General features: G+C 37.9%; 1 protein-coding gene across 1 annotated transcript; it reads left to right on the top strand.

Moving 5' to 3' along the window:
* The first annotated feature begins 20804 nt into the window (after nt 1–20804).
* On the top strand, nt 20805–22984 carry LOC105033470 (aspartic proteinase PCS1). Its single transcript, XM_010908298.4, has one exon. The coding sequence runs from the start codon at nt 21353–21355 to the stop codon at nt 22700–22702; it is 1350 nt and encodes a 449-aa protein (XP_010906600.1). The 5' UTR covers nt 20805–21352; the 3' UTR covers nt 22703–22984.
* The last annotated feature ends 41936 nt before the right edge of the window (nt 22985–64920 follow it).

Raw genomic sequence — 64920 nt, 5'->3', positions numbered from 1 at the left:
TATTTATTTATAATTCATGTACTAATACAAAAGGAGTACAACCGTCAACAGACTGACGATTGGCTTTGGGACACTATTCCCAACAATCTCCCACTTGGCCTAAAGCCAATCGGTGCAGTATCTAATATCCATCTTTGACTTATAGTCGTTGAACTCCTTCACCGCAATGGCTTTAGTGAATGGGTCGGCCAGGTTCTCTTTTCCGTCGATCTTCTGAAGGTCGACGTCACCTCGATCCACGATCTCCCGGATGAGATGGTAGCGGCGCAGAATATGCTTCGTCCACTGGTGTGCCTTTGGTTCCTTCACCTGAGCAATGGCTCCAGAGCTGTCGCAGTAGAGCAGAACTGGACCAACAAGGGAGGGTGCTACTCCAAGCTCGATGATGAATTTCCTCAGCCACACCGCTTCTTTGGCAGCATCTGATGCAGCAATATACTCTACCTCGCATACTGAATCAGCCACAGTGTGCTGCTTGGAACTCTTCCAGCAGACAGCCCCATCATTAAGGATAAAAATAAATCCTGACACACTCTTGCTATCATCGCGATCAGACTGGAAACTAGAGTCTGTAAACCCTATAAGTCTCAAGTCCGATTCACCATATATAAGCCACTGGTCCTTAGTATTTCTTAAATACTTCAGGATGGTTTTAATAACCTTCCAGTGATTCTCTCCTGGATCAGATTGGTATCTACTCACTATCCCTAGTGAGTATGCCATATCTGGTCGTGTACATGTCATGGCGTACATGATAGATCCCACTGCCGAAGCATATGGAATCCTACCCATACGCTCTCTCTCTTGAGGTGTTGTCAGACAATCCCTCTTCGAGAGAGAAATTCCATGGCCTATCGGTAGATAGCCTTTCTTGGAATTTTCCATGCTGAACCTTTTCAGCATAGTATCAATGTACGTGGACTGGGATAAGCCAAGAAAGTTTTTGGATCTATCCCTATAGATCCTCATCCCTAGGATGTAGGAAGCTTCTCCCAGATCTTTCATGGAGAACTGTGATGATAGCCAAATCTTTATTCCCTGTAATGCAGGGACATCATTCCCGATTAAGAGAATGTCATCCACATACAATACAAGAAATACTACTACTGGACCATTAGCTCACTTATAAATGTAGGGCTCTTCTTCGTTCTTAACGAAGCCATACGTTTTGATCGTCCTATCAAAATGTATGTTCCAACTCCGAGATGCCTGCTTAAGTCCATAAATGGACCTCTGTAGCTTGCACACCTTAGACTCATCTGTGGATGTGAACCCTTCAGGTTGTATCATATACACCTCTTCGTCTAGCTCTCCATTTAGAAAAGCTGTCTTCACATCCATCTGCCAGATTTTATAGTCCAGATGGACAGCTATCGCAAGCATAATCCGAATGATTTGAGCATTGCCACAGGAGAAAACATCTCGTCATAGTCTATACCATAACGTTGACGATATCCCTTGGCAACCAGATGGGCTTTATAGGTCTCTACCTTTCCGTCTGCGCCCCTCTTCCTTTTGAAGACCCACTTACACCCTATGGGTTTTACTCCTTCGGTGGGTCAACCAATGTCCACACATCGTTGACCTTCATGGACTCCATTTCGGATTTCATGGCCTCTAGCCATTTCTCAGAGTCAGGTCTCTGCATTGCATCCATGTAGGTGATCGGATCTTCATCATTTTCATCAAGTTCGACAGGATCACCATCCCGGACCAAGAAACCATAGTATCTATCCGGTTGATGTGGTACTCTACCAGACCGCCTTAAGGGTGCATAATCAATGGGCTCCGGATCTGATCTAATCAAATCCGGTTCAGGTTCAGTAACATGTGTCGTTTTTTCACCTGTCGAACTTCGTCAAGTTCGACTTTAGAGGCAACAGTTCCTTCACTAAGGAACTCCTTTTCTAAAAAGATTGCCTTAAGGCTGACAAACACCTTTTGCTCATCAGCAAGGTAGAAATAATACCCTTTGGTCTCTTTTGGGTATCCTATAAAATTATACTTGTCAGACCTAGGTCCAAGCTTGTCTGTAATTAAACGTTTAACATAAGCGGACACTCCCAAACCCTAAGGTGCGAGAGTACTGGCTTACGTCCTATCCATATCTCATATGGCGTTTTGGCTACAGACTTACTCGAAACTCTATTTAGAAGGTAACAAGCCAATTCGAGCGCATATCCCCAGAGGAGATCGGCAGACCAGCAAACCCCATCATGGATCGAACCATGTCTAAGAGGGTCCGATTCCTCCTTTCAGACACACCATTATGCTGTGGTGTTCCAGGAGGAGTCCACTGAGAGAGAATCCCATTCTCCCCTAGATACGTCAGAAACTCATTGGAAAGGTATTCACCTCCTCGATCAGATCGAAGAGTTTTAATACACTTCCCAGTTTATTTTTCTACCTCATTTCGGAATAGTTTGAAATTTCAAATGATTCTGACTTATGCTTCATTAAATAGACATACCCATACCTAGATAGGTCGTCTGTGAAGGTTATGAAGTAGAAAAATCCACCTCTTGCACTTGAGCTCATGGGTCCACATACATCAGAATGTACCAGACCTAAGATTCACTGGCTCGCTCATCCTTTTCCAGTAAAAGGTGACTTGGTCATCTTCCCAAGAAATAGGACTCACAGGTTGGAAGTGATTCACAATCACTAACTTCAAGAATTCCTTCTTGAGCCAACCTATTTATCCTGTTCTTATTGATATGACCTAGCCTACAGTGCCAAAGGTAGACTTCTGACACATTATCTATTCTAGAGCGTTTACCGAAGTTTTGAACCACATTAACAGGCTGTGATAGTAAGTAAATTCTATTATTTAATTATCCAACAAATATTGTAACACCATTCAAAATGATATTAAATATTTCTTTTATTAAAAAATCATAACCGTACATGCCAAAAGCCTACATAAATAATATTTAATAAAAAACTTGGACAATAGTGACATTCACTCAGAATTACATTACGAGAATTGATTACAAGACTCATGATTCCTAAAGCTAGAACTGGAACTTTGCTTCCATCTCCAACGTTCAGGAACCTCTCGCCTTCATCAAATCTCCTACTGACCTGCAGACCTGCATCAAATTACAAATATGATAAGGGCTTCCGGTATCCAATACCCAGGCAGTAGTATCACAAATCGAAAAGTTGCAAGGAGTTATCATATAATTACCTTGCTTCTTCTTTGCCTGTTGGTCCAGGGAGGCAATGTATTGAGGACAGTTCCTCTTCCAATGCCCCTGCTTCTTGCAAAAGAAGCACTCCGCCTGGCTCTGGTCGTGCTTGCCTTCTTGGTCTACCCTGTGCTACTGTCCCAGCATAGATTGCACCTTCTTATTTTTCTTCTTCTTGTTCTTCTTCCCCTTCCCAAAGGGTTACGACGAGAAGAAGACCCTCCCACTACATTCACCGACTCTTATGGAGTTGGTGATCCTTCTCAAAGTTCTGCAGCAACCCCAACAATCCGTGGTAGTTTACTGCAGGCTTTGTCATTCAAAATGAGTAAGGAATGGGAGGAAGGACTTGGCAAGGAATTAAGAATCGCATCCTTACCGAGCTGCTCGTGCAGAGGAAAGCCCAATTTGCTTAGGCACTCAATCATCTCGATCATGTACAGTACATGATCAGTGACTGAGGCCCCATCCCTCATCCGAGCATTGAAAATAGCACAACTAGTTTTGTGCCTTTCAACGTCGTCAGGCGTGCCAAAGGAGTCGTTCAATATTTGAAGCATCTCCTGTGGCTGGGCGTTCTCAAACCTTCAGCTGAACTCGTCATTCATTGCTGGCAGCATAATACATCGAACGGTGGTGCGGTCATTGAGCCACTTCAAGTAAGTGTCTCGGATCGTCTTACTAGCGTTCGGAGCTGGCTCCTCAGATGCTGGATCCGTTACTACATAAAGGATCCGCTCATGCTCAAGGACGATTTTCAATTTTCGATACCAGCTATCGAAATTGGGTCCCATGAGCTTGTCATTATCTAATAATGACCGGAGCGACAGGGTAGTGGCCATAGCTGCATAAAGGAAAATGAGACCTCTATTAGTACATAAATTAATACTAAAGACTTAGACTTTAGTCTAAAGTTTTTTCAATATTTTTACGAACTAGTAGCCTCATCCTCCAATTCGAAGAATTACTTTAATTCTTTAATGGGTACTAGAATCCACACAGACTACACACGAGCCCAACTTTGGTTGGTCAACCCATGTGTATCTATGGGTAGGTTCTTAACCAGTTGTTTCTCTAAACAACTTCTAGTAATTGATTTTGCCCCAGAACCTAATCAGTAGGCTTTGGCCTTCACTGAAAAGATCTGGTTAGGTCCAACCATTAACATGACTTAATTTAGTGAATCGGACCAATAAATGATCAGGCCCGACTTTGGCCGACCAACCTAACCACCATCAGAAAGACTCAATCAAATTATCATTTTATGAATAATAATTTCATTAGCCAATGAGCACCAGGCCTTTGGGCCTCCAATGATCATTGAACTAATGGACTCATTATCACTCACTTAATGGGAGGCTATGACTTAGTTATCATTATAACTTAATCATTTTAGGGACCTAATAATTTTGAGGATTTTATTAAAGAATAGTAGAGAAGATATCATCCAGCCAATTTCAATCCTCCCACTGACTTCACCAAGTCAGATTAAAAAAAGATTTAATTAAAGCTGGCATTAGGAGCACCTAAATCAGTCACACTGATTTACCTAATGACATGGGTGAGCTCTAATCACCAAGTGATCTAATCAAAATCAAACTTACCAGATTGGCCAGGTAAGTGAGATCAGTGGTGGGATTTGCCATTAACTCGTCAATGATCGAATCAATGCGAGTAGCTCCCGCTTAAGAACCACTGGTCAAAACTGCCGAACTTACCTTAGACACCAACCGGTTCATTAGTTTTAATTTTGATCAACTTAGTAAATAGGGCTCCACCGCGTAGCCATGAATTAAGTCCAATATGTCTAGTTAAAGACATGGACCCATTCAACTACAACTATTGAAGTTGAGTCTAGAGTATCCTTGACCTAATCTAATTCAACTTTTGATTAGATTTGACCAATTACTCCATTTAGTCCATTTTTTAAGCTAACCTTAGGTCTAACCCAATTATGGACCTAATTCATCTAACCCATTGACCCACAAGTTTATGCAATTGTCTTAGGTCTTAATTCACAATTCTAGACCTACTAGACAACACTTAATTTTTTAATTAAGTACTTGGGCTGATGGGTCAGGGTTTGGCATTTCGAAAATAATTTTCAAATTTTGAAAGATTTTATTTTTTGTTCACCAAATGTGTTGACTCATTTCACAAATGGGTCAGCACAATTCATAAACAGCAATCCTATTGCTCATTTCATAACAGAAAATAACTCAAAATAAATCATAAATTTTTTTTAGATCTAATCTAACACATTCATGATAAATTTTATAATTAAGTCCTTTCGCTGCTTCATCGGCATGGGATATAATTGCATCGGCACCCCTACCGCCATAGGAGACCCCATCGAATGGGAAGAGAGGGCCTTTAAACCCTACTTTTCTCCTATGACCGGACGGCCATGGCAACCAACCCAATTAGATTACTTGCTACTTGGATCAAGTATATCTAAATATACCAATTTCAAAATTTAAATTTTGAATTTCAAATTTCAAATTTCAAATTTTAAATTTCAAATTTGAGATTTCAACCAAATTTTAAATTTTGAATTTTCAATCTTTGAATTTTAAATTTTGAATTTTGAATTTCAAATTTCAAATTTTGAATTTTAAATTTCAAATTTCAAATTTGAGATTTCAACCAAATTTCAAATTTTGAATTTCAAATTTGAAACTTCTAACAAATTTCAAATTTCAAATTTTAAATTTCAAAATTTTTAAATTTTGAATTTTAAATTTTTGAATTTCAAATTTAAACTTATAGATTACACCTTAATCTACGCATGCATATGTATATCATATTCTAGAACCATGCTCTGATACCATTTGTAGCGAAAATTTTGTGCAGGGGTAAAATGATAATTTTAAAACTTTTTCAAAATTACTATTTTACAGTGGAATTATTAATTAATCTCATTAATTAATACTAATTAATCCTACACTAGGATCTAAATATGATACAACAGCATGCATTTAAATTTGAAATTTAAATTTGAATCAGTAAACCTTTTATAGTACTGTGTTCAGAACACATCACCTTTTGCGGGTAATCGATCACCATAATCTGATCACCGTCGGAGGGCTCTGATCATCACGTCGCAGCCACACAAATGTCTGACCTCTGTGGATCATCCACACGAAGCTCCCGTCTGATCAGCTCCTCACGAATGCTAGTTCGTGATTTCACCCTTTTGATGGCAGATGTTGATCGAACTCCTTCGATCGATGTGTGCCGACTTCTCAGATGCTCCGGATCATCTGCATAGTTGCTTGAAAGGTTGATGGATCTCTCTCTGAAATTTGGTGGACTCACGACACTCGTGGCACACCAATCTCACTTTCCGATCCCTAGGTAGAAACCCTAGGGTACACACCAAAAACCCTGCGCCCAATGTTCTCTCTTTTCTTTCTTTTTCTCTCAGAAGGTTTTGGACCTTCACCTCACACACAAGCCTTCCTCACGCCCCACTTTCTTTCTCTTAATTTTTCTGCACACGCCCCACCTTTCTTCCATTTTTAAAACAACGTCGAACGTGTCTTATCCGCGTGAGAGGATAAAGACAAGAGATTACACATTTGAATTCAAATCAAATTTGAATTCAAACAAAAATCAACTTATCCCTATCCTTTTGGGCATGAGAAGAGAAGGGGCGTGGCTCTTTGTGCATAGAAAATATTTTATGAGAAACCTTTTCTCGTGTAAGTAATGTGGCGCACAAAATGGATAAGGATGAAGGGGCAAGTGATAAGTTATCCATTCAAATTCAAACATGCTTTGAATTTGAATGGCTAACTAATTATTTTATCCATCCATATGGCGCACAAATGAGGGCGTGGGGAAGGGTTTTGCGTGAGAAAACTTTCACGAGAAGTTTCTTCTCGTGAATTCAAATGGGTGCAAGGAAGTTGGGTGTCGCAGGGAATTTAAAACAAGGTGGTTTGATTCAAATTGAGCCAACCTAATCTAAATAGGTTAAGCACAATTAGAATAGATTAAACCCAACATAATTAGGCTTAATTAGGCTCAATAAAATTTTAATTAAATCAGGAATTAACTAAGCCTAACTCCTGATCAAATCAGGGACTAAACCACCTTAGCGATTAGGTCAACATTTAACCTAATCGGGTCAATCCAAACTGAATCCAATTCAATTGGACTTGATCCAAAAATAATTACTCAATCAAATTGAGTTAATTAGCGATCAAATCACTAATTAAACCTCTCATAAATATTGAGTCCAAATCCGATGGGCAATCAGGCATCAGAGACCATCGATATGAAACCCTGATCAAAGAATTCAAATTTCAAATTCAAAATTTGAAATTCAAAATTTTGACCCCGGTACCCAAAATGTGTGGAACTCATGATCAGAGAATTCTAATTTTTAATCATAGAGTTTCAGACAGATAAGACTCATAATCAGCCATCAGATCAGAAAGGAACCTCTAATGTGTGTGACCCCGCAGGTTCGAACCTAAGCCGGTAGCACAGGAACCAATTCCTGTACTAATCGAAGTGACCATCTAGCAATGATATCCGACGACCGGATAGGTCGAATAATCACAATCGCAACATTCAGAACCTACGTGAATATGGTTACCGTATAATTCATCCCTTTTGACCCCTGTGTTTAGGACGACTCAGGGTTAAACTGTCAACCCTGATGATATCATCCGAATCATGCTCGACTCAATTAGTCCTGTGACTCCTCACTAGGACTATCCTGGCCAAGGTTTTGCTAAATTGAAACACGACTGTACACAGCTCCTAAACTGGAGTGGTCAATCCCATCTTGACACACGCACCGACAAGTCAAGTACTTGACTACATCCAGCAGCCTTCCATCACTGAATTAGAAATTCAGGTAGTCCAGTGCCTAAGTGCAGTGAGTTGCTTGCAAGTCACCGTGGCGGTCTCAGGTCGGAGGGATATTTATACCCATATCCCATCGGAGCAAATCTTAACAGCAGAAATAGCTCCAGAGTTGGTCACGTTCAGTGCAGATGTACCATTACATCTCACCTGTATGCCATACCAGTGTCTCCACACTCTTTGGTTATGAGAACAACCAACCCATATGGCACACAACGACCTATACTCGATAAACGTTGTCGTCCTTGGTAACAACGTATCATTTGGTCGCGAACATGTTTAAGGACTAAGCGACAAATCCTCCTTTGTCGAGTCTAAATGGTCCTAAGGACTTCACCACAACACAGGAGTTCATTAGAAGATGAAATATTTGTGATGAAAAAATACCAAAATAACTTTTATTTATTTATAATTCATGTACTAATACAAAAAGAGCACAACCGTCAACAGGCTGACGATTGGCTTTGGGATACTATTCCCAACAGATATCTCATCACCTAAAGATGGACCAATCTATCGACCAATAAAGCAAAAGAAATAGAGTTTTGCCCTAGTCAAGCCTAAAGAGTTCTGAGCTGGTGATCTGGTGATGTGGCGAACCAAAGTCTCACAGCCTACCGAGCAAGTGCTAAAAGGAGGGCTATCGCCCAACTAAAGGTCCTTATCGGATAGATGAAGTGGTATGCCTAGAAACTTATAGGCTAAAGTAGCTCGACGAGACTCCAATCTTCAGGCTATGGAACTCAGTGAACCTCAGCATATATTACCAATGATGTAATAATATTTTTCATGAAAATAAAACTAGCAGGGCCATCAACTTACGATGGACGTCAGAGTCCTCTAAGAATTGCCTCCTTCTTTTACTTAAGATCCTGAACTATAACTACGATTAACTAATATGAGGGCTAACTTACTAGACCCTCAAGAAGATTTTGACGACTCTGAGGTGGGGCTAATTTACTAGACCCTTGCAAAGCTTGAGTCACACGAGAAGTGGAGGAAGACCCTTGAAAAAATTTTTGGAGAGATAACTAATCAGACCCTCAGAATACTGTCGATAATACAAGATGCCGTAGGCACAAGCTCGCTGTTGACACATACTGTCTTTCACATGAAGACGAGAAGTGCTAGATGCTGTAAGTACAAGATCGTCGTAGGTATATAACGTCACTCATGAGGGCTAACTTATCAGACCCTCAAGAAGACCTCGATGACTTCGAGATGGGGCTAACTTACCACATCCATGCAGAGCTCGAGTCGTACGAGAAACAGAGGGAGACCTTTGAGAAAATTTTTAGAGGGATAACTAATCAGACTCTCAGAATGTCATCGAGAGTGCAAGATGCCATAGGCACAAGCTTGCTGCTAGTACACACTGCCTCTCACGTGAAGATGAGAAGTGCTAGATGCCGTAGGCACATAACGCCACTCGTGAGGGCTAACTTATCAGACCCTCGAGAAGATCTCGACGACTCTGAGGCAAAGCTAATTTAATAGATCCTTATAAAGTCTGAGTCGCACAAGAAGCGAAGGGAGACCCTTGGAGAAACCTTCGGAGGGATAACTAATCAGACCCTCAAAATTTTATCAAGAGTGCAAGATACTGTAGGCACAAGCTCACTGCTGGTATACACTACCTCTCATGCAAAGATGAGAAGTGTTAAATATCGTAGGCATAAGATCATCGCAAGCACACAATGCCACTTGTGAGGGATAACTAATCAGATCCTCAGAATACCGTCGAGAATGCAAGATGCCGTAGGCACAATCTCACTATTGGCACACACTGCCTCTCATATGAAGATAAGAAGTGCTAGATGCCGTAAGCACAAGATCATCACAAGCATACAACGTCACTCATGAGGGATAACTAATCATACTCTCGGAATGCTACTGAAGAGCCCTAAGCACAAGATCGTTGCCGGCACACACTAACTTTTTAGAAGAAGAATAAAAAGATGGACAATGTATGGCTAGAGGTATTACCTCAACAGTGCTCCTTCCACTTGAGATCTCAGACTTAAGAGTAGGGGGTAGTGTTGAGATGATTATTATGATACCTCAGATCCATAGATGGATAATCAGATTCCATTCAAATTACTCTAAACTGCTCTAAATATGTTCACTTCAATCGAAGTTGTCCTAAATATATCTATGCTAAAGCTGAGTTACCTATAACTTTATTCATACTGAGCTGAGCATTGAATATTTTCTCATACTGATCTAAGCATCTATTTGTGCTATTCTTTACAAGCCGAGCAAAATTCACAAAATCTACACATACAAATTTAAAATTGGAAATAAAGCAATGACTTTCAAAACAAAGCATTCCTTGATATTCATTAAAGTCTTTATAAAGAAAAAGCCGATGCTTGAAGCACTTTACAAAGAAAAAATCGATGCTCGAAGCACTTTACAAAAAAAAAGCTGGTGCTCTAAGCACTTTACAAAGAAAAAGTTGGTGTTTTGAACACTTTAGAGGATAGTTGCTTGAAGCACCATCTTGAAAATAAGAGAAGAAAACAAGAAAAGAAAGAAGAAGAAGAAGAAGAGGAGGATAGGATAACAGAAGAAGGAGAGGATGATGGCAAAAGATGGAGAGGAAAAAAAGAGAAGAAGATGAGGAGGGATGTCCCGCTGCAATCGACGGAGCATCAGATCGGCCAGATGAGCTGGTTCGATCTTCGTTCATTGAGAACTTCGCCTCCTCACCATCCAGATGAGTTGACTTAATCTTCATCCATCAAGGTTTCTACCTCTTCGTTGGTATTGCTAGTCTGTATGCCATGAAGTTTTAGATACAGGCCTTACAATCATCAAAGCCCTAGATGAAGGCGACGGCGGTGACGTCGAGCATTTTCCTCCTGAACACCATAGAATTTCGATACTCTGCAATGCAGTGCTCCCGAATTGCAGACTGAATGTGCTCAAGTTGATGGGGGAGCTTGGTCACAGGAGGCAAAGGAGAGGGGGCCCCATGAGAAGAAGATGCGTCGGCCCATCTAGCTCTCCCTCTTTCATGGGCTAAATATCTCCAACGGGCATCCCTTGCAAAGGCATTTTGCTCTTTTACCCATTGCTTAATTAACTCCAAGGATGGTAGATTCGAAGGCAATAATATGGCAGCAGGCGAAGAAGGGGACTTCTTCCCACAGAAGGAGGAATAGCAATCCCTTTGCTCTTTGATTTCCTATTTATAAGCACTAGCAGCCATATCAATCATCAATCGATGCTTTTCAGAAGTTAATGATCAAGCAATTAATCATGTGCCTTCTCCAGAGTGGGAATAAATTCCTGTGATGTTTTGCAAAACAAAATATGCCCACATGGTGCATCTTCATAGATCCTGTGCTATCTTTCAGGTGTGGTCTTATCGAATGAGTGATCGACCATCATTTTTCATAGTCGTTCGTATTTAAGAAAACAGAATAAGGTTACCATTCAATTAAATTACCTCAGATCGGTATAAATAAGTTCGATATTCACAAAGCCAAAGTATGACAAAAAAGATTCTACTTATTTTATTCCTTTCAAAATTCTCTTACAATAACTTTAAAATACGAAAAAAGAAAATACAGAATTACAGGATGGTGCGTAAAGCTGAGGTGTCGGTCGTTGAGACATCCACTGCGGTAGGATCCCAGATTTCATCTAAAAAATTCAAGTCAAGATCTGGATATTTGGCAGCAACTCGGACTCAGATAGACTGCCTTCCGACGTCATAGGCGTTGGTGGAATATTCAGTACTTTCTTCCTCATATTCTTTTGAGGTCTGAAAGTCCTCCATAGCCTAAGAAGCGGTCTCAACTGTTCGCTTCTCCTCTGCCTCCAATCGAACCTTCAACTTTCTTATTTCTTTTTGCAGGCGAGAGTTCTCCTCACAAGTGGCTGCATTCCTCTTTATCTGAGCTTCGAACTCTGCTACTTTGCCCAGCAGTCGAGAATTCTCCTCAACAATCTTCCTTAACACCACCTCAACATCTTCAACTCTCCTCTCAACAGTGCCAGCATTCATGGAGATTTCTTCGACTTTCTTCTCGACCTTCTCTTTTGCTCTTTTGAGCATCTCAACCTTGAGTCTAGACTTCTTCACCTCTTTGGTCAGCTCATGGGAGCTTTCAATGTATCCGTTCAAGTAATGGATGAGCTGGTAAGTAAAAAAAATTATAAATGAGTATACAGTAAGTACTAAATGAGAAAGTCCCAATATATCCGGATGAGGCAATCCACGACTCCTCTCCTTATCTCCCTCCGAGGAACATTCAGCAGCTCGTTCGCATCGATAGGGAGGAGCAATCCAGAGAGTAGCTCGCTCGTCAGTGTGGGATCCCTTAGCACTGAAGTTTCAAGCTTCAGTCTGGCTAGCACAGTTTCAGACATGCCGGCAACCTCGGCTGGTGCCTTATCTGAGGAGAATTCGATCGTAGGTGAAGCTGGTCGGGTCAGTAAGCTGGAAGGAGTAGGTAGGCTCAGAATCACCTCCTCCAAACCTTAGTCTGCATGGCCCACCCAACAACCTGTGATAGCTGAGGTGGTAGGCGAGCTACTTTTCACTCGCGTAGTCTCATAGCTTTTCAGATGAGAAGGTTCAGACTCTCTGACCTTCAAAGTTGGTTGTTCGAGATCCCTGACTCTGGTCCGGAGGCTCCGTCCGATGGTGGGCTTGGCACCTCTTTTTCGCAAGATTTTTCTCTTCTCCTTGGTGGGCTCGAGCTCTTCCCAACATCCAGCTCTATGATTGTGGTGATCAAATTGTAAGATGAATAGAGCCAGAAGATTTAAGGCCAAGACAGTTGACTCGCGTACCTTAAGGAGCGACTTGGCTAATACCAATATTTAACTCTAAAATTCTGAAGCCTCAGAGAACTGCCATCTCTTACTCCAGGCTCTCGTTTATCGAAGGTTCCTTTAGCGTAGTCTCTCGGGGTTCGTGTCGGATAGTAAAATTTTAATTTTTGCCTGATGTCTGCGAGATGAAGAGAAATCTTGACTTCCAGCCATGTATGGTGGAAGGCATATCCAAAAATATCAGATGGAAGCCATCCTTCTTCTTTCACGGAGTCACGTATCACCACCCGCGCAAGTCTGGATGCCGTTTAAGGCTGAAGAGAAAATAAAAAAATGTGACATTTGGCATAATCCCAACCAGCATGCATCATGCAGTGAAGCCACAGATATGCCGCCATGCATTTGGTGCCACCGTACATGATGATATTTTAAAATATTAGAGGAGCGCCACAAAAAAAAGGTGGAGAGGAAACCTCAGCCCAGCTCGAAAGTACTCCTCGTAAAAGTCTATATGTCCTGAAGGCGGACGACAGACTTGATCATCCGATCCCAAAATTTTAAGTTAGAAAATGGGAGGTATTTGATATTACTCATACAGCACAATTATATCCCGCTCCATCAACTCTGATTTAAAATCCAACGGTGCAAAGTTAGGCTCCACAGTGGCCATCTCTCTCTCTCGTACAGGAAAGCCATGAAAGGATGAAGAAGAGAGGAACCCACAATAGAAGAAGAAGATAATCAAAACTTTGCAAGACTCGCATCTCGTTTTGTCTGAAGATTTTAAATAACCTCAGACTTGAATGAAACCTTCAAGAGCCATCTCCCATTAGTGCATTAATACCAATGGTATTAATGCAGGAGACGTGCATCGACAGAAGACTAGCATATGCATGACACGTGAAGACTGCGAATGGACGTGATTGCTACCGTCGATATGGTAGTTAATATCAATGACAGACGAATCACACTTTATGCCACTTTCGAAGGAATGTGTGCAGACATGCGCTAATTCCTCCTACATAGATGCAATTCGAATTTCAATCTTTTCAAAATTTGTACGACAGGTATAGAATTTCATCCCAGATCAGAATGAGAATTATAATCTCTACTATGTTTGCAATTCTAACTACAGCTAGAACCAGCTCAGATTTTCATCCTAACTTCAGCTCGGCTTATGCCTTGCTTGAAGCATAACAGGGGTTAAGTATTCGCCTGGGCTATTACTCTAATCAAATTTTGTAGTTATAGCCAAAGGCTGAGTATATATTAAATACTTTGATTCACATATTTAAAAGCATGATTCTTATTCATCAAAAGAAGAAGAATACATTTGTTCTTGTGGAGATTCTATTACAAGATCAAAGGCCTCGAATCACAGAGAATAAAAGAAGAAGAACATAAATCACTCTTTAGGGGGATTGCCGGGGCGGTCGTCTGTGGGATGGTATTTCTCGATGCTGATGATGCTTTCGTTCTGGATGGCTGCATCGATCTTGTCCACCTCATCTAAAAAATGGAACGTCATTATAAATCTTGATCGATTATCCGACGACATCACTTGTAAATCTTTATCCAAACAATCTATATGAAGATGCTTGATGAAATCAAGAGGAATGTACACCTGGGCAATAGACTTACACTTCTTGAAGCCCACGAAGAATGCCGCCTTGCAAGCTTGGGCTATCATCTTAGCCTCTTCCTTCTCCAGTTGCTTTCTCCTACTTTTAGCATTTTTGAGTAAAACCCCCTGATCTATAAATTTGCCCTAGAGAAGCTTATGACTTACCTTTCTCTCTTCCAACCTCTTTTTCATGTGCTCCACCTCCGATCCAATCTCCTGGACTCCCGAGAGTAGCTCTGGAGAGACCTGAACCCCCTTGAAAGTGGAGTGCCCGTCTCCTCGAGGAGCCCTCTCTCCATGGCTTGTTCCTTCGGAGATTCTGACCCTCTTGGATAGACCATTACTGGGGCTCCTTCGAGGATGAGTTTCAAGACAAGAAGAATCTCTTCTCACTTCAAGTGTCCTCCTCAGGTGTCCCAGGTCATCATGGGTCTTACAGTCTCTCTCAGCCTCAGACCTCCGTCTCTCAAGGGTTTTAATCCTTCCTTCAAGGTCTTCAATCTTCCTATCGGCTCTAGATTTCTGTTATTTGAGGGCCTCAATCTGTCTTTCAGCCTATCATAATTTTTCGTCCCAATGGAGAATCGACTCTTGAGCCTCTTAAAGAGCCTCTTTTGTAAAGCTAAGCTCCTTGACCAGCTTAGTATTATCCCTCTCTAGATGCTTTAATCAGTATTTCAGCAAGTCGATCTCCTCCTCCATCACCGGAACATCGAGGTTGGAACTAACGAGGCTTGCTAGATATTGATCTACATATACAAGGGATCTTAAGGCATCGGCAGATCGCTTCTCCCCCCTTTGTTCATTGTGAAACAACCTCTCAGCTGGCAGTAGGAGGTTCCTCAAGTATTTCACCATGGATTAAAGGCTCTCTTCTGTGAATGGAGCACAAGGGGTCAAATCTGAGGGTTCTGCATGAGCAGTGAATGCAACAAAGTATCCAGTAGGAGTCGCCATCTTTAGAGATCCCCCAGTCGGAGCTATCTCATTCGGATCTCTTTCGGAGCATCCCTCGATGCTCATTTTTGATACCATCTCCATCGGCTCCCGATCGACCGAAACTTCTCCTAGAGAATCCTGCATCACGGCTTCCAATAGTAGGGCCGTGGGCTCAATGGTAGGAGTGGTATATTCTTCTTTCCCGATCGTGAGTCCCGTTTCAGCAACCAAAACCAAAACCTACCTCCTACGAGCTAGAATTTGCTCGAGTCTCTTCACGCACTGTGAATCTATTTTGCTTGAGGGAATCGTGATGAATAATCAGTACAAAAAAGATCTATAGCTACCTCTGCAGATCTATGATTATCTGTGCCTTCAAAGCACAAATTTAAAGGATGAAGAAAATAAAAAACTATCGTAAAGTGATTAAAACCTCGAAAAGACCGTCGTTGGAGTGGTCCCATTAGTTACTGTCAGTCGCATTAGGCTAATGTCATCCGCTTTAAATGTAGAAGCTAGAAGCACGTGGCATTGTATATGAGGTACTTTTAAAATACTCCTTTCATCTGATTCTTAAACTCAGGAGTAGGAGGGTAGTGTTACGGTGGTTACCGCGAGTGCCTCAAATCAGCACTATATCATAAGACATTTCAAATTCTAGGGTCATCAACTCGATCGTTGACCACCGTATAACCTGAGGAGTCCATCTCAATGCTAAGCTGAGGCATCCCCGAGATCTGATCTGTATATGAGCTTCTGAGCCGACTTATCTCTTCAACATGCATGACAGTTGTCTATCCCGAATAGATAAGATTTGGCGTAACCGTCTTTCCTATTCTTACGGGATCGACAAAGGACTGAACTATCTCTTCCAGTTTGGCATGTTCAACAGCTTGGTGATCTCGGGATCAGACAATCTCACAGCTAACAATCCAGCTGTCTGGCATCCTTCTATATAAACAACCAAAGTCCCGAGGACCCAGGTAAGTCCAATCAAATCCATCTCAGAGAATTCGTTGCTATTCTTTTGTTCTCTATTTTTCTGACTTGAGTGTTGGAGGGTCTTCGTTGGAGCTACAACTTTCGGTTTGAAACTTATTTTGTAGGTTACTCCAGTACCAGCAATGTCGCGTGAGATGTCCAGATATCCATCTTTCGATCTCATTTTTCAATCTCGATCGATCTAAGCAGCAATAATACTATAATAAAATGATATTAATATAAGCTCCGATACTGAAATAGCAAATCCTCAGCTAGATATTAAGAGCAAAGCAATTCAGTGTCCATTGGACCATTTGATGGTCTGACACAGCATGGTGCACACCTTACAGGCTGAGGTTCCAGAAGAGATGCATTTTAAGCGTGCGCCTGTCTTATTTGTGTGTCATTCATCTTCCACATCCTAAGACTGTGACACATAGCCAACTTGAAAGCTAGCATTGTTACTCCGGGAGCCGGTATGTCGGCAATGATTAACAGTTGACAAGAAGCTTCACGCCATCGAATTCTTCTCCATGAGACAACTGTCCCACCCTTCCTAACATCCATGAGATTGACCTGAAGGGCTGTGACTTGGACTTTTAGAACTGTGACCCCATAAGACTTCGTCCGGCCGCAAAAAATTTCCACGATTCCCATCCGTGCAACCATTAGAGGCCAATCATTGGCTACTAGAGTCATGAGAGTTATTAGACACTGATTTGGATAGCCGAGGGCAAGCCCATCCTCATCCATTAATTGCTCTGCGGCTTTGATGACGAGACCAAAGATAATAATAACACCTGATTATGACTGGATTATATTGGCAGAATATTAGTGCCCCACGTATATGATTGAAGCTTTTCCTTACTTTCCTTCTTCTTGTTTTTTTCTTTTTTTCTGTTTTGGGAATGAAAGGGTCCTACCTAAAATGATGATCATTGTTGAAGCAAAGGATGAATTTCGTTTTAAAGGTAAATTTGCATGTTGCTGGTTCTACCAATAGATACATCAAAATTAAAAAAAAAAAAAAGAAAACTAAAAAAAATTAAAAAAAAATCTACCAGTAGGTCATGCGTCTAAAAGAACCATATTCCATGGAACATAATGCTTCCTTTTATGTTAGCTGTTATAGAAACCCTGCAATGTCTCCATGCTGGGGTCAGAGAAGTTCTACACATTTTGTGATTTGTGAGATATTGACAATAGATTATCGAGTACCATACATTTTAGTTTACTCTTTGAAAAATGAGAGCAATTTAAAATCAGCGATAGCCATTCAAATTTAAAAAAAAAAAAATCTGCACCATTGAATATGATTTACATTATAAAAATGTCAAGAAATCAAAATTTATGTATTTTGATAATATCTAATCTAATCAAGTAGGTACGAAAATGGACGATTATAATACCATGATACTATATTTTACTATGCTTTGATTCTTTCAATCTACTGAATTTAAAATTTTTTTATATTTTAAGATCTATAAATCATAATCCAAAAAGTGAATTTTCAATATATGTGCCCTATAGTATATTTTACTACATTAGCATAATTAATATCGATTAAAGACCTCCAAAATATATGAATTTTGGTTTCTAGGCATTTCTTTTATTGTAAATCATATTCAACAATTTTGATCTCTTAATGTGAATCCTTTTTATTGTTTTACAATAAAAGTAATTAGGAAGTGTTTGGTTGCGATCAGAATCAGAATGGATTGGAATTAGAATCAGAATGGCCTAATCTCCTGAAGCATTTGGTTCGTATCCAGAATCGAAATCAAAATAGGAATGGATGATTCCCATTGTTGCTGTTTAGTTCATTTAAAGGAATCGGAATCAAAAATATTATTTTTTAAAAAATAATATTTTATTTATTATTATTATTATTATAAGATAAACGGGTGAGGGGGGATTTATTTTTTTTCCTTCCGTCTTCCTCTCTCTTCCCATGGCATCACCGCGCCCAACCCCCCACCTCAGTCGATGCAAACCGTAGCTCCTTCATGCTGTCCCCTGCCCCTTCCCCCCAGCTCCCCGCATCTCCTCCGCCCCACATCCCGGCCCCCCTCGTGCCTCCTCCACTTTTCTGTGCCCCCCTAACCCCCACCCGCAACCTGCCACTCCTCCGAGCCACCACTCCCCCCCCCCCGAGCCCCCTACGCCTCCTCTACTTCTCTGCACCACCCCCTCTCCCATCCTCACCCTTGCGGGACCAGCACCTTCTCTGACCCACCCCCCCAAACCCTTGGTAGTCCGCGGCTCCCTCATGCCGCCCCCCTCCCCCCTCCTCGATGGCCTGCACCTCCTCCGAGCCACCACCACCCCTCCAAATCCTCTAGTGATCCGCGGCTCCTCCGCCCTCTTCCCTTGCATCCAGCATTGGCGCCTCCTCTCCACTCTCGGTCCCACCTCTCCGACGAAGCCCGATACCATCCTCGACTTCCTCCGTCGCCGCACCGGCCTCTCTATCCCCCAACTCCGCCGCTTCGTCCGCTGCCGCCCCTCCATCGTCACTGCCGACGTCCTCTCCAACCTCCTCCTCAAGCTCTCCCTTTTTCATTTCCTCCCCTATCCACGACGCTCGCACCCCATGTCCCACATCCGATGAGTTTTTTTTTTTTTAAATTTCATTCTAGTAGAATGAGATTTTGACTCCCTTGAGATGAGGCCGGTTCGGCTACAGAAAGGAATGGATCATTCCCATTCCTCTCTGAAATGAAAATCAGAATGAAATTTTTCTCAACCAAATATTTGGAATGGGAGCCATCTATTCCGATTCTTATTTCAGATCTTAATTACCTCAACCAAACACCTCCTTAATGTAAAGCGTATATTCTGATATATATAGTGTATATATATACTATATTGCATATGATTGAAGGTATGATTATGCATCACAACACTTGGAGTCATTTTGATAAGAGCATGCTCCTAATTAGAAAGTGTGCATGTTAGTAGAAATATTTCCTATTTAATCATACTACCAATAGTGTCAATAAGGCAGAATTTAAGAGGTGAAAAAAAAAATATTAAACATAAAGCAACATGTATGGTTCACACAATCATATATTTCAGGGAAGCTCCTGAGTAGAGCGATGTCATTACAAATTCAGTCCAATATGATCCCAGAATCCAGCTGTAGAGCACTTTCATCTGAAGTGGAGAGCTTGCCTCTTTCCATCCAGCCAGGCAGGCGCTAAACTACAAATTAGAGGTGTCATTAAAAAACCAAAATATTAGCTTGCTTCCAGAAGCGAGTGTTAAGGGAGATTACATGGTAATTGTATACACTGGAGTAGTGGCGTTGGTTTGCACAAGAACGCCGAGCACGGGAGTTTGGTGGGCTTGACACGGCCAGGAAAACTGAACTCCAACAATGACAAGCACCCAAGCAGCCCGCTGTAAACTTCCTTCTCGACTGCAATGCCTGGAAATTTCTAAATAGATCCGCAAGCAGGTCTTTGTACATTCGGATGACCGGCTAATATTTTACATATGACCATGTCCTTGTGAAGTGCACCGCTTAGAAGGCTGGTCCTCCACTTATTTTACTCTGTTCATGTCGCTATAACGCTTGGAACTTCCCCGTGTGCTCCGAAGCTCCAAATAACACAGATATCTACATCGATGTTCTATAAACTTTAGAATCGCCATGCAGTAAAATATGCTCCACTGACCTTTGGCACTGTAATAGTACTGTTCTCCGGACACTAGAATATTTAAGGCGCTATAATGCCTCAAATACTACTTGTCACTTTGTATAAATGGGTGGCTCCAGAAATACTACTTGTCACTTCGCATATACGAGTGGCTCCAACAGTCTAATTTATTTCCATGAGAGAGGCTTATGGTTGTCATTTTCTGAAGTCATAGGATTCTGGGGTTCTAAATTAATTGTTGTGGATGTGGAAATCCGCAGTCAAGGTGGCAGTCCAAAGGAACAGCTGTAACGCTTTATTTTGTTTCTATGAGCTTTTCTTCCTTTCTTTCTTTCTTTTGGAAAACCAGTAACCTTATGCGACACAAGGTTTTCTTTCCGGGCAATGTGAGGCACCTAGGGTTTGGGGAACAGGTTTGGTGGGCTGGGGCCAGTCAGAAATATTTGCCTATTAGCCCTCTAAGATACAGTGTGAGGCACCTTGGTTACATGAGAAGAAGCGCCTGTCAGATGAGACTGGAACTCTGGAAAGCCTGTTTGCTGTGTCAGCGGGTCCATGATGGGAATTTTAGGCGTCCCGCACGGTTGGCGGAGCACGTCCACGCGGAATCCGCCGCGTGGAGAATGGATGTCAGTCGTCTTGGCCAAGAGTCCCCTGATATATATAGATAGCTACCTATCCAATCCTATTTAATCTGGGAACATAGATGATTTGAGAGGTGAACTTTGTACTTCTGACGAGTTAGTGCCTTGTACTTAGACCAAACGCCACCACTTGACGATCCACAAGCTTTCTTGAAAGAATTAGTGGCTCTTATTAGTTACCATCATGGAGGCCAAGCCTCGATTCTGCACCTGTTTTTGAGATAAAAGTGATCGACTTTGGATTGCCATGGGGCACTGGTCAAACCAATAATCCTCCATCAACTTCTTAAGATTATAGAAAACTTATGGCTCATATATAATATTAACCCATGCCTCACGTTTTTGTTTAGATTAGACTCCAAAGTGGAATGCACAGCCCTTTCTTTCTTTCCGAATCAAAGGCAGTACGCATAAAAGACGAAAGAGTTCACATCTCTATGGTCTCCTCAGTCCTCCTCCATACCTGACCTCCACTACCCCCATCTCCCAAATCACAATCATATGGTTAACTCTCCATCCCCTCTTTTTACATATATAATATCCTCTTCCGGTCTTCCTACTTCAAAACTTTCTCCCTTCATCCCAAAAGCCTCAGCCCCCCCTTCTTAATAGTTGGTCGTTGATGCTCAAAAGGAAGTGAACATTATGGCCTCCTCTGCTTCTACTTCCATTCTTCTCATATTCCCTTGTTTTCTTCTCTTTCAACCCTTCCACTCTCTCTCCATGACAACAGCAGGAACTACAACAACAACAACTACTGTTACTACCACAACACCAACAACAAAGACTGATAAGCCACTTATTTTGCCTCTCAGAGCCCAAAAGGTGGCACCTTCATCACTCCCCAGGCCTCCCAACAAGCTGCTCTTCCACCACAATGTCAGCCTCACCGTTTCCCTCTCCGTCGGCTCCCCGGCCCAGAACGTCTCCCTGGTCCTCGACACCGGCAGCGAGCTCTCCTGGCTCCTCTGCGACTCCAAAACCTCGCCGTCCTTCCGCCCCCGCGCCTCCTCTTCCTACTCCCCCATCCCCTGCTCCTCCCCGACCTGCCGCTCCCAGACTCGCGACCTCCCAATCCCGGCATCCTGCGACGCCTCTCGCCTCTGCCACGTCGCCCTCTCCTACGCCGACGCCTCCTCCTCCGAGGGCACTCTCGCCGCCGACCTCTTCTCCCTCGGCGCCTCCCCTCCCCTGCGCACCGCCTTCGGCTGCATGGCCGCCGCTTACTCCTCTGCCACCGGCGATCCAGCCGCCGTCGGCATGCTCGGAATGAACCGGGGGTCCCTCTCCTTTGTCTCCCAGACCAACACCCGCCGCTTCTCCTACTGCATCTCCGACCGCGACTCCTCCGGCCTCCTCCTCCTCGGCCACGCCACCCTCTCCTTCCTCCCCCTCAACTACACTCCTCTTGTCAAGATCTCTCTCCCCCTCCCCTACTTCGACCGCGTCGCGTATTCCATCCAATTGGAGGGCATCCGCGTCGGCGCCGTCCTCCTCCCCATCCCCAAAACCGTCCTCGTCCCGGACCACACCGGCGCCGGCCAGACCATGGTAGACTCCGGCACCCAGTTCACCTTCCTCCTCGGCGAGGCCTACAACGCCTTGAAAATCGAATTTTTACGGCAGACCAAGGGAGTACTCCCCCCTCTGGGCGAGCCCAACTTCGTATTCCAGGGGGCCTTCGACGCCTGCTTCCGGGTGCCGGAGAGGCGGCCGCTGCCACGGCTGCCGGCGGTAGTGCTGATGTTCCAGGGGGCGGAGGTGGCGGTCTCCGGCGAGCGGCTGCTCTACCGGGTTGGCGGAGAGCGGCGAGGATGGGACGGGGTGTGGTGTTTAACGTTCGGCAACTCGGACTTGGTGGCGCTCTCGGCGTACGTTATAGGGCACCACCACCAGCAGAACGTGTGGGTCGAGTACGATCTGGAAAACGGCCGGCTCGGGTTCGCGCCGTTCCGATGCGACCTCGCGAGCCAGAGGCTGGGTGTGGTCCTATGAGGGTGGGTCAGTCTCTTTAATTCTGGGACATGTGACATGTTGTATAGGATAGGATGCAGACAATATGACAGCGTCCGTGGCTTTTTTTAGTTGTGAGTGACGGAAGGGTTGCCAATTCTCAATCTCATGGTCCAGATTGCTGCACTCAACGGCGAGGAATGGCATGACTGTGGGTGCATCAGTTGTAGGTCTCTACAAGAGACGGAGGACGGCAACACTTCATTGCACATGGATGTATCTAATACTTGGAACATGAATCTATACTTAAAATTTTATGTGCTATCGTGGTATCCAGCATAGTGGAGATTCATTTTGATGTTCTGAGTGTGAGCTATTACGTAGATAAACCGTAGAGTAGTGCATCGGAGAATAATAACGGGCCCAACACAATTGAAGCTTCCATTTCACAATTCAAACACAGCCCAATAGAGTAATGATACGGTAACTCAGAGAGATCACTCAAAATAGTTCGCTTGGTATCTTGCACCAATGATTTGGCTTCCTTTAATGGCACAAATGTGGATGCCACTTCAAAGGACACAACGAGAATACACTGAGTGATTTTTTCAAGGGTGGCAGTTTAAGTATAACGTTTATTTCAATCCGTTACACATTGGCTTAAATTATTTATTTAATAAAATGATCAAATTTGAATGTAGATTTTTTATTCATTTAATAAATATATTAAATTTGAGTTGATAAATTTTTAACCTCACTTGATCCAATTTGTTTACTATTCGTACGATCCATTTGCCACCACTAACCTTTTTGAATTTTTCTTTTCAAAAAAAAAATTATTTGTATTGGAACAATTTTCTTTCCCTCTTCTCATTCTAGCATCTTTTTATTTATAACCATGTAATGTTCTTGTTTAATTTAAAATGATCCAATGAGCTCAACTTGAAATATGAATTTGATTTAGATTGAATTAATATTTTATCAATTCCTATAATTTTTTAAAGGGTGATAATACTTAAACGCTTAATCCATCGAACTTATTTCAATTTATGGGAGATTGAGCAAGATTACTTGTTTAATAAAATGATCAAATTTGAATATCATTTTTTGCTCTATTTAATAAATAGTTTAGATTCGAATCGATAAATTTTTGGATTATCATACACCTAATCTAATTCGTATCTTATTCGTCATTGCCTACTACCATCAGCAATTTTTTTGAGTTATCAAATTTTTCTTTAAAAGAAAAGATTATTGGCATTGAATTATGTTACGGTGATACCGTGGATATCTCGGATCAGTGTATTATCATGGATATCTCAGGCCAGCGAGCTATCTTCGTGGTTGCCGATCCAACCATCAAGCTAAGTTATATGGAGCTGAGCTATTTATATCCAGTTTAATGTGCGGCCCATCTAACATGTGAACTTTCTCTATTATCTCGGACAGCCAGTTTTCTAGCATGTGCAGTAGCTGTTCATCCTGAGTGGATAAGTTCGGATGCAACTAACTCTCCATATCTCATGAAAATAAATAAGGACTAGAATATCTTGCCCACTAATGGTACGTCCAACAGTCCGACAACCTCAAAATCACACGTTCCCATAATTGTTCAGCCATATCCTCTATAAATAACTAAAGCCCTAAGGATCCGGATAAGTAACCCCTCTTAGAAAATCGGTTGTTGCTTCTATTGTTCTCTGATTTCTGACTTGAGCATCGGAGGATTCTCGTCGAAGCAAAAATCTTCAGTTCAAATTTTATTTTGTAGGTCACTCTAGCATTACTACACAAGGCCCAGTTGCCTATCTTTCGACCTCAACTGAAACAAACAGCAATAAATTATTTTTTTTGTGCTCCTCATCTAGTTTTAACATCATCCTATTCTTAACTATATGATGTTCTTATTTAATTTAAAGGTATAATTTCGCAACCCAATGGACTTAACACATCTAGAATACTCCATCCACCATGGCGCTGGCATCGTAATGACGGCCCTCCACATGTTTCTATTGAGAAGTGCTAGAATAACCAATGCCATGACCATGTGAGCTCCCATGACCGCATCGAAGAAATTCTGGAGTCTTCCATCTGCTAGGCAACAAACTGCCAGCTTCGCTCCTCCACTACACAACCTCAAGAAACTCAAGACATGTAAGCCGTTATTCCCTAACAACCTAGACGTGTCTCCGCAGCCCCTAGGAGGAAGAATGGCACACATCCTCCAGATGATGGGTGCCCATCCTCGTCTATAAATTTCATATTTTTCAGAATCCTCCAAATAAGTAGACACTTGCTTCACATGCTATCTTTAGGAGATGGACTCCACACACACTGGATTCATCTCTCACACAAACTCTAAGTTTCCCTCAGAACCCACCAATACACTTCGAGTATCACTCGAGGTCTGTTAGACCTCCACACCTCACCTCTCTACCTGCACTCCTTTCGACCTCATACTTAACTCCGCATATCATTAAACTCATTTTGAAAGCTCAGACCTCTTCTATTTGTTTCTATAGAAGACTGACTTATTTTTGATGGTTTTGCAGGGCTCAATTTGTGGGATCGCTCGAGGATCAAAGTTTGACCAGCTCTCTGGAGACTGCTTCATCCGTTCTCTCCAGCTTCAACTTAGTGGCCTAAGCCAAGTCACCTTTCGACGGTAATAGATTAGCGCTAGTGGAAGAGCTCAACCCATCTTTGAGATCTCGAGTTTTCTTCTTCCCATCAATCGAGCATGAGGAATAAGAAGGCCATAGCAACCACATCCGTCACTCTTCTGAAGGCACTAGCAGAACACTGACTCCGATCAGAATCACCAGGATCTCATCATCTTGGAGGCATCAACCACCCCGACCGTTATCTTCGAGCAATTCTAGCAGCTCTTGTTGCAGGTCCAAACACTTACTACTATGGTGCAAGGCTTGCAGCAATTGGCTCATCCATTTACTTCTTTGTTGAGTGATCACCCGGTGCCAACACATTAAGAGCCTGCTCATCCCTCCAGGAGCTTACAACAGAGTGGTCGGTCTCGCCCTATTAGCTTTGAAGGAGTGCCCGTGGTCACCCGATCTATCCATCGAAGCCTCGAGTGAGTTTCACTCCATCATCAACCTCGCCCCTCAGGCAGCGAGCGAGGTAAGGAGTATGAACTTGCTTCTATCTTTTTCTCTTTCATCTTCTTCTTCCTCGCAAGATTCATTTGTGAGTGGATCTGCAAGCCATTGAGGAGGAGGATTGACCAACATGATGAGTTGGATCGAAAGATCCAGGAGGTGGACTGATACCTTAAGATCCTCGGACAGCACCAACTCACCCTAAGAGGAGAGCTTCTATTCACCACTCGCCCTCCTTTCTTAGAGCAGATCATGGAGGAACCGATCTCTCATTCCTTTAAGGACTGTCCATGGGAGTCTATGACGGCACGACCGGCCCCTACGATCACTTAAAGAGTTTTAAGGCCCTTATGATGTTGCAAGGGACCGCTGACATACTACTATGCAAGTCCTTCCCTGCCACTCTCTAAAGTACTACTCGAGTTGGATACATCAGGCTCCTACCGAGCTCCATCCATTCCTTCAATGAGTTTGGCCACTAGTTTGCTACTCAGTTTCAAAGCAATCGAAAGCTAAGAAAGGGTACTAACGCCCTCTTTCCCATCAAGCAGAAAGATGGAGAATGTCTCTAAAGCTACATGAGTTGCTTCAAAGCAGTCATGCTGAAAGTCCACAATTCGGACCACTCAATCTCGATGTCGACCTTCAAGAAGGGGCTGAAGGCGAGCAGTTTATACCTATCTCTCTCGAAGAAGTTTCCTAGAGACTTCTCTAAATGCCTCATCTGAGCCAGTAAGTGCATCATCAGTGAAGAGGGGATGGCAGAGAAGCGAAGGGAGAAGATAGACCAAAAGAGGGAGGGCTAGGGAGGATCACATGGCTCCCCAGCCAAAGAAGCAAAAGCCCAATGTGAAGCCACCCCATCGCTCTTGGAGCCCTTAGCAATTCAAGGACTTCACACCTCTGAACACATCCCGGAGATAGATTCTGATGGAGATAAAGAACCAGGATATCCTTCGATGGCGTGAAAAAATGAGTGAGTGGACTCAATCTCAATGTAACAGGTCAAAGTATTGTCACTTCCATAAAGATCACGGCTATAACACCAAAGAGTGCCATCAGCTTAAGAGGGAAATAGAGGCCCTCATCTGATGAGGCTACGTATGGAACTTCATCAACGACCAGAAGAATGCCAAGCCCTCACGATGTGAGCCCCAGCTTGGGCCTAAGCCTCCAGTCGAGGCCAAATCCATCATCGGATTATCCACACAATTGCTAGCAGACCTGTGGCTAGAGGCAAGAGCTCATGTGCAACAAAAGCTTATGCCCGTGCAACCTAAAATGGAACCCTGCATCAAAGCAGCAAAGGTCGGACGACATCATCTCCTTCTTGGATGCCAACGCTAAAATATCCAAACCCCCCACGATGATGCTGTAATTATTTTCATGACCATCATGAATTATGATATAAAAAAAAATTAGTGGATAATGAAAGCTCTATGGATATCTTATTTTATGATGCCTTTTATAAGATAAATTTATCTGCTAACCGACTCTAAAAGGTCAACTCCCCTTTGGTCGGCTTTTCAGGGGATTCTGTCTTTGCCAAAAGTGTTGTGGCCTTGCATGTAATAGCAAGGCAAACCCTAAGGTAAGCCATAGTTTTACTCGACTTTTTAGTCATAAAGGTTGCCTCGACTTATAATGCTATCCTCGGAAGGATCGGTCTGAATGCCCTCTGAGCCATTGTCTCAACTTACTACTTACTGGTCAAGTTTCCTACTGCCTAAGGTGTGGGTGAGCTCCGGGATGATCAAGTCCTAGCCAGACACTGCTACATCACCTCTCTCAGAAGCAAGAAGCCTAAAGAAACATTGCCGATCGAAGGATTCGACATTGACGATGGAAGAAGGTGGCAATACAGAGAACCAACTGAACAACTCATCTCGATCCCCCTGTATGAGTTGGACCCAAGTAAGACCATATAGATTGAATTGCATTAGGATGAAGCCTCTTGTGCCAAGCTCCTAGATTTCCTATGAACCAACACGGACATCTTTGCCTAATCAGTCGAAGATATGCCGGAAGTTGATCCAGAAGTCATGATGCACCATCTGCATGTCAACCCACTGCATCGACTGGTGTGGTAAAGGAAACAGAGCTTCACTTTGGAGTGCCGAAAAAGCAATCAAGCAGGAGGTGGACAAGCTTTTGGTAGCCAGCTTCACTTGGGAGATGGATTATTCGAACTAGTTGACGAACGTGGTCCTTGTAAGAAGAAAAATGCAAATGACAGATATGCATCGACTTTACTAATTTAAATCAAGCTTGTCCAAAAGATTGCTTTCTTTTACCCAAGATAGACTAGCTAGTTGATCCTATAGCGAGATACCAGATGCTCAGCTTCATGGATGCCTTCTCTAGATATAACCAAATCCGGATGGCACCAAAGGATGAAGAGAAGACTGACTTCATTATTGACTAGGGGTTATATTGTTATAAGATTATGCCTTTCGATTTGAAGAACACGAGTGCCTCCTATCAACACCTCATCAATAAAATATTCAAAGATCAGATCTGCTATAATGTAGAAGTCTCTATGGATGATATATTGATAAAAAGCTACCAGATGGAGCAGTATATTTCAGATCTCAAGGAGACCTTTCAAACACTAAGGAAGTACCGCATAAGGCTTAACCCAAGCAAATGCACCTTTGAGGTAGCCTCAAAATTTTTTTTCGATTTTATGGTTACCCACCATATGATCGAGGCAAACCCGAAGAAAATCTAGGCCATTATGGAGATGACACCTTTGAAGACTCAAAAAAAATGCAGCATCTTGTAGGATGGGTGGCTACGCTAAACAAATTTGTAGCCAGATACTGCAAAAGTATCTTTGTTGCTCCATGAATTGATTTTGATGATTACAAAATATTTGAGGAGGTTACTAATAATTTTGACTTAGAAAAAGATTTATTATATTTCAAAGATAAAATCATAATTTTATCAAGTTCTGATTCGAAAGCCTCAAGAACAAGAACAGAAGATTTGTGATCGATTGAAGGTAATTTCATATTTTTTAGATATATATTTTGAGAAAAAAATCAAGTATAAAGAAAAAGATCAACCCCTGAGATCGATCCTTATCAAAAGGGGCTAAACGGCATACTATTTTTGACTGACACATCTAAAAAAAATGACCCTAGAGGTCGACCTCTGTTGTCTGTGCAAGCTAAAGATACAAAACAGTCACTTTCTATTCTGTGCCACAGAGATCGACCCCTGGGGTCAACCCCTGTGCAGGGGACGACCCTATGAGTCGACCCTTGCGATAAAAAATCTTCATAATGATTAATTTTTCAGCTCATTTTGGCCACATTTAATACTTATTTAATGCTCTCCAATGACTCCAAACTTGTTCAGATTTTCCTCCACCATCTATTGAAGATATAAAGGCACTTAAAGGAGGAAAAAAGAGAAGAGATTCAAGCATTCATTTCAGCCCTAAGCAAAAAACCCTCTTCAAACAAAAGAAGCTTTCATTTCAAGTTCACCAACTCTTCAAGAGCTCATTCAAGTCTTCAACAATCTTGAGAAAAATCAGAAAAGCTTCTTTCTTGTTGTGTAAAGTGTACTTAAAGTTCTATTTGCTCATTAAAGGAGCTAAACTTGTATTTCTTTGTCATGAACTCTTATACTCTGTTTTTGTCATGATCTTTAATTTTGGGAGGATTCCAAAACTTGGATAGATTGATCCAAATCTTGAATCAAATTATATTGGGTTAGCTTATATCCAAAAAATAAGTGTTCTAGCTTGAAATAGCTAGAGTCGGAGGTACCGACGTTGTATTCTTGTTGAATACATTTTAGTAGATTTAAATTTTTAAGTAGGAGCTTGGAGAGTGGATGTAGGTGTAAGGTTGGCACCGAACACTATAAACCTTGATTGTTTGTGGTGTGCTTACTTGCTTTCTATCTAAATTTCTTTATTTTCTTAAATTCTTGCATCGCATTTCTACACTTTGCTTAAATCACTTACTACATAAAACTTACCTATTATTATTTAATCCTTGTGGTTTTAAATTAACTTTAAAATTTTAAAAACCCAATTCACCCCCCTCTTGGGTTGCATAGCTGGGCAACAAGTGATATCAGAGCTCGATGCTCTAGCCCTACTTTGATTTAACCATCAAAGAGCCAAAGATCTATGGCAACTCAAGTTGGTGCTTCACTAGCCGAGCGACAGTCCACAAACTGACCTTCACTTTTTATGGAGTCAAACTACACCTATTGAAAAGCTCGGATGAAAATTTTTATTTAAGTACTTGATCATGATATGTAGAGTATCATAGTTAATGGATCACACACATCCACTAAGATAATTGATGATGTAGAATCAACCAAACTTGAAAGAGAATGGGATGAGGTTGACAAGAAAATGGCTCAACTCAATGTTAAAGCCATAAATATTTTATATTATACTTTAGATGCTAATAAATTTAATCATATTTTAACATGCATGTCGGCTAAGAAAATATGAGATAGGTTAGAAGTAATACATGAAGGCACTAATCAAGTTAAGGAATTAAAAATTAACATGCTTGTGTACAAATATGAACTCTTTAAAATGGAGCATGATGAATCCATAACTGAAATATTTACTCATTTTATGGATATTATTAATGGTCTAAAAAGTCTTGGTAAGTCTTATTCTAATAGCGATCTTATGAGAAAGATTCTTAGGTCTTTACCAAAGACTTGAAAGGCCAAAGAACTACAATTCAAGAAATTAAAAATTTAAATATTTTATCTTTGGAGGAGCTTCTAGGATTGCTAATGACATACGAGCTAAGCATGAAACAACATCAAGAAGAAGATGTCAAGAAGAAGAGGATAATTGTCCTCAAATCCACTGTTCAACTTGATGAGAAATTCAATGAAACAGAAAATGAAGAGCAAAATGAAGAAATAGTCCTTATCACTAGAAAGTTTAAAAAATTTTTGAAGAAAAAAAAATAAAAGATAAGAAAGAGGCCACCTACAAAAGGGGAGGATAGCAAGGAGAAGGATAAGGAGCAGCTCCTTATTTGTTATGAATGTAAGAAGTCGAAGCACTTTAGGTCGAATATCCACAACTTAAGAAGGGCCCCAAGAAGTATAAGAAAAAGACTATGATGGCTACATAGAGTGATAGTGATGAGTTAAGCTCCGAAGAAGAAGATTCACATGAACAAGCCAACTTGTGCCTTATGGCACATGAAAATGAGGTAAACGCTGAAACTCTTAATGACTTTACTTTTGAAAAACTTCAAGAAGTATTTTATGATCTAATTGATGATCTAAAGAAGTTAGAGGTAAATAACAAAGAATTGAATTCAAAAAATCAATCTTTACTAAAAAAAATGAGATTATTTCAAATGAAAAATTGGTCTTGACACAAAAAAAATCTGAACTTGAAAAATAAAATTGCTAAGTTAAAACCTATAGTAGAAAAATTCACTCTAAGTTCAAATAAACTTTAAATAATACTTGATAATCAAAAGGTCATTTATGATAAAGCCGGTCTTGGCTACAACCCTTTAAAGAAATAAAAATTTTTAAAAAATATCTTTATGAACTCATCAAGCAATAAGTTTTCAAATATTACTTGCTTTAAATGTGGTAAAGTAGGACACAAATCCTATACATATTTCTCTAGCAAATCTAAAAATTCTAATGTAAGAAAAATATGGGTTCCAAAAGGAATCATTGTGACTAACCAAAAAGGACTCAAAAAAACTTGGGTATCTAAAGTTAAAACTTGATTTTTATATATATAGGTGTATCTTGCATCCCAAGAAATAAATCGAAAATGATATCTTGATAGCGGGTGCTCAAGACACATGACCGGTGATGAATCCCAATTCATCATACTTGATGCAAAAGATAGAGGGATGATCACCTTTGGAGATAATAGCAAAGAAAAGATCATCGGTATAGGTAACATTGGTATCACTCTCTCCAAGTATATTGAAAATATTTTATTAGTAGATGGTTTAAAATATAATCTATTAAGCATTACTCAATTTTGTGATAAAGGGTACAAAGTTATTTTTGAATCTTCATTATACATAGTAACTAATCCCAATGATGAAGGTATTAAATTTGTTGGATATAGATATGGTAATATTTATATGGTAGATTTGAATGATCTTTCCAAGATAAACATGCAATGCCTAGTAGCCTTGAATACCAAAATTAATGAGACTAGTTGGCTTTGGCACCGTAGGCTTGCACATATTAGCATGCATTCATTTTCAAAATTTATTAAAAAAGAATTGATTACTGATTTACCTAAATTAGATTTTGAAAAGGATAGAATTTGTGATGCATGCCAACTAGGTAAACAAACAAAAGTCTCATTCAAATCTAAAAATATTGTTTCAACTTCTAAACCATTAAAATTATTGCATATAGATTTATTTGGACCCACTAGAACTACTAGTTTAGATGAAAAATGATATGACTTTATAATTATTGATGATTTCTCTCATTTTATATGAGTTTTCTTTTTGGCACATAAGGATGAAACTTTTCATGTGTTCTCAAAATTTATCGAAAAGTTACTAATGAAAAATTTTTTTTAATTCAAAATATTCGAACTGATCATGGAATCGAATTTGAAAATTAAAATTTTAAAAAATTTTATGATGAAAAAGGCATTGACCATAATTTTTCAGTACCTAGGACACCCCAACAAAATGAGATAGCAGAAAGAAAAAATAGAATCCTTAAAAAAATAGCCCGTACCATGCTATATGAAAGCAACCTCCCAAGATACTTTTGGACGAAAGCAATTAACACGGTATATTACATTTTAAACCGTGCTTTGATTAGAACAATTCTAAAGAAAACACCCTATGAGCTTTGAAAAGGAAGAAAATCAAACATTGTATTCTTTTATGTTTTTGGTTGCCGATATTTTATTTTGAACAATGGTAAAGAGAGATTAAAAAAATTTGATACAAAATTCGATGAAGTTATTTTTCTTAGTTATTCCTCTTCTAGCAAAGCTTTTAGAGTTTTCAACAAAGAAACTTTAGTAATAGAAGAGTCAATACATGTTGTTTTTTATGAGACTAATAATCTTCCTTCAAAGAAAAGTGAAGGTATTAATGATATAGATTCTCTTATAGAAGGGATGAAGGAGCTCACCCTAAAAGACTCAACAATTTAAAATAAAAAAGAATATGAAAACAAACAAGAGGATGAAGGTAAAGAACAACAAGAACAATCTCAAGGTACAAATAATCTACCCAAAGAATGGAGGTATGATTACAATCACCTCAAAGAATTAATCATTGATGATCCTACACATGAAATAGAACTCGTTCTTCACTTAGAAATGCATACAATCATTTTGTATTTGTTTCTCATTTTAAACCTAAAATCATAGATGAAGCTGAAAAAGATTATAATTGGATAAATGTAATGCAAAAAGAACTTAATCAATTCGAAAGAAATAATGTATGGACTTTAGTATCAAGACCTAAAAATTATCCAGTAATTGACACAAAATGGATATATAGGAATAAATTGGATGAATATGAAAATATAATTAGGAATACAGCAAGTTTGGTTGCAAAGGATTATAATCAAGAAGAAGAAATTGATTTTGATGAGATCTTTGCACCTGTTGCTAGATTAGAAGCAATTAGGCTTTTACTTGCATATGCATGCTTTATAAATTTTAAGTTATTCTAAATAGATGTCAAAAGCACTTTTCTAAATGGTTATATTGTTGAAGAAGTATATATAGAATAACCCTTCGATTTTGAAAATCATGCTTTTCCAAATCATATTTTCAAATTAAACAAAGTATTATATGGTTTAAAATAAGCACCTAGGGCTTGGTATGAAAGGTTAAGTAAGTTCTTGCTTAATAATAGTTTTTCAAGATGAAATATAGATACAATCCTTTTCATAAAAAAAAAATATGATGATATCTTAGTTATACAAATATACATTGATGACATTATATTTGGGTCTACTAATGAAACTCTTTATCAAGATTTTGTTAAGCTCATGCAGAGGGAGTTCGAGATGAGCATGAAGGGAGAACTTACATTCTTCTTCGGACTCCAAATTAAACAAACAAAGGAAATGATCTCTATCACCCAAAGCAAGTATACAAAAGAACTACTCAAAAGATTTGGAATAGAAGGCTCTAAAGTAATTGGTACCCCCATGAGCCCATCATGTAAGCTTGATAAGGATGAAGGAGGTAAAAATATAGACTCAAAACTTTATAGAGACATGATTGATTCTTTATTGTATTAACTACTAGTAAACTAGATATTATATTTAGTGTTTGTCTATTTGCACACTTTCAATCAAATCCAAAAGAAGCATATTTAAATATAGTTAAAAGAATTCTTAAATATTTAAAAGGTACACAAACTCTAGGATTATGATATTCTAAGGACTTATCAATTGACTTAATAGGATATTCAGATGTCGATTTTGCTGGATATAGATTAGATAGAAAAAGTACTAGTAAAACTTACTAATTTTTAGAAGTTAACTTAATCTTTTGGTTTAGCAAGAAGCAAAATTTGATGGCACTGTCTATGACCGAGGTCGAATACATTACAGCTGAAAGTTGCTGTGCTCAAATCTTATGGATTAAGCAACAACTTGAGGACTTTGACATCAAACTCAATAAAACTCTCATAAGATGTGATAACACTAGTGCTATTAATCTAATTAAAAATTTAATTCAGCATTCTAGATCAAAATATATTAAAATTAGACATCATTTCATAAGAGAACATGTTTAAAATAATAATATAATTCTTGATTATGTTTGTACTGAAAAATAATTGGTTGACATCTTTACCAAGGTCTTAAGTGAAGATAGATTTTGTAAAATTAGGAGAGAACTAAAAATTCTTGATCCATCAGTTTGAGTATCTTTCTGATTTCAAGTTCTTTTTTATCAAAAATTCATTGAACCAATTTTTGAGCTCAATTCTTATCTCTTCATTCTTAAAAGCTTAAAACTATCCTTCATATGATCAATTTCTTAAATAGACACCCTTTCCTCAAGTTTCAAATTTTTTAAAAATTTTTTCATCATTTTTTTGAATTTTTCTAACCATAAGTCAACCCCTAAGGTTGATCCTAGGATAAACTTATAAATTTTATTAAAACCCATCGGGTGCTCTGTTTTATTGAAAAATCTCCGTTTGTAAAGGAGCCGACCCTTTGCATTTCGTCTTCCTCATCCCACCGAACAAAAATCTTCTCCCTCTTCGCTCTCTCAACTGCAAAAATTCTCTTAAAATCTCTCTTCCCACCATGTTTCCCCCTTCAAATCACCCTTTTAGGAACTAAATCCCCTTTTTTTTTCTTCTTCATTTGGATGGATCAAGCTTACCCTAGCTCCAAACCCTCTTCTCCAAACCGACGTTCTATCTCCTCAAAATCCTTATTTTTCCTCTAAAATCCTTTCCACTCTCCTCTCATTAGGTCTCCTAAGCTGTTTGCAAGTCACTCTTGTCCAAAATGGCTCCCAAATTGAAGCTACCGTAAAGAAAAAAGTCTATTCGTGGGTTAGAGGAGGAAGTGCATAGAAAAAGAATGGCAGCCGAGCCCTCTCCTACTCCAACTCCAGTTTCAGGTCCTGCTCCAGCTTCTTCACAGTTCCCACTTAGTCCAAGCAAGGTACCACTCTCCAATCGAAAAGTAAAATCCAGAAAAAACATAGATTTTAAATTTTTTAAAAAAGAAGGATTCTCAATTGGATCAAAAATTAAAAGTCAAGGATGGAAGTTTTACTATCTATTGAAGGAAAATACTTATGTTGATTTGGTCAGAGAGTTCTATTTGAATTTAAGTTACTGCAATGAAACAATAAAATCTTTAGTGAAAGGTGTTAACATTATTCTTGATCTATTGTATTTGGGACAAATCCTGCACTTGCCTTGTAAAGGTTATACTCATATGAAGCTCCCAATCAAAGAAGAGGGACTAAGTGTTATTTTAGGAAGAATATTTACTGAAAATTTAAATAAATTAGAAGCAAGGATTCTTTTAGTAGAGATGAGACTTTTGCATCACATGGTAATCAAACTTTTTATCCCTAGGAGTGACAGGCATGACCTCTTATCTGGTAGAGATATATGCATCATGTATCATGTGATCACCGAGACTCCCTTGAACATTCCTACTCTGATGTTTGAGGCCATGAGAGAGATCCTAAACAGGTTTAAGGCTTATCTGCCTTATGGTATGGCACTCACCCTAATCTTTAGGAGGTTCGGAGTCTATTTTGAAGGGGAGGTATTCACCAGATTATCACATTCTGACACCATCAACCACCACACACTGCACTGTATGGATTTTTCAAAGACTGATCGTAGTTGGTTGAAGGGTGTTGAGGAGAAAGTAGAGGAGGGAGCAGAGGAGGAGGGACCGTCTTCACCTCCTCGTGATCACAGAGCATCTCCTAATATTCATTTCATGTTTGATCACGAGACTGGTCCCTCATAGTCAATAAGGAGGGATGCTTCTGTACCATAATTAGGGAGTAGAGTAGATCCCTTAGAGATCAGACTTGCAGACGATCAGATTAAGTTAATTTTCTAGCATGTTGCTTCCATTTTATCCCAGCAGTTTGCCACCTCAGATTTTGCTCAGAGGATGATATCTCAGGCTAATCCTGATCAGACTATGATCCCTCATATCTCTACTATCTTTCAGATACTTACTGCTCAGTCAGCACGACTTGAGCAGCTTGAGGGATATATTCTGAGACTGACGGATAGAATTTTAGATTTACAGAGGCAGGTATTAGCCTTAGCCCATCCCCAGTCGCAAAAGGATATCACGGAGGTCTCCAACCTATTTGCAGAGGCGGCTAGGCTTCGAGGCATTTTGGAGAGTGGCTTTGATTTTTTTAGGAGAGAGATCAGGGACTCCAGTGAGGCTGTCTCTACTCAGATTGATACCCTGATGCAGTCCATATCGAGATCTTTGGCACAATTGGACACCATCAGACTTGCTCTCCTAGCACAGCCCATATCTTCCCAGGCTTCAGGACCTTCTCACCCTTCTGCTCGTATCGGTGCTTCTACCCATGGTCGAGGCAGACGTGGTCGAGGATGTACCTGTGGCTTTGATCTTGAGTCTCCTCATCATATCTCTGACTCTTCTGATTCTGATACCTCTAGCCATGATATTTATTAGATCTAGCATAGTTAATCTTTTATGTCTAAGATCTAACTTATGGCCTTTGTATTTGTTGGCTGATTGACTCACGGATAGTTATATTTTTTGTTATCCATGACTTTTATATGGCCTATATATTTTGATTTGACTCTTATGTATAGTGACACTAATGTATCTGATAACTCTTCAGTCATATTTTGGATATATATATATGCTTTTAACTTTTATGAGTGTCATTTGGATTGATTTTTATGAATGGCATCAATTGAAATATCTTAATTATGTGATATAAAAAATATCTTATATATGTGCTATGAAATATTATGAATGGCAATATCTTCTATATGAGCAAATTGAAATATCCTTTATGATTGCTATAGTGAGGGGGAGTTTTTTTTATTTTTTTTTTAAAAAAAAAATCCTTAAGATCTTAATTGATGTTATCAAAAAGGGAGAGTAGAGAAATAAAATCGGACAATAAGTAAATTTGTCAAAGGAAATAATCTTATAAATAATTTTCAAACTAATCTTCAAACTACTCATGATATATTTTATTCAAATAATTGGCTATAATATTTAAGTGATGCATCTTCATAAATTTAAAAATTCTTAATCAATACTTTATATATGTTATATTTTACTTTTGCTTAAGTATTTTATCATCATCAAAAAGAGAGAGATTGTTGCTCCATGAATTGATTTTGATGATTACAAAATATTTGAGGGGGTTACTAATGATTTTGACTTGAAAAAAGATTTATTGTATTTCAGGAGTAAAATTATAATTTTATTAAGTTCTGATTCGAAAGCCTCAAGAGTAAGAACAGAAGATTTGTAATCTATTGAAGATAATTTTATATTTTTTAGATTTATATTTTGAGAAAAAATCAAGTTTAAAGAAAAGGATCGGCCCCTATCAAAAGGAGCTGAACGGCATGCTATTTTTGGCTGGCACACCAAAAGGAGACGACTCTAGGGATCAACCTCTGTTGTCTTGTAAGCTAAAGATACAGAACAGTCACTTTCTGTTCTACACTGCAGAGGTTGACCCCACCCTGGGGTCGACCCCTGTGCAGGGGACGATCCTATGAGTCAACTCCTACGATGAAAAATCTCCATAATGGTTAGTTTTTCAGCTCATTTTGGCCGTATTTAATGCTCATTTAATACTCTCCAATGACTCCAAACTTGTCCGAATTTTTTTTCACGATCTATTGAAGATATAAAGGCACTTAAAGGAAGAAAAAAGAAAAGAGATTCAAGCATTCATTTCAGTCCTAAGCAAAAAGTCTTTTTCAAGCAAAAGAAGCTTTCATTTCAAGTTCACCAACCCTTCAAGAGCTTATTCAAGTCTTCAACAACCTTGAAAAAAATCAGAAAAGCTTCTTTCTTATTGTGTAAAGTATACTTAAAGTTTTATTTGCTCGTTAAAGGAGCTAAACTTATATTTCTTTATCATTTACTCTTATATTCTATTTTTATCTTGATCTTTAGTTTTGGAAGTATTCTAAAACTTGGATAGATTGATCTAAACCTTGAATCGAATTATATTGGATTGATTTATACCCAAAAATTAAGTGTTCTAGCTTAAAATAGCTAGAGTCGGAGGTATTGACATTGCATTCTTGTTGAATATATTTTAGTGGATTTAAATTCTCAAGTAGGAGCTTGGAAAGTGGATGTAGGTACAAGATTGGTACTGAACCACTATAAACTTTGATTGTTTGTAGTGTGCTTACTTACTTTCTATGTAAATTTTTTTATTTTCTTGCATTCTTGCATCTCATTTCTACACTTTACTTAAATCACTTACTACATAAAACTTGTCTATTATTACTTAATCCTTGTGATTCTAAATTAACTTTAAAATTTCAAAAATCCAATTCACCCCTCCTCTCTTAGGTTGTATAGCTGGGCAACAGTCTTCCATTTTTCAAGACCCTGAAGTAGATCAAGGATTTTCAATGGATGTTGGAATGCCGATCTACCTTCGATAAGCTTTAGAAGTACCTTGTCTTGGCCCCACTCTTAACCAAACCTACCAAAGGAGAGATGCTGTATTCATATCTTACTATTTTCTTTGTGGTTGTCAGCTCGATCCTCATCCAAAAAGAAGAGGAAATGTAGAAGCCTATCTATTACACAAGCCGGATGCTCAAAGATGTCGAGGCCAGGTAGCCCAAGGTGGAGAAGATTATCTATGCCTTGGTGATCTCGGTGTGAAGACTCTAATCCTATTTTCAAGCACACTCCATCACCATGCTGACTAATTAACCCTTGAAGCAAGTCTTATAGAAGCTCAATGGCTCGAGGAGGTTAACCAAGTAGGCCGTAGAGCTTGGATAGTTTGATATTTACCTATCACCCCTGACCATCCATTAAGGCCCAAGCTTTAATTAATTTCCTTATGGAGTGTATACTTCTCAAAGAAATCGAGTCTCCATCAAAACTTTCTACCTCAACACTTGCAGTACCATGGATGTTGCACGTTGATGGATCATCCAATATCAGAGGTGTCGGGGCTGGACTGATTCTTGCCAATCTTGATGTCATTGTAGTGAAGCAAGCTCTCCACTTCAACTTCAAAATCTTAAATAATGAAGTAGAGTATGAAGCACTTCTCACCGGATTGAGACTCACTTGGAAGCTCAGATCCCACATCTTTAAGCATTCAATGACTCACAGTTGGTGGTTGGCCATGTTCACGAACAATATGAGGCCAAAATGCCTACCATGGAGAAATACTTATACAAGGTATAAGAGATCATTCCCTCTATCAAATTTGAGATTTTATAGATATCTAGGATGAAAAACATTCAGATGGATATGCTGTTAAAGCTAGTGACATTAGAGCATGCTGGCATCCAAAAGTCTACCTACCTAGAGACCCTCGAGAGGCCTAGCATCGAGGACGAGCTGACCCAAGCAATGCAGAAAGATCACAAACCTAGCTAGAAGGTGTTAGATGTATGTCCTGGAAGCCAAATTGGCTGATACTTGTAAAATACTTTTAGGGTATAATTTATAATTTAACTTTGATATTAATAAAATTAAATTATTTTCATTTATATTGTGTTTAAAAATGTCTGTGAATTGTTCATTGGGTTAATGGATAAGATAATATATATTCTCAAGAGTTGAGAATTTGAGATATGTGCTAATCTTAGTTAACTCATAAATTACTCTCAATCATAAGATCATCACGGAGATAGTGATCGATTCAAAAGATTGATATACGATTGCTTTCTTTAGATAGATGAGTCTTGAATCTATGGTGTAGAGACGTCAGAGTAAAACTATAGATGCTTGTTAAGAATAAAAGTACTGAGCGTAATGATTTACGAACAGTCTCAAAGATATTTATCTTTTCGTCAGTGACATGTTCATAGCTACAGTTATATATTTAGTTCTCTGACCTGAGATGCATCGATAGATCACCTTGAGGATATTGTAGTTTGACTACACCATAACTCAGTCTCTTAGTCATACGGAGCTTTGAGGTGTATGTTGGCTGCAGTATGTTCATTGTAGGAATTGGTTGTATCAAGATGGGATCTATCGAGCTCGATAGAGGAGCAATCTTATGTAGATCATAAGATTGAGTCTAAAAGTCCATGGCTATAGTAGTGTAAAAGATAGAAAAGAGATTCTATTAGATTTCACATCAAACTCAAATCGATTGATTTTATCATATGACAGATATGAGGTTTGACGAATTTATCTCGACCTCGATTTTGTCGGAACTTATAATAGAAGAATCGAATCACATGATAATTATATCTAGAGGTTCATCCTTCAGTTCTCCAGAATTACCATTACATACTGCTAGGTGTCACTAGTAGATTATGGAACTAATTAAAATTATTTTGATGATCAATAATTCTAATTGACTGAATTAAAAAGAGTTTTGATTCATCAAAAAGAGTTTTGATGATGTTGATGATAGAGATCACAACATATCTCACTAATAGACAGAATTAGACCTATGAGATCACTTAAATAAAGGTTTTGATCTTAGATTACATAATTAGGCTAAGTATAGTCTAATTAAGTTAGGAACTATTGAGTCCTAGCTTTGGGTTTAAGGATACCATGCTAGCACATGGTTAAACCCATTTTTTTTTTCTTAATTTTGGGTTCTATTAGATAGGATTTAATCAATTTGGTACAAGCTCCAATTGAGTTTCAAATATTGGTTCACTCAAGTTTAAATTTGATCGAATTAGGTTGGGTTTGTGGGGGCGCCAAATGTTGGCGCCACCCAATGCTATTCAGCCAAGTAATAGGGTGCACCCATGTGGATTGGATCCATGTGTGTGTCACCCAAATCAGATAAGAGAGAATGAGAGGGATAAGCCTCATCCACTAGTAGATGAAGATAAGAGATTTGATCTCCTTTGAATTTAAATTCAGATTTGAATTCAACTTTGAATTTAAAACCATTTGAATTCGAATCGAAGGTGGATTGGAATGAGGTGACAACAACCTTATCCTATCTCCACTCTAATCTAAATTTCTCATTGGTTTTGTATGATAAAATAAGAAAGAAATTAGATTAGGGCAGACTTAGGAGAGTCCTTCTATTTTAAGGTGTTTGATCTGATTAGATTCCTATAAAAAAGAATTTTTTTGATTGACTAAAGGGGTTATAGCCAATAGATCATTTTTCACGGCTCTCTTCCTCTTTCTCATGCCTCCTCCCTCTTATATCTCTGATATCTATCCCTCTTCGACGTCCAAGGGTGTTGGATGAGCTATCTGATGGATTCAAGGTGTCAAACACCATCAGTTCTATGCGAAGAGTTGAAAAGGCTGTGATCAGGGGCTGATTGGAGTCTTGTCGGTGATCAGATTTGAATCTGATCAAGGAGCTTGTAATTCTGCCTAAGAGTAGGTGGATTGATCAATGAGAAAGTATCCTAGATCAAGTCTGAGTGAATATCTATAGAGGTCAGACACATGTGCGGCTTCATAGCGAACTTTGGAGATTATCGGATCATCAATCATGGAGATCGTCTATCTCTTATGCATGTTGATGTTTTATATTTATATGCTATTATAAATAGTTGTTTATCTAATTTAGATCTATGTCTTGCATGTCGGGTCAGATCAAAAAATTTTTGAATTTTACTACCTCTGATCCGAATCGATCCGGTGTGCCACATGATCCTTTAACTAGTATCAGAGTCAGATTGTTTGGATCTTATATCTAAATTAGATTAGATCTAATTCAGATGTGATCTAAAGAATGATTAGATCTAAAAATATTTAGATTAGATCTGAATAATGCATGTTTAGTTAGATCTAAAATTATTTTAGATTTAAATTCAGCATGTTATAAACTAGATCTTTTTGATATATATGATATATGTGTAGATCTATTTTATTGTCTGAGTAGTCTAGTACTCGAAATGAATGTACCACCAAATTATTCGATCATAAGAGTAAGTAGAATTTAAAGATCCTCTCTTTGCATTCAATGGGATGCCTTATGGCATGTAGGGGTGCCATATGAATACATTCATGAAAAAGAACCGCGAAAAAGAAAAACTTATTTTTTTGCAAAATTCTAGATCTAAAAATTCTAGATTTTGATACATGATTAAGTTATTTAGTTTTTAAAATTATTTTAATTACTAAATTAAAACTTTTGTTATGCATGGATTGCAAGAAAATGCTGAAACCCTGAAATCTGCTGCTGGCACGCTTGCTAAGTTAACTTAGTCCTTGTTTGAGTTGACCCAGTACCCTGATAGGTCGGCTCAATTTTCAACTGAGCCAACTAAGTTTTCAGACCGAGGTCAATAGGGTTTCTATTTATCATAGGTTAGTCAACTTAGTCCTTAAACTGAGCCGACTAAGTTTACTGAGTTGACCCAATTCCAAGGTGAGTCGATCTAGTCCTGTGTATAGAATTTGTATATGATACAATCTTAGTCTAAATTGTTTGGACATCTAATTAGGACTCATAGACTTAATTAAGAATTAAGAGATGAAATTAAATAGATCTAAAATTATGAATTTAAGGTCTAAGTCAATTTCATAAATTATAGGTCAAGGGTGTGGGTAGCTCAATTAGGTCTAGTGGGAGCGGTTGATCAAACAAACTCAAGATTTGACTAGGTTTGGGTCAAGAGTGCTTCAGACCAACCTAATAATTGTAAGTTTGGTCAGATCGATTAACAGCTATATATTATCGATCAATTTAATAGCTAATTTGGCTCAATGGTTCGAGTCCGAGTCAATAGATTAACCTGATCAATTCTAATCAACTAATTTAGTATCTAAGATAAGTACATAGATGGTGATTTTTTAATTGGTTCCGTTATCTGATCTAGCTAACTATGTTGGTATTTAAGAAAAGCAACGTGGAAACCCCCACACATCTTAACTTATCTGGCCATTTTGGAAGGTTAGTTTCTGTATTAGGTCAACTTGTTGAACTCGAGCTAATCTATGCCACTAGGTTAGTTATAACCGTTATGATTAATTAAAAAAGAGACCTAAACCAAATCTCTCTAATAAAATATTAAGTCTTGCGGTCTTCCACCATTGTAGTTGTGCGGGCTCTTTTTGGAGTTGATTGTTCTCAGTTGGATACAGTGGTTCAGTTGCACTGAAAAGATGCAACCATGACTATTAGGCATGAGATGCTATAGATTAGAGATGGGATTGGACTCAATATTTCGGATACGGTGAGAGTCCCAATGATGGATCTATTTTGCACAAATGGTGGATCTGACTTAACTAAGTAGTGGGCCAATATTTCGGATACAGTGAAGCTTATGAATTAGAGACCAAAGTTGGCTGCAACGTATTTGGAGAAACACTGGACAAGAGTTGTTCATTTATCAATTGACCCAACACTAATAACTATTAGGTGAGATGGTGAGTTAATTGGTGAGACCACAACGTCCACTTAAGACTCTTAATCATAGAGGTCTTCACTTCTCTTCCATGAGAGTGTGGAGAATTAAAAAAATAATGGGAGCTCTATTTTATTTGAAAAATAATTTTTTTAAAATAAATTAGTTTAGTTAATTACAAAATCTAACTAAAAATTTTGACTCTCTGTAGGAACAATGTTTGCTTCAAATCCCCTAACTAGAATACTAGAAATCAATATGTTGATCAAACCAAATTTTAAGGATTGGCTCTGAAACTTGAAAATTATTTTGAGTTTCAAAAAATTGGTCTATGTCTTTGACCAGGACCTTCTCCCTCTCCTAGCCCGTCCGATCGCTGATCAGAGAACGTCTCACGAGAAGTGGTTCGATGATGACAACAAAATTAGGTGCTACATGTTGGCGTCAATGTCTAACGAATTGCAATACCAACATGAGGACATAACTACTGCTAGGTAGATGCTGACTCATCTACAAGAGTTGTATGGTAAGCAAAGCCACACAGCCCACTTCGCAGTATCCAAGTGACTCTTCAAGATATAGATGCAACTCTTCAAGATAAAGATGCATAATGGGTAGTCGGTCCACGATCATTATCTGACAATGATCAAGGACCTTGAGGAGCTTAAGAAGCTCGGGTTGTCCATGGATAAGGACTTGTAGGTTGATCTGATCCTACAGTCTTTGACTGATTTATATGGATAGTTTATTGTAAACTTCCATATAAATAAAATCCAGTGCATAATTTACGAATTGGTCAATATGTCGGTTACAACAGAGAGTACTTTAAAGAGTTTAAGGGATTCTGTACTTGTTATGGAACAGTCTTCTTCTAAAAGAAAGTCTACTGAGAAGAAGAAAAAGTCTATAAAGAAGTAGAAAGTGGAGAACAAGAAGAAGGAGAAGGAGGTTCCAAAGAAAAGGCTATCGAGAAGGAAAAGTGTTTCCACTGTGATAAAGATAGCCATTGAAAGTGAAACTATCTAGCTTACCTGACGATCCTGAAGAATAAGAAGGATAGACCTTCTGGAGGTATACTCGTCATAGAAATAAATCTGACAGTTTATTTTGCATCCAATTGGGTGCTTGACTCTGGATTTAGTGCTCATTTGTGTACTTCTTTGTAGGGTCTTGGGGATAGCAGGAGGCTGAAAGATGGAGAAATGATCCTACGCATTGAGAATGGAGCAAAAGTTGCTGCTGTGGTTGTGAAAACCTACCCTCTGCGATTACCATATTAAAATATTTTGATTTTGAGAAACTATTATTTTGTACTTACCATGAGCAGAAATCTGATTTTTGTATCTTGTTTAATGCAGGAAGACTGTGTAATTAGTTTCTTTAAGGATTATTATACTATTTATTTGAGAAATAATAAAGTTAGAAATGATTTCCTTATCAATGGTCTTTTTCAGTTACATATTGATATTTCTGTTTATTATATCGAGCAAAATGTAAATACTATAGGTTCCAAACATCTTAGAGATCATGTGAATGAAAAGTACTTATGGCACCTAAGGCTAGGTCACATTGCAAAAGACAGGATTAACATATTAGAGAAAATCAGACTATTGAGTTCGTTGACTTTTGAGTCATATTCACTCTGTGAATTATGCCTTCAAGATAAAATGACCAAGCTACCCTTTATGGGACATGGAGAAAGAACCACAGAGTTACTTGCTCTTGTGCATTCTGATGTTTGCGACCTATTCGATGTGCCAGTCAGAGAAGGTTTTATCTACTTCATTATCTTTATCGATAATTTTTTACGATTTGAGTATGTATACCTTATGCGTCACAAGTTTGAAGCCTTTGAAAAGTTCAAAAAATTTAGACATGAAGTAGAAAAACAAACCAAAAAGCCTCTTAAGGCTCTTTGATTAGATCGAGGAGATGAGTATCTTAGTAAAAAATTTTTTGAATATCTCAAGAAACATGAAATTATCTCACAGTAGACTCCATCTGGAACATCTTAACTTAACTGTGTTTTAGAATAGAGAAGTTGGATTTTATTAGATATGGTCTGTTCTATGATGAGTTTCATGGACCTTTCTAATTTTTTTTGAAAATATTATATTTTGACTGTCATATATATATATACTGAATAGAATTTTATCTAAAATCATTCATACCATACTATATGAGATATAGCATGGTAAGAAATTGAATTTGAGTCATCTCAAGATTTGGGATTGTCCGGTTCATATTAAATAACAACAGATGGATAAGTTAGAATCTAGATCCTTTAGGGTTCATTTTATAGGATATCCTAAAGAGTCGTTAGGATATTATTTTTATCTTTCAGAAGACCATAATGTGATTATGAGTCAACATGCAGTTTTTCTTGAAAAATAGCTTATTCAAGATAGAGGCATGGAAAGACAGATTAGACTCGAGGAGAAAGTCTCCAAAGAGCAGTGAGCCTTGGAACCTAAGGAACCAGTTCAGTCTGAGCCGATCCACACCCACACTTCCTTTTCCACTTCGTAAGTCTAGTAGAATTTTTCATCCTCCTGAAAGGTAGTTGGGTATTATCTCAGAGGATGTAGAAGAAATATTTCTCATAGAAAATGAGATATATGGAGATGACCCTAAGACCTATAATGAGATGATATCAGATATCGACTACGAGAAGTGGTTAGATGCAATAAAGTCAGAAATTGACTCAATGCACTCAAACCAAGTCTAGATCTTGGTAGATCCATCTGAAGGTATTGTACCTATTGGGTGTAAATAGATCTTCAAGAGAAAGGTGCAGATGAAAAAGTAGAGACCTTTAAAGCTAGGCTCATGGTGAAAGGGTAAAGTCAGTGCAAAGGTGTTGACTATCAGAAAATCTTCTCATCTGTAGCCATACTTAAGTCCATCCGCATATTGCTTGTTGTTGCAACATATTTCGATTACAAAATATGGCAAATAGATATGAAAATATCTTTTCTTAATGGATATCTTGAGGAAGATATTTATATGAAATAGCCACTGAATTTCACTTTCAATGATGGTGATCATAAGATTTGCAAACTGTAAAGGTCCATTTATGGACTAAAGCAAGCATCTCAGATCTGGAATGCTCGATTTAATGATATCATCAAATCGTTTGGTTTCATCAAGAATAAGGAGTCATGTGTATTCAAGAAGGTCAGTAGGAGTGCTGTCACTTTCTTCGTATTGTACATGAATGATATTTTCCTGATTGAAAATGATATTCTCATGTTGACCTCGGTCAAGGTGTGGTTGTCTAAAGAGTTTTCTATGAAAGACCTAGGAGGGACATCCTTTATTTTGGGGATAAAGGTCTATAGAGATAGATCTAGAAGGATACTAGGATTATCACAGAAGAAGTACATTAAGAAGATGCTGAAAAGGTTCAGCATGGAGAATCCTAAAAGGAGTCTTGTATCCTTCAGACATGGCGTTCATCTCTCCAAAAAAATGTGTTCCAACTAAAGGGAAGAAAAACTATTTCTCTTTGGATAGCCCAGATTGCCTCTAAAAATTTTTTATTAATCTACATGAATAAGGATCAAATCTTTACTTGATTAGCAGCGAAACAAGAGATCAAATCTCTAAAAATCTAAAACAATCCTTCGTGGAGGCCTAAATGTATAGATCCTCTACTTCACATATACGCCAGATGCCGTAGGAAAGCGGGATGAACTTCGATCAAATCACCTTCATAATCCAATCAAACGAGGGAGGAGAGGTGCTGGTGTGACACCTCACACAGCAAGGAGGACACCCACAAGAGGGCCCACAGTAAGGGAGGAGGGGCGGCACCAAAAGGGAGAGGCCAAGGAGAAGAAGGAAGGGCCTCTCTCTTCTTACGCCTCTCTCTCTCTTTCTCTCTTCTCTCAATCTGATTTATTTTCTATATCCCCATAGGTAGAGATCTTTTCTATTTATAAATAAATTTCATGACCCAATAAGTATAGGACTCCTAACTCAAACATATTTTGAATCAGTCCAATACTTATCTAAAAAGGACTCCTACATGAAATAGTATTGCCATCACATATGACAACCATATTGTACCCAATCCCTCACCCACATAGGATGCCCACAATGAGGAAGCTTTCAGGTGTTGGTCGGCCCATAAGAGAAAAATTTTTTAGTGCAAGTAAGATTTCTCATATCTCATCCAAAATCGATCTGATTCGAATCTAATTCGAGCTGGTTCGAAATAATTTTGAAAGGCTGTCAATCTCAAACTCTTTAGGACTTTTGTACCAAGTCTAACTTAAATTTTAGACCTAATTAAGTTTAATTAATTCAGACCTAATTTGAAATTAATTAGTACTTAAATTTAATCTTTTATATGCTCTATGGATTATAGATCAGAAACTATTCATCTCTAGGATCGAACCTGAACCTCATGTGTAGTGCTAGCTAGACTAGTCAACTCTTCAATTTTGTTTGACCCATAATTTAATTATCAATCAAGTTAGCTTATATATTCAATCAAGTGAAGTACTTTCAAATTAGATATATAAACATAGGTCAATTCTTTTCTATGGTGTCTGACTTATGTGTGTGACTCTATAGGTTCAAATGCTAAGCCGGTAGCACATGAATCAATTCCTGCACTAATCGAGATACTATCTAGTAATGATTTTCGATATCCAGATAGATTGAATTATTATAAAAAAATATTTCAAAATCTATACACATAATTACCGCATAATTCATCCTTTTGATCCTAAATGCTCTAGGATGGTCTCAGATTAACTGTCAATCGAGATTACTTTATCCGCATTGTATTTTAACCTTTCAAATCCATCTCATGTATTATCTTGGCCAAGGCTTTACTAAATTGAAATACAGTGATACATCAACTCTAATAATCTAAAGGGATCAATTCTATCTTGATCCACACACAGACTTCGCAAGTACTTGACTGTACCCAATAGCCTTCCATCACTGTATTAGAAATCTAGATAGTCCGACACCAAAATACAGTGAGTTACTTGCAAGTCACTATGGTGATCTCAGGTCTGATAAATACTTATATCCATGTGCTTCGCGAGCAGCTCTTGACAACAGAATGCTCGTAGGTGAGTCATCTATTTAGTGACGATATACTCCTATATCTCATTTGTATGTCATACCAGTATCACCACACTCCTTGATTAAGAGGACAACCAATCCATATGGCACACAATGATCTCCACTAGATAAATATCACATCCTGTAATAACGTATCATTTGATCGCGAATATATTTAAGAACTATACCATAAATCTTTTCTTTATCGTACGCTAACATAGTTTTAAAAACTTCATCACAGCACAAGAGTTCAAGGAAGATGTAACTTTATGATGAAAAATATCAGAATAACTATTATTCATTTATCAATAATTCATATACAAAGATGAACTCAATCATCATACGATTGGTTTTAAGACATAATTCCCAACAACTCTCACTTGGACTAAAATCAATCGAGGTAGTATCTTATACCCATCTTCCATTTGAAGTCATCGAACTCTTTAATCTCGAGAGCTTTAGTGAAGGGGTCGGCTAGGTTCTTCTTTCCATCAATCATCTGAAGCTTGATGTCATCTCGATTCACGATCTCTCATACCAGATGATAGTGATGTAGAATATGATGCAGCATCTGATGCAGTATTGTATTCTACTTCGTATACAGAATTGGCCACTGTATGTTACTTGAAACTTTTTCAGCAAATAGCTCCTTCATTTAAAATAAATACATAGCCTGACATGCTTCTGCTGTCATCACAATCTGATTGAAAATTAAAATCAGTATATCCCACAAGTTTCAAGTTAGTGTCTCCATAGATAAGCCATTGGTCTTTAGTATTTCTCAAATACTTAAGAATTGCTTTCGCAATCTTTTAATGCTTCTCATCCGAATTCGATTGGTACCTACTCACTACCCCTAGTGAATAGGCCACATCCGACCTCATAGATGTCATAGCATACATGATAAATTCTACTATCAAAGCATATGGTATTCTACTCATATGCTCTCTCTCCTCAAGTGTTGTCGAACAATCTTTCTTAGAAAGAGTAATTCCATGACCTATCGGAAGATAGCCTTTCTTGAAATTATCTATGTTGAATTACTTCAATAAGATATCGATGTATGTGGATTAGAACAATCCAAGCAACCTTCTAGATTTATCTCTATAGATCTTCATCCTTAGGATGTAGGATGCTTCTCCCAAATTCTTTATGGAGAACTATGATGATAACCATAGCTTCACACTCTACAAAGTTGAGATATCATTTTCTAGTAACAGTATATCATCCACATACAGCACAAGAAAGATGACTATAGAATCAGAAGCCCACTTATAGATGTAAGGCTCTTCTCCGTTTCTAATGAAACTATACATTTTGATCACCTTATCAAAATGCATGTTTCAACTCCTAGACACCTGCTTAAGTTCATAAATAGATCTATTCAACTTGCACACTTTTGACTCATCTGTGGATGTGAACCCTTCAAGTTGTATCATATACTCCTCTTCTTCTAGCTCTTATAAGGAAAGTGATTTTGACATCCATTTGTCAGATCTCATAAACTAAGTGTGTAGCGATAGCAAGCATAATTTAGATAGACTTGAGCTTACCACAGGAGAGAACGTCTCGTCATAGTCAATATTATAACACTGATGGTAATCTTTGACAACAAGACGGGCTTTATAGGTCTCTACCTTCCCGTCCACTCCTCTTTTTCTTTTGAAAATCTATTTACACCCTATGAATTTTATCCCTTCAGACAGATCAACTAGTGTCCATACACCATTGATCTCCATGGACTCTATCTCGGACTGTATGGTCTCAAGCCATTTCTGAGAGTCGGGCCTTTGCATGGCCTCCATATAGATAATTGGATCTTCATCGTTCTCATCAAGTTCAATAGGATCACCATCTTGGATCAAGAAACTGTAGTATCTATTTGACTGATGCGATACTTTACCAAATCTCCTTAATGGTGCCTCTACTAGCTCTGGATTCGATTCTCCAATCCAATCCAATTCTATATGTGTCGGTCCCTCCACCTCATGAACTTCATCAAGTTCAATTTTATAGGTATTAGCTCCTTCACTAAAGAACTTCTTTTCCAAAAAGACTATCTGGCTGCTGACAAACACCTTTTATTCTGCATCGAGATAGAAATAGTACCCTTTAGTTTTTTTTGGATACCCTATGAACAAGTATCTATTGAACTTAGGTCCAAGCTTATTTGTCTTTAAATGCTTGACATAGGCTGGACACCCCCAGATCTTAAGGTGTGAGAGCACCAGCTTATGTCCAGTCTATATCTCATATGGAGTTTTATCGACAGACTTACTTGATATCTTATTCAAAATATAGCAGGCAGTTTCTAAAGTATATCCTCAAAAAAAGATTGACAGACTCGCAAAGTCCATCATGGATCGAACTATATCTAATAAGGTTTGATTCCTCCTCTCAGACATCCCGTTATATTGCAGTATTCTAAGAGGGATCCACTATGAGAGAATCTCATTCTCTTCTAGACATGTCAGGAACTCACTCATGAGGTATTCACCACCTTGGTCTAACTGAAGGATCTTAATACTCTTTTCAGTCTGTTTTTCTACTTCAGCATGAAATCGTTTGAACATTTCAAATGATTTTGACTTATGTTTCATAAGATAGACATACCCATACTTCGATAGATCATCTGTAAACATAATGAAGTAGTAGTATCCTCCTCTAGCACTTATGTTTATAGGTCCGCATACATCAGTATGTATTAGACCTAGGACATCGCTAGCTCTTTCATCTTTTTTCTTAAAAGATGACTTAGTCATCTTATCAAGTAAACAGGATTCATGGGTCGGTAATGATTCACAATCATCTATCTCAAGGATACGTTCTTTGATTAACCTGTCAATCCTATTCTTGTTCACATGACCAAGCCTACAATGCCAAAGGTAGGATTTACTGATATTATCTAATCTAAGACGTTTGCTGGCTGTGTACATTACACTAACAGACTGTGATATTATATATATGTCATTTTTTAATTATCCACACATAATTACAGTATCATTTATAATGATATCACAAAAATCATCCTTTATTATAAATTTGAAATCAAGTTTGACCACAAGACCTACAGAGATGACATTCATCAAAAAGAAGGAACAATAATGACAATCATCTAACATGATACTACTGGACTCGAAGACAAGCTGTAAAGTTTGTAAGGCTAGAACTAGAATAAGACTTTCACCTCTAATGTTAAGAAACCGCTCATCCTCTCTAAACTTTCTACTTACCTGTAGTTCCTGCAATAAATTACATATATTAATCGGACTTCTAGTATCCAATATTCAGACAGTAGTATTACAAATAGAGAAATTATAAGGAGTTATCATATAAGTACCTTGTGAAGCAACTGCTTGCTTCTTTCTCTTGTTCTTAGGCCTGTTTGGGTCAAGGGTGGCTATATAAGCTGGATAATTCTTTTTTAAATGATCCAGCTTCTTATAGATAAAGTATTCTATCTGGCTCTTGTCAATTTTTAACGATTTGCTCTATTTAGGATCAGCGGCACGAAATTTTTATACTTTTTTTTCTCTCATAGAGGATCGACATCCTGCAGATGATCCTCCTACTAAATTCACTGGCTCCTTCTGGAGCTGGTGATCCTTCTCAAAAGTCTACAGCAACTCTAGCAAATTATGATAGTTCACTGTAGGCTTTGTCATTCTATAATGACTGAGAAAAGGTAGGTAGGATTTCGGTAGTGAATTAAGGATAGCATCCTTGCCTAACTGTTCATACAACGAAAAGCTAAGTTTGCTAAGGCATTCTGCTCAATCATGTACAGTACATAATCGGTGACTGAAGCGCCCTCTCGTATATGGGCATTGAACACTGTGCAGAAAGTTTTGTGTCTCTCCACATCCTCAGGGATATCGAAGGACATTCAATATTTGAATGATCTCCTCTGGCTGTGCATTCTCAAACTTATGGCTAAGCTCGTCGTTCATAGCTGCCCTCATCACACAATACACAATCATGCAGTCATTGAGTCACTTCACGTAAGTATCTCTCATGGTACGAGGAGCGTTAGCTGCAGGTTCTTCAAGTACCTCATCCATAAGGACGTACAGAATCCTCTCATGCTCCAAGTGATCTTCAACTTTCGAAACTAGCTGTCGAAGTTGGGTTCGATGAGCTTATCGCTATCCAATAGCATATGGAGGGATAGTGTGTTGGCCATGACTAAAATAAAAAATATAAATCTTTTAGTATATGAATTATTTTTAATTCTAAAAAAATAGATTTTAGTCTAAAGGTTCTTCTACTATTTTTATGAATTGATAGTCTCTACCTCCAACTCGAGAAATTACACTAATTTTTTAGCAGGTACTAGAATCCACATATACTGTATTCAGATCCGAGTATGGCTCGACCAACCTTAGTAAATCAATGGGTATGTTCATAACTAATTATTTCTCCAAATAATTTTTAGTAATTAGGTTTTGCCCCAGGCATCCTTTCAGTAGGCGTGTGGTGCCTCCACTGAAAATTCTAGTTAGGTCCAATCATTAACATGACCACACCAAGTACATCCAACAAACAGATGTTCATATCTGAATTTGACTCGACCAACCTGAGCATTGATCTGAAGGTATATCATGATGGTCATATGATGAATGATAATTTCAATATGTAATAGACACCAGACATGTGTCACCTCTAATACCTATTTGGAATATTGGATTCATTATCATGCACCTTAATGGGAGACTATGATCAAATTATCTCATAACTCTATCATTTTATAGACCTAATAATTTAAAAAATTTAATTTTATTGACTTGAGAATAAGAGAAGAAGATGACCTACAAGCTGCAAATCTTCTCACTGACTTCACCAAGTCATATAGAGGTTTAAACACAAGCTGGTCTAAAGGCATCTAAATTAGTCACACTGATTCACCTTAATGACATAGGTCTGCATGAATAGACTAGTACTTAAATAAAATATAATCTACCATGTTGGCTAGATAAGTGAGATCAGTGAGAGGAATGTACCCTTAACTCATCGTAGATGCATCTAGGTGAATAACTTCCAATTAAAAATTACTTGATCAAATCTGTCAAACTTATCTTAGACACCAATTGATTAATTAATTTTAATTTGATCCACCAAAAGATTCGAGCTCAATCATGGAGTTATGATCATGATCCATTTATTAGGGTCAAACATATGGACTTGATCAAACTTTAACTATTGAGATTGATTTAAAAAAATTCTGACCTAATCTAATTTAATACTTGATTAGATTTAATCAATTCTTCTACTTGATTCATATATGTTTCTAACTCTAGGTCTAATCCATTAGAAGGACCTGATTCAAGCTAACCCTTTATCCATTAATTTATGTGGTATCTTAATAATCTTAAATTTTTAAATCTAGATCATTCAAAGCTTAATTCAAAATTAAATATATGAAACATGTATTTCAGTCTATAAAACTATTCTACCAAGATTTCAGATGAAGCATACCATATGCTTCAATTCACGAAAATAAAGTTTTATAATATGTTTAACAATTAAACATACATAAGTATGATTTAAACTTCATATATACATCTCATGCATCATGACAACTTTTAGATCTATACCAATTACATCATATGTAACATGCTATTCAGATTTAAAATAATTTTATATCTAAATTTTATCTTATTATAATGAAACATAAATCACTTTAGATCTAATCTAAATATATTTATGATCAAAATAATTTATAAAAATCTGTTCTCTTTTTTCTTTATGAAATCAGATCACAACGATACCCCTACACGTTATAAGAGACCCATCGAATAGATAAAAGAAAGATTAATCTCTTCAATCTTCTATGATTGGATGATCTGATAATCTCATCAATTTGAATACTAGGCTACGAAGATCTAAAATCTAATTTTATATATAATCACATCAACATGTAATTATTGACAAAACTATTTTATATCATGAACATGTCCTTAATCTTATCAATTATATTTTTCATCTAATTCAATTAGATTCGATGCATCATATACATCATATCAGATCTAAAATAAATCTTATACTGATTATAAAATATTAATTTTAGATTTAATATCATATAAAAAATTAATTAGATGCAAACATGAATGCATAAGAAATAAATTTTTGATAAAATCTATTTTTGCATAGTACTGAATTTCGATAAGATTGAGATCTAAATATCTATCGAAACGGATCCAATTCAGATCTAAAAATAACTCCACTTCATAATAAAAATAATAATATTAAAATTTTATTAAAATAAATTTAAAATAAATTTTAATTTATGTTGTTGTTCTATCAAAAATTCAGCAACAACAAAATTCTATTAGAACAAACTTACAACAACCTTAATCAATAATTGATTAGGCTCATCTAATCTAATCAAAATTAGATCAAAAATTTTATATAAATAGATTTAAATTAGATTTAATATCTAACATTAAATTTTAATGACATACAATATATAATTAATCTAAAAAAAAATAGTTATACATGCATGAATCAAAGGTCTGCTCTGATATCAATTGAAGGGAAGGAAAACTATTTCTCTTCGAATAGCCCAGGTTGCATTTAAAATTTTTTTATTAATCTACATAAATAAAGATCAAATCTTTACTTGATTAGTAGTGAAACTAGAGATCAAATCTTTAAAAATTAGAGACAATCCTTCACGAAGGTTTGGATGTGCAGACCCTCTATTTTGCATACACGTCAGACGCCACAGGAAAGTGAGATGAACTCCGATCAAATCGCCTTTACAACCTAATCAAATGAGGGAGGAGAGGTGCTCGTGTGACACCTCACATCAGCAAAGAGGATGCCCACAAGAGGGCCCATGGCAAGGGAGAAGGGGGGGCACTAAAGGGGAGAGGCCAAGGAGAAGAAGGAAGGGCCTCTCTCTTCTCACGTCTCTCTCTCTTTCTCTTTTCTCTTAATCTGATTTATTTTCTATATATCCATAGATAAAAATTTTCTCTATTTATAGATGAATTTTATAACCCAATAAGTATAGGATTCTTGACTCAAACATACTTTGAATCAGTCCAATACTCATAAAAGAAGGACTCCTACATGAGATAGTATTGCCATCACATATGATAATCATATTGCACCCAATCTCTCACCCATATGAGATGCCCACAATGAGGAAGCTTTCAGGTATTGGTCAGCCCATAAGAGAGGATATTCCTAGTGTAAGTAGGATTTCTCATATCTCATCCAAAATGAATTCGATTCGAATCTAATTCAAAACTGGTTCGAAATAATTTTGAAGAGCTGTCAATCCCAAACTCTTGAATCTAATTAAGTATAATTAATTTAGATCTAATATAAAATTAATTAATATTTAAATTTAATCTTTCATATACTCCATGAATCATAGATCAAAAACTGTTCATCTCCGAGATCGAATCTGAACCTCATATGTAGTGCTAGCTAGACATAGTCAACTCTTCAATCTCATTTAATCCATAACTTAATTATCAATCAAGTTAGTTTATATGTTCAATTAAGTCAAGTACTTCTAAATTGGACATATAAATATAGACTAATTCTTTCCTACGGTGTCTAACTTGTGTGTGTGACTCCATATATTCAAACACTAAGCTGGTAGTATAGGAACCAATTTCTACACTAATTGAGATGTCATCTAGCAATGATTTCTAACATCCAGATAGGTTGAATTATTACAAAAAAATATTTTAGAATTCATACACATGGTTATCGTATAATTCATCCTTTTGACCCTGAATACTCTAGGATGGTCTCAGGTTAACTGTCAATCGAGATTGCTTCATCCATATTGTATTCCAACCTTTCAAATCTATCTTATGGATTATCCTGACCAAAGCTTTACTAAATTGAAATACAGTGATACATCAACTCCAATAATCCAGAGAAGTCAATCCTATCTAGATCCACACACAAACTTCGCAAGTACTTGACTGTACCCAGTAGCTTTCCGTCACTACATTAGAAATCTAGATAGTCTGGCATCAAAGTACAGTGACTTACTTGTAAGTCACTATGGTGATCTCAAGTCTGAAGGATACTTATACCCATGTGCTTCGCAAGCAGCTCTTGACAATAGAATGCTCAGCAGGTGAGTCACCTGTTCAGTGACAATATACTCCTACATCTCACCTGTATGCCATACCAGTGTTACCATACTCTTTGATTAAGAGGACAACCAACCCATATGGTACATAATGATCTCTACTCGATAAACGTCATCATCCTGTAATGACGTATCATTTGATCACGAACATGTTTAAAAACTATATGATAAATTCTCTCTTTATCGTACACTAATATAGTTCTAAGGACTTCATCACAGCACAAGAGTTCAAGAAAGATGTAACTTTATGATAAAAAATATCAGAATAACTATTATTTATTTATCAATAATTCATATACAAAGATGAATCCAATCATCATACGATTGGTTTTAAGATATAATTTTCAATCTCCAACACACTAGAAGAGATTGAACACATGAGCAAAATCTCTTATGCTTCAATTTTAGGAAGTCTCATGTATGTCATGCTTTGTACACAACCTAATATCGCTCATGCTGTGAGTGTCACAAGCAGATATCAATCGAATCTAGAGAAAGAACACTGGTCTTCTGTGAAGTGTATCTTTAAGTATTTGAGAAGGACTAAGGATATATTTTTGATCTTTGAGAATGGAGAACTGAAGGTATAGGAGTACACTGATTCAGACTTCATGTTTGATATCAATGATCGAAAGTCGATATCGAAAAGTATTTTCTTGTGCCATGGTGGCACTATCAGCTGGAAGAATTTTAAACAGACTATGATTATAGACTCCACTATGGAAGCAGAATACATCACTATATCGGAGGCCACGAAGGAGGCATTCTGGTTCAAGAAGTTTGTTATAAAACTTAGAGTGATGCCATCAGATGCTATCTCTCTCTATCACGACAATAATGGTGCCATAGCCCTAACTAAGGAGCCGAGATCTCATTAGAAATCTAAGCACATTGAGCGATGATTCCACCTCATCTGTGATTATCTCGAGAAAGGATACATCAAGATGAAGAGAGTCGACACCAGGGATAATGTGGTTGACCCACTGACGAAGTCGTTGAGCCAGCAAAAGACTAAAGCCCATCTTGAGAAGATAGGATTTAGATTTATAGCCAATTAACTTTAGGTCAAGTGAGAGTTTGTTAGATGCATGTCCTAGAAGTCAGATTGGCTGACACTTGTAAAATATTTTTAAGGCATAATTTATAATTTAACTTTGATATTAATAAAATTAGATTATTTTCATTCTCATTATGTTTAAAAATATCTGTGAATCATTTATTGCGTTAATGGGTAAGAGAACATATATTCTCAAGAGTTGAGAATTTGAGATATGTACTAATCTTAGTTAACTCATAAATTGCTCTCAATCGTAGGATTATCACAGAGATGGTGATCGATCCAAAAGATTGATGTACAATCGCTTTCTTTAGATAGATAAGTCTTGAATCTATATTGTGGAGACATCGGAGCAAAAGTATGGGTGCTTGTTAAGAACAAGGGTACTGAGTATGACCATTTACGAACAGTCACAAACATATCTACCTTCTCATCAATGATATGTTCATAGCTGTGATTGTGTATTTAGTTCTCTGATTTGAGGTGCATCGGTAGTTCACATTAAGGATGTTGTAGTTTGATGACACCATAACTCGATCTACTAGTTATATCGAGGCTTGAGGTGTATGTTGGTTGTAATATGTTCATTGTAGAAATTGGATTATATCAAGATGGGATCTATCGACCTTGATAGAGGAGTAGTCTTATCTAGATCATGAGATTGAGTCCAAAAGCTCATGGCCATAGCAGTGTAAAAGATAAAAAAGTTCTATTGGGTTGCACATTAGACTCAAATCGATTGATTCCATCATATGCAGATATGAGGTTTGACGAGTTTATCTTGATCTCGATTCTATCGAAACTCACTATAGAAGAACTGCATCATACGGTAATTGCACCTAGAAGTTCATCCTTCAATTCTGCTGAATTGCCACTACATACTGTTAGGTGTTACTAGTGGATTGTGAAACTAATTAACATTATTTTGATGATCAATAATTTTAATTGACTAAATTAAAAAAAATTTCGATCCATCGAAAAGAATTTTGATGATGTTGATGATAGAGATCACAACATATCTCACTACCAGACAGAATTAGATCTACGGGGTCACACAAATAAAGATTTTGATCTTGGATTGTACAATTAGGCTAAATATAGTCTAATTGAGTTAGGAGCTATTGAGTCCTAGCTTTGGGTTTAAGGATACCATGCTAGCACATGGTTAAGCCTATTTTCTCCTCTTTAATTTTGGATCTTATTGGATAGGATTTAATCAATTTGGTACAAGCTCCAATTAGATTTCAAATGTTGGTTCACTCAAGTTCGAATTTGATCAAATTAAGTTGGATTTGTGGGGGCGCCAAATGTTGGTGGCACTCAATGCTAGTCGACCCAGTAATAGGGCGCACCCACATGAATTGGATCCATGTGTGTGTCATCCAAATCAGATATGAGAGAATGAGAGGGATAAGCTTCATCCACTAGTGGATGAGGATAAGAGATTTGATCTCCTTTGAATTCAAATTCAGATTTTAATTGAACTTCGAATTTAAAATCATTGGAATTCAAATCGGAGATGGATTGGAATGAGGCGATAGCAACTTTATCCTATCTCCATTCTAATCTGAATTTTTCTTTGGTTATGTGTGACAAAACAAGAGAAAAATCAGATTGGGGCGGACCTAAGAGAGTCCTATTTTAAGGCATTTGATCTAATCAAATTCCTATAAAAAAAGGTTCTTTTTTATTGACCAAAGGAGTTACAGCCAATAGATCATTTTTCATGCATCTCTTCTTCTTTTCCATGCCTTCTCTTTCTTTTATCTCTGATATCTATCCCTTTTTTATGTCTAAGGATGTTGGATGAGCCATCTGATGGGTTCAAGGTGTCGAACGCCATCAGTTCTACACGAAGAGTCGAAAAGGCTGCGATCAGGGGCTGATCGAAGTCCAATCGATGATCAGATTTGAATTTGATCAAAAAGCTTGCAATTCTATCTAGGATTAGGTAGATTGATCGAGGAGAAGATATCCTAGATCAAGCTCGAGTGGATACTTGTAGAGGCTGAGCACATGCGCAACTCCACAACGAACCTCGGAGATCATCGAATCATCAATCGCGGAGATCATCTACCCATGTGCGATGATGAGATCACCTCTTATCTCTTATGCATGCTGTTGTTTTATACTTATATGCTATTATAAATAGTTATTTATCTGATTTAAATCTATGTCTTACGTGTCGGATCGGATCGAAAAATTTTTGAATTTCGCTGCCTCTGATCCGAACCGATCCGATGCACCCCATGATCCTTCAGATGGACCTACTGTTCTGGTACCTACAAGAAGGGTTGCTGCCCAAAGATCACACCAAAGCCTGATGGATCCAAGTCAAGTTTGCATGATATGTGATGCTTGAAGGAAAGCTCTATAGGTGATCATACTCCATGTCCCTCCTTTGCTATCTTTGACCTTTCGAGGTAGAATATATCTTGAGAGAGATTCATGAAGGCATCTGTGGCAACCACCTAAGTGGCAGGGTCTAAGCTTATAAGATTCTATGATAAAGGTACTACTGGTTGAGCATCCATAAAGACACTGTTGAGTTTGTAAAGCACTGTGACTAGTGCCAGCGATACTGGAGTTTTCAATACTTACTAGCGACCCCTCTCTCCTCAATCAACTCTCTTTGGCCATTCGCTTAGTGAGGGATGGACATCCTCGATCTATTTCCATAGGCCACTGGGTAGAGAGTTCCTTATAGTGACGATCGACTGCTTTACCAAGTAGATCGAAGCCAAACCACTTGTCCAGATCATTGAGAAGAATGTTTGTGACTTTAATTGGAAGAACATCATTTGTCGCTTCAGTCTGCCTCAAGTCATCATAATCGATAATGGCCAATAGTTCGACAACTTCTCTTTCCATGAGTTCTAGCAAGAGCACCACATCAATCATTACTTCATCTCTGTCGGACACCCTTAAATTAATGGAGAGGTCGAAGTAACCAATTGGATCATCCTGCAAGGCTTGAAGACCTGACTAAACAAGGTCAAAGGACTTTGGATGGATGAACTACATAGCATTCTTTGAGCCTACCACACAACACATCAACTTCTGATAGGTGAATCACCATTTATCCTCACTTTTGGAATTGAGATGGTTATCCCTATGGAGATAGGCCTACCCTCATACCAGGTAGAGACCTTTAATGTGCAGAAGAACTCCAAAAATTTGTGGGTGAACTTGATGTTGAAAATTATGTCCTAAAGTCAATTATCTAATTGTAGATGATTGTGCTTATTGTATGTAAATTATATATGAATTATAAATTAATAAAAGTTATTTGGCAGTTCAGCATAATCTGTGTATCTTTCTTTTAAGAACTCTTATATTATGATAGTCCTTGAAACTATTTTCAATCGATAAAAGAGGATTTATTGAATAGTTTTTAAACTTGTTCGTGATCAAATAATACATTATTAACAAAGATGATAATGTTTATCAAGTATAGGTCGTTGTGTGTCATATGGGTTGGTTGTCCTCATAACCAAAAAGTGTAGAGATACTGATATGGCATGCAGATAAAATATAGGAGTATATTTGCATTAAACTTGACCCAACTGTGGAGCACTCTGTTGTTAAGAATAGCAAGTAAAGAATATTAGTATAAGTATCCCTCCGATCTGAGATCATCATGATGACTTGCAAGCAACTCACTGAACTTTGGTACCAGACTATTTATATTTTTAATATAGTGATGGAAGATTTTTGAGTACAGTCAAATACTTGTGAAGTCTATATGTGAGTCAAAATGAAATTGACTGCTCCAAGTTATTGTAGATAATGCTTCGATGTGTTTCAATTTTATAAAATCTTGATCAGGATAATCCTTGTGAGGAGTCATAGGATTTATAAGATTGAGACACAATATGGATGTACTGATTAAAGAGTTGACAGTTTAACTCTGAAGTCATTCTGAGCATTGAGTGTCAAAGGGATGAATTATACGGCAACCATACTTCAAGATTCTTGAATATTACTTTGCAACAATTCGATCTATCCGAATGTCAGGTATCATTGCTAGATGATCACTTTGATTAGTATAAAAATTTATTCCTATGCTACAAGCTTAGTATTTGAATCTATGGAGTCACACACAGAGGAGATTTCTGTCCAATCAGATGGTTGATCAATGATTGTGAATCGTTGAAGAATATAATCATCAATGTGGTTGATAATTAACCTCATGCAAAGATTGTAATAATATAATTTCCTAAGGGTTTGTGAATTACAAGAGTATTAATTAGCAATTAGATTACTGATTAACTCAATTTGATTGAGTAAAGAGGTTCAAATCAAGTCTAATTGAATTAGATTTAATTAGATTTGATCCAATTAGGTTATAAGATAACCAATCACTTAAAAAAATAAATTCTTAATTTGATCAGGACATGGGTCCAATTAATTTCTAATTAGATTAAGACTTGATTAAGAAGATTAGGTGTCTAATTAGATTAGATTTATCCTTCTCTATTTGGATTTAACCAAATTTGGATTTGGATTAGATCAGATTGGATCAAACTGATGTTGGGTTTCGGTGGCACAACAGAAGAATTAGGTGTTTAAAATTTCTATTTAAAACAGTTGATGCACCGAAAACACTAATACCCAAAAATCTTTGACTATAATAATCAAAATACAATAAATTAAACTTAGATAAGATGAATACCTATAGTGCTAATCCCAATTTTCATAAGTCATCCAAGTGTCTGCCCTCCAATGATGATTCACATAAAAATTAAACCACAGACAGTGCTCCTTCTTCACCTTGCTCCAAAAGTTCCAGTCCTTAGAACTCCTTAGCCCTGTACTAGTCAGATTTCTCTAAGAACTTGACTCCACTCTCTCAAAATCTCCTTTGAACTTTTGATTCTTTTTATTTAGGATCCTCACAACCCTTGTTAGGACTAAATAAGGCTTTATCTTAAATCCCAAAGCCTTGTCCTAAAACTAAGATAGGTTGTAAGAAAGAAAGGAGAGCAACGGAGAGAAATTGAAAATCCGATCTAAATACCTCGGACACCCAGCATCCAGGTCAATTTATAGCCACTAGAGGGATGCCAAAAGGGAGGGACATGCTCCACAAAAAAAATCTTATCTAATCTGATTATCAGAGATAAGAGTTCCTTCAAGCAGAAGGACTCTTATCAATAATACGTCGATTAGCACCCTCTTCTGTGTGTGCGATCAGAGAAGAGATATTTTTGCATCCATTCTCAAATCAGAAAAATCAAAAAAAATCTATATAGATAGAAAATTCAATCATGATCTCAGATCACCTAATAAAGAGATAAAAAAATCTATGAAAAGAAGTGACCCTTGCACCTCTTCATGCGAGTGCTGATCACCGTGCATGCATGCACATGAGGAAGCTTTTAGCATCCGTTTGGCCATCTGATAAGTCTAAAAAAATGTCAAAAAAATTACCAAAAATAGCTTATCAAATGTGGAACATATTTACAAAAAAATTATTCTAATTTGAAAGTATTTGATTAGGAGAAGGACTCTCCAAATTATAGAGAGATGTGATGCTTCTGCATGTGCGTGAGAGACCCTTCTCGTTTCTAATTTTTCTCCACCCCAAAAATTTCAAAAAAAATCCATCTCATGCTTTGAGATGTGCACTAGAGGATGGAGGGTAATATGGGCTACCACACGTATCTTAATCCCATTTCAGAAGACTCTTTTCTTCTGCTCATGCCAACATGCACGCGCAAAACTTGTTTTGCGCCAAGAGTCCACCACAACTTGGACTCTTCATAAATGGTGTTAATTTGGGATTTGATGCTCCAATTTGGGCTACTTTCAGGTGGCACAATCTAACCCAAATACCTACCAAATTGAGCTAGCTAATTAGAAAGGGATGAGAGCAAATTGATCTCCAAAGGAGCTAGGATTTCCACACGTGCTAGCATGCTTACCGGAATCCTGATTGAATCCAAAATTTCAATCAACCTTTTTCAAAAGGATCTTTGACCAATTTTTATATGTGTGTGACTCATTAGATTCTACATCTAGCTAGTAGTAGATCTAGATATATGTTGATCTAATTTGATTAGATTTTAATCTAATCAATTAAGGTCCAATCGAGCTAATCCGAGCTCAACAATTAGAATCTTTTCTAATTGACGATCGAATTAAACATTTTAATTCAATCAAAAATCTATAAGTCAAGATTGACATATAACAATATATCATGACTATCCAGAAGATATAAAATTTGATAAAAATACTAAATATATCCTTCAGTGATAAGTTACCATACAATTCAATCCTTCGATCATTTCTGCACCCTGAATATGTTCATGAGTATGAAACCATGTCAAACTCAAATACATATTCATAATGATTCTCAATTAACCAATGATGACTTTAATAAAGAAGCATTAAAAAAATTTTCTAATCTCCTTCTTGCTTTTGGTCAAAAGATTTTTTTCAAGTCATCTAGGATTGAGAATACATAGGATGCTATCTCCTTTTACTAGGAGTGATTGATTCCATATTGATCAACTCACAACCTTCATACACACTCCATCATATCCAGAACACCCCGTACATATCTTAATATCATGCTTGGATATGAACCAAAATATGGATTCATGTATATAAGATTCTATGGTGATCTCAGGTTTAAGGATAACTTGTATAACTCCCACTTAGATAACCATCTTTGACATGCAAGTAAGGCTTCCATAATATATTTTCTTTCATCGAGTCAATTTAGTGGACTCATTTTCTAAATGAGTACCCATATCTTTGTATTAGTATCCCATACACAAGTGGCTAGTGAGATCTACCATTCTCTCCATCGAGCATACGTAGGATGTATCTGTCTATCTGAAATTTTGATCTCTGACTCA

This window comes from Elaeis guineensis, chromosome 10, assembly GCF_000442705.2.
Source record: "Elaeis guineensis isolate ETL-2024a chromosome 10, EG11, whole genome shotgun sequence".
NCBI classification, from domain to species: domain Eukaryota; kingdom Viridiplantae; phylum Streptophyta; class Magnoliopsida; order Arecales; family Arecaceae; genus Elaeis; species Elaeis guineensis.
Note: the sequence above shows the minus strand (reverse complement) of the source record. Positions and strands in the feature narration are given on the sequence as shown.

Bases quoted from the DNA above. Each gene is read 5' to 3' on its own strand.
- LOC105033470 (XM_010908298.4), top strand. From the start codon at position 21,353: ATGGCCTCCTCTGCTTCTACTTCCATTCTTCTCATATTCCCTTGTTTT.